At 49.6% G+C, this 69,602-nt stretch overlaps 3 protein-coding genes and 1 pseudogene across 9 annotated transcripts; 1 reads left to right on the top strand and 3 right to left on the bottom strand.

Annotated features, from left to right (window-relative positions):
• Positions 1 to 17,234: 17,234 nt before the first annotated feature.
• CLN3 (CLN3 lysosomal/endosomal transmembrane protein, battenin) lies at positions 17,235 to 34,398 on the bottom strand. Of its 2 annotated transcripts, XM_003928709.4 has the most exons (16): positions 34,286 to 34,398; positions 33,969 to 34,090; positions 33,738 to 33,816; positions 30,939 to 31,035; positions 29,444 to 29,515; positions 28,500 to 28,579; positions 28,294 to 28,379; positions 27,403 to 27,475; positions 27,172 to 27,315; positions 24,947 to 25,059; positions 22,684 to 22,730; positions 22,535 to 22,603; positions 22,385 to 22,440; positions 22,164 to 22,257; positions 17,786 to 17,926; positions 17,237 to 17,684 (listed from the first exon to the last, which is right to left on the bottom strand). In XM_003928709.4, the coding sequence occupies exons 2-16, from the start codon at positions 34,012 to 34,014 to the stop codon at positions 17,565 to 17,567; spliced, it is 1,317 nt and encodes a 438-aa protein (XP_003928758.1). In that variant the 5' UTR covers positions 34,015 to 34,090; positions 34,286 to 34,398; the 3' UTR covers positions 17,237 to 17,564. The 2 variants fall into 2 exon arrangements, with proteins under 2 accessions (XP_074238356.1, XP_003928758.1); XM_074382255.1 differs by lacking the exons at positions 33,738 to 33,816; positions 34,286 to 34,398 and having other exon boundaries at positions 17,235 to 17,684; positions 33,969 to 34,270.
• APOBR (apolipoprotein B receptor) lies at positions 34,373 to 42,229 on the top strand. Of its 6 annotated transcripts, none has more exons than XM_074382250.1 (6): positions 34,373 to 34,473; positions 35,174 to 35,228; positions 36,491 to 37,748; positions 38,091 to 41,258; positions 41,343 to 41,614; positions 41,701 to 42,229. In XM_074382250.1, exons 3-6 carry the CDS (start codon positions 37,497 to 37,499, stop codon positions 41,768 to 41,770), a joined length of 3,762 nt encoding a protein of 1,253 aa, XP_074238351.1. In that variant the 5' UTR covers positions 34,373 to 34,473; positions 35,174 to 35,228; positions 36,491 to 37,496; the 3' UTR covers positions 41,771 to 42,229. The 6 variants fall into 6 exon arrangements, with proteins under 6 accessions (XP_074238351.1, XP_074238350.1, XP_074238353.1 ...); XM_074382249.1 differs by having other exon boundaries at positions 34,373 to 34,546; XM_074382252.1 differs by lacking the exon at positions 35,174 to 35,228.
• Positions 42,230 to 42,688: 459 nt separating this feature from the next.
• Positions 42,689 to 48,078, bottom strand: IL27 (interleukin 27). Its single transcript, XM_003928713.3, is given in 5 exon segments — positions 42,689 to 43,627; positions 45,944 to 46,102; positions 47,661 to 47,759; positions 47,837 to 48,018; positions 48,021 to 48,078. Coding segments are annotated over 5 exon segments (753 nt in total). The 3' UTR covers positions 42,689 to 43,372.
• Positions 48,079 to 65,714: 17,636 nt separating this feature from the next.
• LOC120367331 (large ribosomal subunit protein eL29 pseudogene) overlaps positions 65,715 to 69,602 on the bottom strand; it is a 7,187-nt pseudogene continuing 3,299 nt past the window's right edge.

Below are 69,602 nucleotides of genomic sequence, written 5' to 3'. Positions count from 1 at the left end.
GGAATTGCTGGCAACTGTAAATATTTCTGACATTATGCCTTATTTGTCTTTTTCAAAGCACTCACCAAAGTCATAGCACTTACCAAAGTCCAGCACTCACCATTTTCTTTGGAAAGAGCATGGTACAAAGCTCACTGGATGGTGCAGGAGTGGTAGTCGATGGTTTGAAAAACTGACTTCTGACTCTAGCAGGATGAACTCTAAAGCTAGAAGTTTAAAATCAACAGGAGGTCAACAACCATACATAAGAGGAAAAGATGCCTAAAAGGCATCCCTATTTTAAAAAAAATTTAAAAATCATTTACTTTATTAATAGTGAACAGTTTCTCTCCCGTTTTTGATGTTTAGTGACTAATCAATTATGAATTAACTAGATTATGTAGACATTTTCTTTTTTCCCCATAATTGATTGATTTTGCTTGGCTTTAGACCTTCATAGTCAGACTCCTTTACTTAATGAAAGGTGCTTTCAATGATTAACTGACTGAAACACCACATTTGACAAAGGTTGAGGCATTTTCATCATACCTCTGTGATTTTGTCTGATAAATGTGAACTACTTTATCTGGTTTTCCAATAAATAATTTGCCTACATTGTAATGAAAATGACAATGAAGTGTCCCAAATGCTGTGTGAATGCCCTGCTCATCATGAATTATCCAGGTAATCACAGTCGTTCTTTGCATTACATGAATTACAGTGATCAGGTCAACAGGTGCTTTGTAAAATGGAAATTTGTGAATATAATTTAGCTGGAAACTAGGAAGGCTGATGATAAATAGTGAAGAGTTCTCTCTCTCTTAAATACCTCATACATCATAGCACATTATGGCCTGAGAATTAATTTGAGCTTAGTTTTGAAGTAAGCCAGAGAGAAAGTTTCCTATCTTGTACATTTCTTTTGTTAATTGTATCAGTTGCAGGTTGATATTACATGTGCCAAAATTGTTCTAAAGATAATGTTCTGTTTAACCTTCATGTTGTCATCTGTCCTATAAGCTTTCCATTTATTATAATTTTGCTTTTCTTATAGCAGAATAAAAAGGAAAATGAAATTATGTCATAAGCATTTTTCTATCCAAACTGGAAGAGTAAAATCTAGAGCTAGAAGGTCATGCCTTTTCTAGAAAAAGAACATCGTGTGTGTGTGTGTGTGTGTGTGTGTGTGTGTGTGTGTGTGTGTAACTTCAGACAAGTCTACATACAAAAGGTGTCTTTTTAAAAAGAATAAATGTAAACCACTATCATGCAACAAACTTTGTCTACTTCTTCCAGGACCCTATAAGGTATTTTGACTCAAGAACTGAATTTTATTTTACACCAGAATTGCAGTTTCTTTTGGTGGTTTGTGATTTATCCTTTCGGATTCCTTCCATATGTTTGTCTTTTTAGTAAAAACTCATTATTTTAAAACATTGTCTCAATTTTTTATTTTTCCCTTTCTGCTGCCTGGCAGGACACAGCTGTCCAAGGTACTGAAATTCTTTCTTACCATGCGGTTTCTCAGTCTTGGCGGACCACTGGAATTTACCCACGGAGCAAAACAAAACAAACGATGCATGGATATCACTTCTAAAGATTCTGGTTCAATTGGTTTTTAAGAAGCTCGACAGGCCGGGCGCGGTGGCTCAAGCCTGTAATCCCAGCACTTTGGGAGGCCGAGGCGGGTGGATCACGAGGTCAAGAGATCGAGACCATCCTGGTCAACATGGTGAAACCCCGTCTCTACTAAAAATACAAAAAATTAGCTGGGCATGGTGGCACGTGCCTGTAATCCCAGCTACTCAGGAGGCTGAGGCAGGAGAATTGCCTGAACCCAGGGGGCGGAGGTTGCGGTGAGCCGAGATCGCGCCATTGCACTCCAGCCTGGGTAACAGGAGCGAAACTCCGTCTCAAAAAAAAAAAAAAAAAAAAAAAAAAAAAAAAAAAAAAAAAGAAGAAGCTCGACAAGCATTTGTAATGTGTGAACTAACCTGAGAGCCACTGTGTGTGACTATGGTTGTTTTATTTTGATACTTCTGTTTAAACTCTGTCTCTGCATAGTTTTATTATTTATTACTACTTTTTTTTACATTTCTTCTTTGGTAAAGATAATATGTGATTTTTTTTCAGAGCTGTAGGAAACATAAAACCAGAATTTTTGTTTCATGATGCACTTAGAAGTTTTGGCTGACCTTTTGTATTTCTGTCAGATACATTTTCTCTCCTTTTGGAAGTGTTGTTGTGATACTTTATAAACCCAATTCTTGTATTTTAGAAGGCATTTTATAATTAGATAGGCCTTTATTTTCAGTTCCAGTGTTTTTTGAACACTTGAGCAAAATAAGAATGGGAAAAAGCACTATTGTAATTAGAGAGACATGATGGCTCTGTAATTTGTGAGAAGTATTATGGGGTAAGAGGATATGAGTTGTATTTGACCCAAAGAGCATTTGGCCCAACACCTTGGAATACTATTCCAATTTAACCACGCAAAGTCTTCACTGGGAATATATTAATATATTAATGGAATAAAGTGATGGAAACAAGACACATTCATTATTTTTCTCTGACTCAGGTCCCAAAACCTTCTGTAGAACTTTAATGGTCTACACTGAGCCAAATGGAGTTTTGTTATTGCCTATCCTAAGGGCAGTTCTGGGCTCTAGAACTAAAATGGATTATGTAGTGTATTTCACTAGTTACCCACTGGAATGATCCGGGATTAAAAAGGAAAAAACTGTTGTGTAAGTCCTCCTCTCCTCCGCCACCAGAAATACTGGCTACATAGGTATCAGATGTGGCTTGGCCTACAGAATTTAAAAAACCCAGCAAGGTGAATTCAACTATGTAGTCAATGATAATAATGATCACTGATCCCTTCTGTTTTTTTCCCATTAAGTGTATCCCTGAGCCTCAGATTTTTCTTGTGTAATGGCAAGGGCCAGAGGCACCCAAGCAATGATGAATAAAAGAACAAGATGCTTTAGTAACTCTCAAGAAAGAGTCACCTCCAGGCTCACCTTTTCTTACCAGTTGAGTAAAGTAGGTCTTCAAAGAGAAAGGAGCCAAAGTAAATTGGAGATAGACAGATTTTTTTTTTTCCCAGAAAAAAAAGCAAGATCTGTTCTTGTCTTCCTTTGGCCTTAAGGAATGAAAAGAATACAAAGAAAGAAGATATATTTATGCAAATGATGTTAGAATCCCTTGAAAAGTACACATTCAATAGCAGGGGTCAATACAGAGACAAACTCCTTGTCTTTTGGAGTAGAATGACGTGAGAAAGTCAGGATATTATCAGTCCTGATCCCACTTTTATAGACCTACTGGCTCAGTCCCTGCCTCTTTATCCATGATCATAAGAAGAGCAGTTCAGTCTCCCAAGGCTTTTATAAATGCCTCTGATGATAACGTGTTTTTGAGATTAAGCCCAAGACCATTCTGTACACTACCCAATAAGTCATCCTCTTTCTATATTTGACATGAATGTTGTTGAAATATGTTTTGGGTGATCTTCATTAAGACTAAGGACTCTAGAATCAAATTATCTGAGATTTGTATCTTAGAGTCACCTGTGTTGACCTTAGTAGAATGTTTACTCTTTCTGAACTTTAAAAAATTGCTTTTACCATATGTAAAGTAATTGTACAAGGTTGTAGTTAATAATAGAGAAATGCATGCATAAATATGTGATAAACAAAAATAGAATAATGTATGTGATAGCCTTAGTACAGTGTTTGGCATATAGTGGGAATTCACTTAGTGTTAGGTATTCCTCCTCCTCCTGTCACCCTACCCACATAGTGTTTTACTATTTGCACCAGAGTCAAGTCCAGACAAAAATAATAGCAATAATAATATCTAATATTTATTGAGCAATTATTATGTGTCAGGTACTTTTCAGCCATAATTTCACTTGATTTTCTTATTAACACTCCGAGATGGTTAGTATCATTATGTATCTTGCATTATAGGTAAGAGACAGCTCAGAGGCATTATATAATTTGTCAGCAGATCCACCAAGTGATGGATCTAGCATTTCATCCCAGGCTCATCTATTGTTTAATGATCTAACACAATAAACCTAAAGTGAACAATATGAATTCCTTAGAAAGCAATCCTTAGTTTCATCAGAGAAACTAAAGTCCCAATAAATTAAGTCCCTTTTTTTCTTGTTACCATACAAAGACTAAGGTCCCCAAATATGTAAAAAACAGTTTATTTTTCCAAATTTTTTTCTTGGTTAGCTCATATTCTCTGTCACTGATGGCTTATTTGGGGTCTGGGTTTCTTCTACAGTAGCTATCTTTCCCTGGAACGGCAGTTGTTCCTTTAGCAACATCAGATATCTAAAAATTTGAATGGTCTTGACTCCAACTGTCACATGTGTTTTATGGTTCTAAAGTTCTAACAACACACAAAGCAGATACAATTGCAGCACCAAATATTACTGTTTCAGCAGCTGTCAATTGGGGCAGCAGTTTCCACATCCACTCACATTTCCCATGACAAAGTATTAGCTGGAACTTAACATGTATTGCATTCTAGATCTACATTGCTGATAAAGACCATAGACTATAACAGAGATTTATCTGGGAGAAGTTGATGGATAGAGTAAACAAAAGAGAGTGAAAGACAAAGATTTCTTGGTTCCAGCTTTGCCAGGTAGTAATCAATCTATGCCAGTTTTACAGAATGAAGCACCTGTGAACTTACAACTCAGTAGGGAGGAATCTCCCATCAGGGGGTTAATTGTGACACAGCAGCTCTTGTACCCTGGAGGAAATCCAACACTGTTCAAATTGTCTTTTCTCCAAGGGTGGCATCTAAAACTCCTGTCTTTCTGTAAAATATAGCAACCTGCTATAGGGGCATTGTCCATCTTCAGGTCTTCATGAGGTCTTTCTTTTCTTTGTTGTTCTTTTTGTTGTATCAAACCTCTAAGTTTTTTGTTTTTTTTTTTTTTTTTCTATCTCTCTTTTGACTTTCTACATCCTTGGGCTTCATTGCTGAGTTGGTATATGTATTAGTTCAGATTGTTGTAAGTAGACCATAGGCTGACTGGATTAAACAACAGAGTTCATTTCCTCATCTTTCTGGAGGCTAGAAGTCCCAGCTCAAGAGAGAGAAAGCGAGCGAGCAAGAGAGAGAGAGAGAGAGAGAGAGAGAGAGAGAGAGAGAAACTATGGTGTTTCTTCCTCTAATCACTTTCTTACGAATTTTACCTTCAAATACAGTGACATTGGGGGTTAGAGCTTCAATTGGGGGAGATGGATACAATTTCATTCATAACAGTGTGTGTTCTTTCTGGGAATATAGGGCTTATTCTTTTTTTGTAGCAGGGTGCGCTACATTTGTAACAGGCATTTCCCTAAGAAAAATTCATAACTTCTGCATTTTTTTTTTTTTTGCCCTAGTGCAACTGTAAGGCTTTTTTGGCTTTGTACTATTCTTACATGACAGTACCTTTTCATCTGGAATTCCATAGGTCTGTGAGAATTTTATAGAGGAGGATCATCTCCCTCTCACTCACTTAACATATTCATGCTAATTTACTTCTTCTTATATTTATCCAGTTTAAGCTCTATTGTTGCTTTTTTCCCTTGGATTTCTTTTGTGTACAATACTGTTCATTGTTCAAAACCAGGTACTTGAGGTCACCCTTGCTTTCTCTCAGTCCAAAATAAAAAGGAGATATAGTCAGACTGTTATACCAATGGCTGCTCACCCACTGCCCAGAAAAGGCAATGCACTGAAAACAACAAGTGTTGCAGCAAAAAAAAAAAAAAAAAAAAAAAAAAGAGTTTATTAATTGCAAGGCCAGACAAGCTGAAGGATAGGAGGTATTTCAAAAATCTGCCTCCCTGAGAATTTGGAGGCCAGGATATTTCAAGGATAGTGTAGTAGGCAGGGGACTAGGGAATTGAGGAATGCAGATTAACTGGGTTAGGGATGAAATCATAGGGGGTTAAAGCGTTTCTTGCACTGAATCAGTTCCTGGGTAGGGGTAACAAGACCAGTTGAGTAAGCTTGTTGGTATGGGTTACTGATCCAGGAGACGGCAGTCGATTCATCAAAATACAAAGTCTAGCTGGGTGCAGTGGCTCATTCCTGTAATCCCACCACTTTGGGAGGCCAAGATGGGAGGATCACTTGAGCCCAAGAGTTCAAGACCAACCTGGGCAACATAGCAAGACCCCATCTCTACTTTTTTTATTTTAAGAAAAGCAAAATGTAAGATCTAAAAGATACTTCAATTATCAGTCTTAGATTTTACAATAGTTATGTTATATATAGGAGCAATTGGGAAAGTTACAAATCTTATGATCTTTGGTTACATGACTCTCAAGCCATAACTCTAACACTGTGGCTAATTTGTTAGTTTTACAAAGGTGATTTCTGTTCCTAAGCAAGGAGGGGGTTGGTTTCCTGAAAGGTCTGTAATTATCTTTGTTTTAAAGTTAAACTATAAATGAAATACCTCCCCTAGTTAGCCTGTCCTACACCCAGGAATGAGAAAAGACATCTTGTGAGGTTAGAAGCAAGATGGAGTCAGATATGTCAAGTTTTCTCACTGTCATTAGTTTTGAAAAGTCTTTTTAAAGGCCTTCTTTAAGCCAATGCCACCTCTGTTCTTCTTAGCTTCTAGGAAAAAAATACATATAAAGAAAGATTATAATCATGTATATTTGAACTTCAACCCCTTTGGAAGCTCTCCCTCCTGGAACTTTAGCCCAGTAACTTGACCAATATATATTTAGTCTTTGGGAGGAAGTAAGAAGCAGCTAAAGGGAACATAAGGGAGCCATGAACTTTCCCCAATTAAACCTCAGAGTACACCACAGATTCTGAGCCCAGCCACCACTGCAAAGTTAGGAAATCATGGAAAAAGTCAGGCCTTGCACTGCCATTCAAAAGCCTCTCCACAGTATTTTACTTCATGAGCATCTCTATCTCTTGGCCCTCTGAAGGTTTGCTGAGAAATCACTGACATGAGGCAGTGTGATGGGAGAAAGGGCCCACAAATTTATTGAATGTGTATACACAGAGCTTCATGATGAATATCCCCATCCCCCACCATCAAGCTTCTACACCATCTTGAGTTATGGAAAAAATGTAGGCTCAGAGTATTGTCAAAGCCAATTTAGGTTGGTGAATCAAACGTTAGTGGCAAGACAGGTTATGAGAGGGAGAAAGGAAGAGGCCTGGCTAGCAAAGATGCCTTATTATGTAGATGAAGACTCATAGGTAGCAGCCCTCAAAAAGAATAGATGCTAAATGTTTTCCTTTCAGAACTTTAAAGGTGTCCAACAATCAGTTACTCTCTCCTAGATCTGGGAATGGCCTAGAAAAGGAAGGACTGGCTCCATCAGTGGAGTTTTTCTTCAAAGGCAAATTTACCCCACAACAGACAACTAGATAACTTTGCAAGTCCACTTGTGTCTGCTGGCCCTGTGGCAGCCATTTCAAAATATGTCAAAGAAATATATTTTGGGGTAAAATACTTTGATTTCCTTCACTCTAAATATAAGGTGAGGTATGCTACTGCTGGTGGGTTTGTCTTCGATTGTGGAGAAAGTTCTTGTATAGGGAAGCTTTTTTTTTTTTTTGAGACAGAGTCTCACTCCATCACCAGGCACCAGGCTAGAGTGAAGGGGTGTGACCTTGGCTCACTGCAACCTCTGCCACCCAGGTTCAAGCAATTCTTCTGCCTCAGCCTCCAGAGTAGCTGGGACTACAGGCATGTGCCACCATGCCCAGCTAATTTTGTATTTATAGTAGAGATGGGGTTTCACCATGTTGGCCAGGATGGTCTTGATCTCTTGACCTCGTGATCTGCCCACCTCAGCCTCCCAAAGTGCTGGGATTACAGGCGTGAACCACCGTGCCCAGCCTTTTTATTTATTTTATTTTATTTTATTTTTTTATTTTTTTTATTTTAAACAAAACAAAAACCAAAACAAACCAGGGTCTTGTCTGTTGTCCAGGCTGGAGTGCAGTGGCATAATCATAGGCAAAGCTCACTGCAGCCTCAAACTGCAGCCTCAAACTCTTGAGCTCAAGTGATCCTCCTTCCTCAGCCTCCTGAGTAGGTAGGACTATAGGCATGCATAAGTTAAGTTTTGTAGTACTTAAAGCCATAGACACTGGTTTCAAGTTATATCAGTGCAACTTATTTGCTGTGTGGACTTTGGTCCAGTTAATTCAGGTCTCCAAACCTTCATTTCTCATCTGTAGTACCTACTTAGTAGCATTTGTTATGAGAATTAAACCAGAAAATGTATGTTATCTGATATGGTTTAGCTGTGTCCCCACCCAAATCTCATCTTGAATTGTAGCTCCCATAATTCCCACATGTTGTGGGAGGGACCCAGTGGGAGATAATTAAATCATGGGTGCAGTTTCTCCCATACTGTTCTCATGGTAGTGAATAGTCTCACAAGATCTTATGGTTCTATAAAGTGAAACCCCTTTCTATTGGCTCTCTCTTTGCTTGATGTTATCCACGTAAGATGTGACTTGCTCCTCCTTTGCCTTCCACCATGATTGTGAGGCCTCCCAAGCCATATGGAACTGTGAACCCATGAAACCGCTTTCCTGTATAAATTTCCAGTCTTGAGTATGTCTTTGTTAGCAGTGTGAGAACAGACTAATTCATACGTTAAGCATGTAGCACAGGATATGGGACAGCAGGAACATTGAATGAATGTAAATCACTGCCCCTCTTTCTTCCTTCTCCATCATCAGCATCACAATCCATCATCATCATCTCTGGAGGAGACAGTGTGATGGGAGATAAAGAAAGCACAGTATGGAGAAGAAGTGGGAAAACCCACAAGACATAGCAGATTATGTTGCTGATAACAAAAAAAAATAGTTACCATTTATTGAATATATTTTGTGGTAGATAATAGACACGTGTTTTATATAACATTATTTCCATTTAATTCTCATCATATTATAAAATATGTATTATTACTTTCATTCTTCAATGGTGGAATAAAGCTCAGATCTTGCCAAATGACTCTTGGGGGATGCAGTCATCCGCAGTTGAGAACCACTGACCTATTGTGTTCAAGAAACAGCAAGGAGGTCAGCATGGCCAAGAAAGAGCAGCTGAGGCACAGAGTGGACGGAGACGTCCTCTTATGTGATGTCGTTCATGATCATCAGGACTTTAGCTTTGACCCTGAGTGAAATGGGAGTGCTGACGGGTTTAGCTGGGAAGTGTTAAGAGCTGACATGGGTTTTTTGTTTGTTTGTTTGTTTTTTGAGATGGAGTCTCTGTTGCCAGGCTGGAGTGAAGTGGTGTGATCTCAGCTCACTGCAACCTCCACCTCCCGGTTCAAGCAATTCTCCTGCCTCAGCCTCCCAAGTAGCTGGGACTACAGGCATCCACCACCACACCCAGCTAATTTTTGTATTTTTAGTAGAGATGAAATTCCTCCATATTGGTCAGGTTGATCTCAGACTCCCAACCTCAGGTGATCCACTCACCACAGCCTCCCAAAGTGTTGGGATTACAGGCATGAGCCACTGCCGACTTGGGTTTTAACAGATCCCTCTGGTCACGGGGTGGAGGATGGGCTGTGGGACATGGACAGGAGTGGGGCAGGACCAAGAGCAGGGGCAGGGAGGGGAGGAAAGAGCCTTTTTATTGCAGGAGCCAAGGCAGGAGGCCAGGCTGGTGAAACCCTCAGGCTACTGCCAACTCTGTGCACGTGGGTGGACATGCATGCATGTGTGCGCATGGTGTGAGTGTGTGCACACATGTATGCGTGTGAGCATGGATTGCTTGGGTATGTGCATGTGCTTATGTGCGTAGATGTGTGCCTACATTGTGTGTGTTGCTGTGCATGCTAACATGCTTGTATGAGTGTGCAAATGAGTGTACATGCATGTGTATACACTTTGTATGTGTGTATGCATGTGCACATGCACAGATGTGCACAGGATGGTTGCTCAAATAGCCAGACAAGGACTGGGAAAGGAACAGCCCCACAGGTGCTCTTACAGTCCTGGAGCAGGAAAGCTCGTCTCCATCTGAGGCTCGCTGTTCCTCAAAGATGAGGGCTGGGCCCTAACCAATGTCATGTCTCCTTTCTTGCACTCAAAGAATAAACCTCACCATGCTCCAGGGCTGTTTCCTGGCTTTAGTCAGTCCAGTGGGGACAGGGAAGTCCTCCCTGCTGTCCATCCTCTTTGGGGTACTGTCAAAGGTGGAGGGGTTTGTGAGCATCAAAGTAAGGCCACCCGCTTCCTGTGTGCTAGGATGTCCCCATCATCCTGAAAGTCCCCCTTCCTCACTGCCTTTCCACCCCTCCCCATCTCAGCCAAGCTCACTTTCATTCTTTCCTTTCCTTTCCTCTCCTCTCCTCCCCTCCCCTCCCCTCCCCTCTCCTCCCCTCCCCTCCCCTCTCCTCCCCTCCCCTCCCCTCCCCTCTCCTCTCCTCCCCTCCCCTCCCCTCCCCCCTCCCCTCCCCTCCTCTCTCCCCTCCCCTCCCCTCTCCCCTCTCCTCCCCTCTCCCCTCCCCTCTCCCCTCCACACCCCTCCTCTCCCCTCCCCCCTCCAAAAACGCAAAATTTTCAGCTGGGCGTGGTGGCTTACGCCTGTAATCCAAGCACTTTGGAGGCCAAGGCAGGTGGATCACCTGAGGTCAGGAGTTCAAGACCAGCCTGACCAACATGGTGAAACCCCATCTTTTTTTTTTTTTTTTTTTTTTGTAGACGGAGTTTCGCTCTTGTTACCCAGGCTGGAGTGCAATGGTGCGATCTCGGCTCACCGCAACCTCCGCCTCCTGGGTTCAGGCAATTCTCCTGCCTCAGCCTCCTGAGTAGCTGGGATTACAGGCACGTGCCACCATGCCCAGCTAATTTTTTGTATTTTTAGTAGAGAGGGGGTTTCACCATGTTGACCAGGATGGTCTTGATCTCTCGACCTCGTGATCCACCCACCTCAGCCTCCCAAAGTGCTGGGATTACAGGCTTGAGCCACTGCGCCCGGCCTGAAACCCCATCTTAAAACAAACAAACAAACAAACAAAAAACCCAAAGTTGGAGGATTCATACTTCCTAATTTCAAAAGCTCACTACAAAGCTACAGTAATCAAGACAATGTTGTACTAGTGTAAGAATAAACCTAGACCTGGTGCAGTGGCTCACACCTGTAATCCCAGTACCTCTGGAGGCCAAGGTGGGCCGATCATTTGAGGCCAGGAGTTCGAGACCAGACTAGGCAACATAGTGAGACCCTGTGTCTACCAAAAAAATGTGCAAAAAGTAGCTGTGGTGGCTAATTGGGAGTCTGAGGCAGAAGATCACTTGAGCCCAGGAGTTCAAGGTTACAGGGAGCTATGATCACACCACTTAACTCCATCCTGGGTAACAAAGACCCTGTCTCTGAAAAAATTAAAAATACAAATAAAATGAAAAGCTGACAGTTAGGGTCTACTATGTTAACTTTTTTCTGCACAGACCCCTATATCACACCACCTGCGAAAAAGTTGACTCAAAATGAAATCAAGACCTAAATGTTAGAGCTAAAACTATAAAACTCTTAGAAGAAAATATAGGAAGCTGGGTGTGGTGGCACATGCCTGTAATTCCGGCACTTTGGGAGGCCGAGGCAGGCAGATCACTTGAGGTGAGGAGTTTGAAACCAGTTTAGCCAACATGGTGAAACCCTGTCTCTACTAAAAATATAAAAAATTAGCTGGGTATGGTGGCACACACCTGTAATCCCATTTACTCAGGAGGCTGAGGCATGAGAATCGCTTTAACCCACGTGGCAGAGGTTGCTGTGAGCCAAGATTGTGCCACTGCACTCCAGCCTGGATGACAGAGCAAGACTCTGACTCAAAAAAAAAAAAAAAAAAAAAAAAAGAAAGGAAGAAAAAAGAAAATGTAGGAGTAAATCCTCATGATGTTGGATTTGACGATAGTTTCTTAGATACGTGTGGTGTTTGTTTATTTGTTTTTTAAAGAGATAGTCTTGCTCTGTGCCCAGACTGGGGTGCAGTGGTATGATCATAGCTTACTGCAGCCTCAAATTCCTGGGCTCAAGTGACCCTCTCACTTCCCCACTCCTGAGTAGTTGGGAGTACAGGCATACACCTGGCTAATTTTATCTTATTTTGTTTTGGAGAGAGAGTTTCATTCCTATTGCCCAGGCTGGACTCCAAAGGTTCAATCTCAGCTCAGTGCAACCTCCACCTTCCAGGCTCAAGCAATTCTTCTGCCTCAGCCTCCTGAGTAGCTAGGACTTCAGGTGTACCTTGCCCAGCTAATTTTCTTTCTTTCTTTCTTTCTTTCTTTTTTTTTTTTTTTTTGGTAGAGATGGGTTTTGCCATGTTGCCCAGACTGGTCTTGAACTCCTGGCCCAAATGGTCCTCCCGCCTCCCAGAATGCTGGGATTACAGGTGTGAGTCACCGCGCCCAGCCTAATTTTATCATGATTCAAATTTTTTATAGACATAGAACCTCGCTATGTTGTCCATGCTGGTCTTGAACTCCTGGTCTCAAGGAAACCTCCCGCCTTGGCCTCCCAAGTGCTGGGATTACAGGCATGAGCCACTGCACCTGGCTCCCACTTCGATATCTGGCCAGAAGCACGAGCAGCCAAACAAAAAATTGATAAATTGGACTTCATCAAAATAAGCATCTTTCTGTTCCAAAGGATAACATCAAAAAAGTAAAACGACAACACAGAATGGGAGAAAATACTTGCAAATCATGTATGTTATAAGGGACTTCTATCTAGAATATATCGAGAAATCTTACAACTCAAAAAGACGTCAGATCTCTGGCTCATCAACCAAAAAGACAAATAAGACCATTTAACAATGGGCGAAGGATCTGAGGAGACATTCCTCAAAGAACTGAATGTATGGCCAATAAGGACATGAAAAGATGCTCTACATAATTAGTCACCAGGGACATGCAAATCAAAACCACAATGAGATACCACTTCGCACTCACTAGAAAGGATATAATAAAACCAAACCAGTCAACCAAATAAAGAAAAAAAACAGAAAAGAGGCTGGGCACGGTGGCTCATGCCTGTAATCCCAGCACTTTGGGAGACCAAGGTGGGTGGATCACCTGAGATCAGGAGTTAGAGACCAGCCTGGCCAACATGGCAAAACCCCGTCTCCACAAAAAATACAAAAGTTAGCCAGATGTGAAGACAGGTGCTCATAATCCCAGCTACTTGGGGGGCTGAGGCAGGAGAATCGCTTGAACCTGGGAGGTGGAGGTTGCCGTAAGCAGAGATTGCACTGTTGTACTCCAGCCTGGGCAACAAGGGTGAAACTCCATCTCAAAAAAGAAAAGAATGAAAAATGGAAAAGAGCAAGTATTGGTGGGGATGTGGAGAAGAGTCCTCACACACTGGCAGTGGAATGTAAAATTGTAGCCACTTTGGGAAACAGTCTGGTAGTTCCTCAAAGGATCAAATGAAATTACCACTGACCCAGAAATTCCAATCCTTGATATTATCCAAGAGAAGTGGAAAACGTATGTCCATGCAAAAACTTTACACAAACATTTATAGCAGCATGATTCATAGTAAAGTAAAAAAATTGAAACCCAAATATCCATCAACTAACAAATGGATGAAGAAAATATGTGAGCTGGGTGTGGTGGCTCACACCTATAATCCCAGCCCTTTGGGAGGGCAAGGTGGGTGGATCACGTGGTCAGGAATTGGAGACAAGACTGGCCAACATGGTGAAACCCCGTCTCTACTAAAAATACAAAAATTAGCTGGGCGCGGTGGCAGGCACCTGTAATCCCAGCTACTTGGGAGGCTGAGGCGGGAGAATTGCTTGAACCTGGGAGGCAGAGGTTGCAGCGAGCTGAGATCATGCCATTGCACTCTAGCCTGGGCGACAGAGCAAGACTCTGTCTCAAAAAAGAAAGAAAGAAAGAAAGAAAGTATTGTGGCTGGGTGTGGTGGCTCATAGCTAATAATTGCAGCCATTTGGGAGGCTGAGGCAGGAATTCAAGTCCAGCCTGAGCAACATAGCAAGACCTCGTCTCTACAAAAATTTTTAAAAATTAGCCAGGCAGGGTTGGGCACAGTGGCTCACACTTTCAATCCTGGCGCTTTGGAAGCCCAGGGTGGGTGGATCACTTGAGCTCTGGAGTACAAGACCAACCTGGACAATATGGTGAAATCCCATCTCTACCAAAAATACAAAAAACTAGCCAGGTATGGTGGTGCATGCCTGCAGTCTTAGATACTCAGGCTGAGGCAGGAAGATCCCTTGAGCCCAGGAGGTTGAGGTTGCAGTGAGCCATGATCTTGCCACCGTACTCCAGCCTGGGTGACAGAGCAAGACTCTTGGTCTCCAAGAAATCAAAAATGAAAACAAGCCCTCCAGTGCACATTAAGGTTTGAGGAACATTGGTATAATGCAATGTAAAGGTGAGAGGCAGGAGTCATCACAGCATGATCAGAGCTGAAATTTCCTGAGTGTTGACTGGGCTTTCCCATGATCTCATGTAATTTCTAAAAGCAGCTTATGAATTGGTGGTGCTATTATTATCCCATTGGACAGCTTGGGAAACTGAGGTGCAGTGAGGTGCAGAGAGGGGAAGTGACATGCCCAAGGTCATAGAGCTAGTGGATGGCAGGGTTGGCACCTGAAAGTCAGTTCCTTCTGTCCCCAAAGCCCATGCTGTTAACCGGTGCATCGGCATTTCCTAGATCTGGGTCTACAAACATCACTGGTCATGATGGAGTAGTCTCAGGGGGAACTTGTTTGTATGTTCATTTTAAATTCCAATAGTTACGTAACTATTTAATGTACAGTAGAAAATACATACGTAGCACTTCAAACTCATGATTTTAATAATAATGGTTCCCTTTAAAATAACTGAATTTATAATAAAGGTTAGTTGCTTTGATGAAAAATATTAAGTAAATAAAAGTATTGTTAGGCTCAGATACGGCAAATACGGTAGAGAGGGTAACAATGAAATAAGAGAAACATGAAGCCAGACTCTGTCTTGCTGTGTCACCCAGGCTGGAGTGCAGTAGCTCAATTTCAGCTCACCACAACCTCCACCTCCTGGGTTCAGGCAATTCTTGTGCCTCAGCCTCCCAAGTACCTGGGACTACAGGTGCATACCACTGCACCTGGCTAATTTTATATGTTTTTTGAGAGAGTTCTGCTCTTGTTGCCCAGTCTGGAATACAATGTCACGATCTTGGCTCACCGCAACCTCCGCCTCCCAGGTTCAAGTGATTCTCCTGCCTCAGCCTCCTGTGTAGCTGGGATTATGGGTGCGTGCCACCAGGCCCAGCTGATTTTGTATTTTTAGTAGAGATGGGGTTTCATGTTGGTCAGGCTGATCTTGAACTCCTGACCTCAGGTGATCCACCCACCTCCGCCTCCCAAAGTGCTGGGATTACATGTGTGAGCCACTGCGCCTAGCCCAAACTTAGTTTACTGTAAAAATATGTAACAATTTGTATATTTTACTGTGTAAATAAATTGCACCTCATAACAGTACTGTAGGCCAAGAGCAATGCCTCATGGCTACAAGCCAAGGGAGGATTGCTTGAGCTCAGGAGTTCAAGACCAGCCTGGGTAACATAGGAGATTCTGTATCTTAAAAAAAAAAAAAAAAAAAAAAAAAAAAAAAAAGGCCGGGCGCGGTGGCTCAAGCCTGTAATCCCAGCACTTTGGGAGGCTGAGGTGGGTGGATCACAAGGTCAAGAGATCGAGACCATCCTGGCCAATATGGTGAAACCCCGTCTCTACTAAAATACAAAAAAATTAGCTGGGCATGGTGGTGCGTGCCTGTAATCCCAGCTACTCAGGAGGCCGAGGCAGGAGAATTGCCTGAACCCAGGAGGCAGAGGTTGCGGTGAGCCGAGATCGCGCCATTGCACTCCAGCCTGGGTAACAAGAGCGAAACTCCAAAAAAAAAAAAAAGGTCGGGTGCAGTGGCTTACGCCTGTAATCCCAGCACTTTGGGAGGGCGAGGCAGGTGGATCACAAGGTCAAGAAATCGAGACCATCCAGGCCAACATGGTGAAACCCCTGTCTCTACTAAAAATACAAAAAAATCTGCTGGGCATGGTGGCATGCGCCCGTAGTTCCAGCTACTTGGGAGGCTGAGGCAGGCAAATTGCTTGAACCCGGGAAGTGGAGGTTGCAGTGAACTGAGATCGTGCCACTGCACTCCAGCCTGGTGCCTGGCGACATAGCAAGACTCTGTCTCAAAACAAAGCAAAACAAAACAAAAACAAACAAACAAAAAAAGCTGGGCTTGGCGGTGTGCACCTGTAGTCCCAGGTACTTGAGAGGTCAAGGTTTGAGGGCTGTTGGAACCTAGGAGGTCAAGGCTACAGTGAGCCGTGACTGTGCCACTGCACTTCAGCATGGGTGACAGAGTGCAACCCTGTCTCTAAAAATAAATAAAATAAAATGCCTCAGTAGGGTGTGATGTAAGGATGAGTAGATAGATTTGATGGGGGCTGGGATATGTAATAAAGCAAAATGTTAACATAGAACCCAGGGGTGCATGCTCAGGACAACTCACTGCACAATTCTTTCCACTTCTCTGTTTGAAAACTTTCATGTTAGAATGTCCAATGTGATTATTTACAGATTGTCCCATACAATGAATACATGAATTAATGAATACATAAGGCCTCAAAGATGGCAGAGGCCAGGCAGGGTGGCTCACACCTATAATCCCAGCACTTTGGGAGGCCAAGGCGGGTGGATCACCTGAGTTAGGAGTTTGAGACCAGCTTGGCCAATATGGCAAAACCCCATCTCTACTAAAAATACAAAAATTAGCTGAACGTGGTGGTTTGTGCTACTCAGGAGGCTGAGGCAGGAGGCCAAAGGTTGCAGTGAACCGGAGATGGTGCCACTGCACTCCAGCCTGGGAGACCGAGAGAGGAGACTACGTCTGAAAAAAAAAAAAAAAGCCGGACGCGGTGGCTCAAGCCTGTAATCCCAGCACTTTGGGAGGCCGAGGCGGGTGGATCACGAGATCGAGAGATCGAGACCATCCTGGTCAACATGGTGAAACCCTGTCTCTACTAAAAATACAAAAAATTAGCTGGGCATGGTGGCTCGTGCCTGTAATCCCAGCTACTCAGGAGGCTGAGGCAGGAGAATTGCCTGAACCCAGGAGGCGGAGGTTGTGGTGAGCCGAGATGGTGCCATTGCACTCCAGCCTGGGTAACAAGAGTGAAACTCCGTCTCAAAAAAAAAAAAAAAGACGGCAGAAATCTGTTGACACACCTTTTCTATGCTTTCTACATATAGGAAACAGGGTATGTATTACTTTCATAATAAAAGTATTTTCTTTTTAGAGACAAAAACAGCATAAGAAGTCCACGGATAAAATCAGCATTTATTCAGCGGGCATGATACCAGGAAGAAACTCCCCGAGTGGGAGACCATGCCTGGCCCCCTGCCAGGGAACCAAGGCTCAGCCCTTTCCTGCTCCCGGCCCTGCTGGGAAGGCTGGGCGCACAGTTCGCGGAGGGGCCCTGGGGTGGTCTAACCTGGCAGAGGGAGGTCCCTATGGGTAGAGGAGCCCAAAGAGCCTGAGTATCAGGAGAGCTGGCACAGGAAGTCGTGTAGAGGCAAAGCCAGGAGGCCTGACAGGGAGATTCCCAGCGTGTCAGAGATGCAGGTGGCTGCCATGGCAAACTCCCGGTGCTCATCACTGGTCTGGGAGGGCAGAGAGCAGGGGTGAGGCTTCAGTCCCAGACATCCCTGCCCTGGACGTCCCTGGACAGGCCACCCACAGCCCTTGCCTGGCTAGTGCTGACCTCCAGGGCGATGTTGTGGAAGGTGTTCACGTAGGCTGCGCCTCCCAGAAGCCCCTCATACAGAACGATCAGGAAGACGAGGTAGATGCTTGGCAGAAAGCCGAACCACACGTCCGCCAGAAGGAACACCAGGTTGAGGCACTGTGGGCAGAAGGAGAGGTTGAGCCTGGGACCAGGGAGGGCCAGGGAGGTAGGGCGGCCTCCCCTCCAGGGGCCCCTGGTTCTCAGAGATACTGGTGAAGGGGAGGGCTGCCAGGCCTGGATAAAATCCCAACACCAGCCCAGCGCTTTGAGAGGCCGAGGCAGGCAGATCACCTGAGGTCAGGATTTTGAGATTAGCTTGGCCTGGTCTCTACTAAATATGGTAAAATCCCATCTCTAACTAAAAATAAAAAAGTTAGCCGGGTATGGTGGCAAGTGCCTGTAGTCCCAGCTACTCAGGAGGCTGAGACAGGAGAATCACTTGAACCTGGGAGGCAGAGACTGCACTGAGCCAAGATCATGCCAGTGCACTCCAGCCTGGGCAGAGAGAGACTCCATCACACAAACACACAAAATCCCAACCTCAGGCTGGCGTGGTGGCTGATGCCTGTAATCCCAGCACTTTGGGTGACTGAGGTGGGATGATCACTTGATGCCAGGAATTCAAGACCAGCCTGGGCAACATAACAAGACTCCATCTCTACCAAAAATTTAAAACTTAGCTGAGTGGTGGCACATACCTGTAGTCCCAGCTACTTCAGAGTCTGAGATAGGAGAATTGCTTAAATCCAGGAGGTGGAGGCTGCAGTAAGCTATGATTGTGCCACTGCACTCCAGCCTAGGAGACAGAGCAAGATCCTGTCTCAAAAAGAAAAAAAAAAAAAGAAAAAGAAAAAAAAAAGGAGGCTTCCTAAAGGAAGTGGGACCATTGAAACCAGGATTTCTCGATCGCAGCACTCTTGGCATTTGATGCCGGTCGTTCTGCGTGGTGGGGGTTGTCCTATGTATGGTAGCGCATTTAGCAGCATTCCTGGCCTTTGCCCATTAGATGCCAATAGCATCCCTCAGTTGTGGCAACCAAAGAATGCCTGTAGATGTTGCCAAACGTCCCCTGGGCAGCAAAATTGCCCCAATTTGAAAAACCGCTGGCTCAGTATGGTAAAACAAGGTGGGAATAGCCAGGCATCCTATTCAGTTGAGCTCGAACTCCTGGCCTCAAGAAGTCACCGCCCTGCTGCCCTGGCCTCCCAAAGCGCTGGGATTATAGGCAGGAACTACCGAATCTGGCCAGGAAGCCTCCTTGACCCAGGGGGTAGGTCCTGCCTCTGTGCCCCAGTATCTCAGGGAGGTGCCACTCTCCCAGCCCTGACAACACCACGCTGCCTCTTGTGCAGTGTGTAGGCTGCCTCTTGGAGGTTCACACTCTTCGTATACATTAAGAATCACGTGGGGATCTAGGTATAAATGCCCCAAGCAGGCCTCCCCCTAGGGGTCCTAATTCATTAAGTCTGAGGTGGACTTAAAGATGAGCATTAAAAAGGACACACTCCTGGCTGGGTGTGGTGCCTCACACCTGTAATCCCAGCACTTTGGGAGGTTGAAGCAGGTGGATCACTTGAAGTCAGGAGTTCAAGACCAGCCTGGCCAACACAGTGAAACCCCATGTCTACTAAAAAATAGAAAAATTAGCCAGGCATGGTGGCACACGCCCGTAATCCCAACTACTAGGGAGGCTGAGGCAAAAGAATCTCTTGAACCTGGGAGGCGGAGGTTGCAGTGAGCTGAGATCACACCACTGTACTCCAGCCTGGGCAACAGAGCGACACTCAATCTCAAAAAACACAAAAAGAAAAGAAAAGAAAACAAAAGAAAAAAGAACACACCCCAGTATACTAATGGAACCAGTGAAACATCTTCCAGGTGCTTTCGGTAATGAAAATAAATGATATAAGTCCTAACTATGAAACAGACTTGGTTAAAATTATAGCTAAAACCATTTTTTTTTTTTTTTTTTGAGATGGAGTCTCGCTCTGTTGGCTAGGCTGGAGTGCAGTGGCTTGATCTCGGCTCACTGGAACCTCCGCCTTCCGGGGTAAAGCAATTCTCCTGCCTCAGCCTCCCAAATAGCTGTGATTACAGGTGCCCACCACCACACCTGGCTAATTTTTGTATTTTTAGTAGAGATGGGATTTTGCCATCTTGGCCAGGCTGGTCTCGAACTCCTGACTTCAGGTGATCCACCTGGCTCAGCCTCCCAAAATGCTGGAATTACAGGCATGAGCCACAACTCCTGGCCAGCTAAAACCATTTATAAATTATAAAAACACAGTATAGCAGCTGTGAGTGCTGGCTCATGGCTGTAATCCCAGCACTTTGGGAGGCTGAGGTAGGTGGATCACCTGAGGTCAGGAGTTCAAGATCAGCCTGGCCAACATGGTGAAACCCCATCTCTACTAAAAAACACAAAAAATTAGCTGGGCGTGGTGGTGTGTGGCTGTAATCCCAGCTACTTAAGAGGTTGAGGCAGGGTGAGTTCCTAAATTTTAAGGGCAGAGGACTTTGCTGTCAGAGTTGAAAGTTTATTGTAACAGTTACCTTCAGGGGCTGTGGATTTGTAACCTTGAAACAATGGATGCTGCTTATATGAAACTCCTTTTAGTAGACTGTTGTAAGGAAGGGTGTTTGTGCCCTTAAAGCCGTAAACTACTATTTGCCAAGGGCAGTTCAATTTGCTCAGCACACTTAAGATAAATAACCCATTGACTACAAAGTCACTGATTCTATTATAATTAACCATCTGGAATAAAAGAACTGTACATTTTCTTTTTTTTTTTTTTTTTTTTTTTGAGACAGAATGTCGCTCTTGTTACCCAGGCTGGAGTGCAATGGCGCGATCTCGGCTCACCGCAACCTCCGCCTCCTGGGTTCAAGCAATTCTCCTGCCTCAGCCTCCTGAGTAGCTGGGACTACAGGCACGCGCCACCATGCCCAGCTAATTTTTTTTGTATTTTTAGTAGAGACGGGGTTTCACCACGTTGACCAGGATGGTCTCGATCTCTCGACCTCGTGATCCACCCGCCTCAGCCTCCCAAAGTGCTGGGATTACAGGCTTGAGCCACTGCGCCCGGCCGAGAACTGTACATTTTCTTATAGTTAGAAACATTATTTGAAATAATGTTTGCGTGAAATAATGTCTCTTTGCATGAAGTAAGTGTCCTATGATCATGCCACTGTACTGCAGCCTGGGAGACAGAGCAAGGTCCTGACTTTTTCTTTCTTTTTTCCTTTTTTGGGAGACAGGGTCTCGCTCTGTTGCCTAGGCTGGACTGCAGTGGTCTTACAGTTCACTGCAGTCTCCACCTCCTGGGCTCAAGCGATCCTCCCACCTCAGCTTCCACGTAGCTAGGACTACAGGTGTGCACCACCACATCTGGCTAACTTGTAGAGATGTGATTTTGCCATGTTGCCCGGGCTGGATTTTAACTTCCAGGCTCAGATGATCCATCTGCCTCAGTCTCACAAAGTACTGGGATTATAGGCATGAGCCACCCGGCACAGCCTAAGTCCAACTCTTACTAAAAAAAAAAAAAACATAGCCGGGCACTGTGGCTCACACATCTGTAATTCCAGCACCTTGGGAGGCCAAGGCGGGGGGATTACCTGAGGTTGGGAGTCCGAGACCAACCTGACCAACATAGAGAAACCCTGTCTCCACTAAAAACACAAACAAACAAACAACAACAACAACAAACACCCCCTTCCCCCACAAAATCTTGTTCTTCCATCTTTCCCCCATCTCTATGTCTTACAACTACCCTGAAAAATAGGTATTGGCCACACCCGATTTATACATGAGGAAAGTGAGACTCAGAGAGGTTCTGAGACCTGCCCAAAGTCACACAGTGGCTGAGTACTGAAGTCTGGTTTTGTACCAGCTTTGCTCGGCTCCTGAGGCTATACATTTTACATGGAGCCCTCCTGGCCTTCAGTTGCCTGTGCTAAGAAATGATAGTGTACAATTTACACCTCCCTGTAATCCCAGCAGTCTGGGAGGCCAAGGTGGGCAGATCACCTGAGGTCAGGTATTTGAAATCAGCCAATACAGTGAAACCCCATTTTTACAAAAAATACAAAAATTAGCTGGGCATGGTGGCGGGAGCCTGTAATCCCAGCTACTCAAGAGACTGAGGCAGGAGAATCACCTGAAACTGGGAGGCAGAGGTTGCAGTGAGCCGAGACTACGCCATTGCACTCCAGCCTGGAAGACAGAGTGAGACTCTGTCTCAAAAAAAAAAGAAAAAAAAAATTTACACATCCCAGTGATAGTGGGAAACAGAGGGGTTTGGGGAAGCTGGGAGCCAAGATGGGAGTGGAGTGAGGGGCAGGGGCTTGGTACCTGCAGCAGGGCCAGGGCCCAGGTGAAACGGATTTGACAGCAGCGGAGAGAAGAGCGGGAGGCAAAGACGCCAGCCTGGTACAGCATCTGGTACCTAAGGTGGGGGCAGGGGGTGGGAGGAGGCTCCTCCAGGCAACAACCTGCTACCCCAGGTGCCTACTGGGCAGGGCAGCCCCATCACCACAGCACCTTCCCAGCCCACTGTATCTTGCTCCTCTTACCAGCGGTACTGCTGAGCATGACTCAGGGACGTGTTTCGGAAAAAGAGGAGCTCAAACTGCAGCAAAGACCAGACAGGGGAGATCAACGGGGCCGTGTGGGTCCCAGCCCCAAGCACCACCTCCACACCCCTCCCAGCACCCCTCACTCACAAGTCCCTGGTTGATGAAATACTCAGCAAAGTAAACCACGACCAAGGGGACAATGTACCACAGTAGACCCTGGAAGAGGCGGAAGATCTAAGCGAGGGGCCCGGAGGTGGGTAACCCCCACGGGGACACACCCCAGCCTTCATCCGAACCTTGAACACTGTCCATCTTTCCTGAAAGGAGAGGCTGGAGCTGGAGCCTGCAGGGAAACGGAGAGGGCAGGGCAATAGAGTTTTCACACTGAGAGTCGGCAGAGGCACGGGTGTGCCAGAATTAACCAGACCACGCAGTAGTGGGAACCAAATTACATTCCACTGGATTGGATGCTTAAAATGGTTAAAATGAGGCCGGGTGCGGTGGCTCACACCTGTAATCCCAGCACTTTGGGAGGCCGAGGCGGGTGGATCACAAGGTCAAGAGATCGAGACCATCCTGGTCAACATGGTGAAACCCCGTCTCTACTAAAAATACAAAAAGTTAGCTGGGCATGGTGGCTCGTGCCTGTAATCCCAGCTACTCAGGAGGCTGAGGCAGGAGAATTGCCTGAACCCAGGAGGCGGAGGTTGCAGTGAGCCGAGATCGTGCCATTGCACTCCAGCCTGGGTAACAAGAGCGAAACTCTGTCTCAAAAAAAAAAAAAAAAAAAAAAAATGGTTAAAATGGCCGGGTGCGGTGGCTCATGCCTGTAATCCCAGCACTTTGGGAGGCTGAGGCGGGCGGATCACCTGAAGTTGAGAGTTCGAGACCAGCCTGACCAACATGGAGAAACCCCATTTCTACTAAAAATACAAAATTAGCCAGGCATGCTGGTACATGCCTGTAATCTCAGCTATTCAGGAGGCTGAGGCAGCAGAATCAGTCGAATCCTAGAGGTGAAGGTTGCAGTGAGCCGATGTTGTGCCCTTGCACTCTAGCCTGGGCAACAAGAGCAAAACTGCGTCTCAAAAAAAATAAAATAAGATAAAATAAAATATAAAATGGTAAACACTGAGTAATGTACATAGTTTACCACGATGAAGAAAAAGAGTTAACCAAGTGAGACTTCTTCACATCTCTCTCCCTTTTTTTTAAGATGGTGTCTTACTCTCACCCAGGATGGAGTACAGCAGCACGATCTGGACTCATTGCAACCTCCGCCTCCTGAGTTCAAGCGATTCTTGGGCCTCAGCTTCCTTAGTAGCTGAGATTACAGGTATGCACCACCATACCGGGCTAATTTTTGTTATTTTTAGTAGAGATGGGGTTTCTCCATGTTGGCCACGATGGTCTTGAACTCCTAAACTCAGGTGATCCGCTTGCCTCAGCCTCCTAAAGTGATGGAATTACAGCCGTGAGCCACTGCACCCAGCCAACGTCTCTTGTACAGCTCCACAGCTGGCCATAGGCCCACCCTGCCCAGTCTCACTGGCCCTTCTCTGGTTCTAGAACATCCCAGCTCATCCGCACCACAGGGCCTCAGCACTTGTGACTGGAATGCCTGGCACACGGTAAGAAGGATCTTGCAGTGAGCCAAGATCACGCCACTGCACTCCAGCCTAGTTGACAGAGTGAGACTCCGTCTCAAAAAAAAAAAACCCAAAAAAGGCTGGGCGCGGTGGCTCACGCCTGTAATCCTAGCACTTTGGGAGGCCAAGGTGGGTGGATCACCTGAGGTCAGGAGTCTAAGACCAGCCTGGCCATCATGGTGAAACCTCATCTTAAAAAAAAAAAAAAAAAAAAAAAAAAAAACAGCCGGGTGCGGTGGCTCAAGCCTGTAATCCCAGCACTTTGGGAGGCCGAGGCGGGTGGATCACGAGGTCGAGAGATCGAGACCATCCTGGTCAACATGGTGAAACCCCGTCTCTACTAAAAATACTAAAAATTAGCTGGGCATGGTGGTGCGTGCCTGTAATCCCAGCTACTCAGGAGGCTGAGGCAGGAGAATTGCCTGAACCCAGGAGGCGGAAGCTGTGGTGAGCCGAGGTAGCACCATTGCACTCCAGCCTGGGTAACAAGAGTGAAACTCCGCCTCAAAAAAAAAAAAAAAATTTAGCTCCACAGGAGGAAGCCTTTGTCCATAATTGGAGCTCTCCTTTCTTGTTCTTCCTTCCCTGCCTCCCTCCCTCTCTCCTTTCTTCCTTCTTCTCTTTTTTTTTTTTTTTTTTTTTTGATAAACAGGGTCTTGCTCTGTCGCCCAGGCTGGTTTCAAACTCCTGAGCTCCAGCGATCCTCCTGCCTCAGCCTCCCAAAGTGCTGGATATTACTGGTGTGAGCCACTGTGCTCGGCCTCAATAAGTATTTCTGAAATAGATGAAAGCTTTTCCCATAACCAGTACGCCCACTCTCTTTCCCCGCTGAACCGTGTCCATTGTAGAGAGGAAAAGACCAAACTCAGAGAGAAAGAAAGTGACCTCTCAGAGGGTCTGTGTCTCCTACCTGGCTTCGACTCTGGGGCCTCGGTTCCTATGAGAGGCTGCCGGGCTGCACTCTCTGCCTCTTCTTCCCCTCCAGGGTCCTGGGGCTCAGGAGATGTGAGCAATAAGAAATAGCTAGGAGGAGGAGGAAGGCAAGGTCAGAGAGCCCTACTGGGCTGGGAAGGTCCCAGGAACCATCTAGGCCACTCTTTCCCAGGGGAACACCTCTACTGTTGAACACTTCCAAAGATGGGTTGCTCACTGCCTCTACAGTGCCTGCCCTGTGCTGGAGAGCTCCAATTAAGGGCAAAGGCATCCTTCTTTGGAGCCGATTTTTTTTTTTTTTTTTTTGAGACGGAGTCTCACTGTTGCCTAGGCTGGAGTGCAGTGGCGTGATCTTGGCTCACTGCAACTTCTGCCTCCTGGGTTGGAGCAATTCTCCTGCCTCAGCCTTTCAAGTAGCTGGGACTACAGGCATGTGCCACCACATCTGGCTAATTTTTTATTTTTGTAAAGACAGGGTTTCACCATGTTGGCCAGGCTGGTCTCGAACTCTTGACCTCAAGTGATCTGCCTGCCGCAGCCTCTCAAAGTGCTGGGATTACAGGTGTGAGCCACCGCGCCCAGCTGGAGCTGAATTTATCTCCTTGTTGTTCCTATCCATGGGCCTTTGTTTTGTTTTGATTTCTTTTACAGACAGGGATTTTCTCTGTTACCCAGGCTGGAGTGCAGTGGTTCAATCATAACTCACTGCAGCCTCAGCCTCCAAGGCTCAAGCAATCCTCCTGCCTCAGCCTCCCAAGCAGCTGGGACTACAGGCATGTGCCACCAAGCCCGTCTCATATTTTCAATTTTTTGTAGAGATGGGGGTCTTGCTATGTTGCCCAGGCTGGTCTCAAATTCCTGGCCTCAAGTGGTCCTCCTGCCTCAGCCTCCTAAAGCACTGGGATTACAGGCGTGAGCAGAAGGCCTTTGTTTGGACTGCTGGGTCACACTAAGCAAGTCAGTTATGTTTTCTTGCCATTATTATTCTAATGATTATTCTAGCTCCCATTAATTATACATTTGCTCTGTGCTAGGCCAGAACTTCCTCAATTTTAGTCACTAAGGTTCTGGCGTCACGTTATTTGCCATATCCATATTCCTCCTGTATATAATAATTTTTACTTAATAATTTCCTTGAAACGGACTCACGTTTTCTACCTGGATTTGTCCTAAGCACTAATCTTGTAAAGGGCCAGGTGTGATTGGCTAGTTCAAATTGTTTCCTAATATGCATGAAAATACACACAGAGCTAATCAGGCCAGGTGCAGTGGCTCACCCCTGTATTCCCAGCACTATGGGAGGCCAAGGCAGGCGGATCACTTGAGGTCAGGAGTTCGAGACTAGCCTGGCCAACACAGTGAAACCCTGTGTCTCCTAAAAATACAAAAAATTAGCCAGGTGTGGTGGTACAGGCCTGTAGTCCCAGCTACCCGGGAGGTTGAGGCAGGAGAAGCACTTGAGCCCGGGAGGCTGAGGTTGCAGTGAGCCGATATCACGCCAGCCACTGCACTCCAGCCTGAGTCACAGAGTGAGACTCTGTCTAAAAAAAAAAAGAAGAAAAAAAGAACTAATCAAATAAAGTCCACCCTCATCCTACTTCTGATCACCTTGGGAACCACACTGTGCTGGAAGGCATTACACTCATCGCTTCCCAGGAAAGCAAGAACGATTGCCATTTGAAATATGGAAAAACTGAGGATTCAGAGATGTAGACTGACTTGTTCAAAGCCACACAGCTAAAAACTAGCAGCCCTAAGACTCACACCCAGGGCTATCAGAGTCTGGATTCGGCCTCCCTTCAGAGCAAGGCTACAGGGACATGAAGATGCAATCATGATCAAGTTTTTTATCTTTCTTTTTTTTTTTTCCAAGACAGAGTCTCACTCTGTTGCCCAGGCTGGAGTGCAGCAGTGTGATCTCTGCTCACTGTAACCACTGCCTCCCAGATTCAAGCGATTCTCCTGTCTCAGCCTCCCAAGTAGCTGGGATTACAGGCACCTGCCACCACATCCGGCTAATTTTTGTATTTTTTAGTAGAGACGGGGTTTCACCATGTTGGCTAGGATGGTTTCCTGACCTCAGGTGATCCGCCCTTCTCGGCCTCCCAAAGTGCTGGAATTACAGGCATGAGCCACCGCACACAGTCATGGTCAAGTTTACTCTCCCTGGACCCCTCTCCCTCCTGGCTCAGGGCAGCTCACCTGGCCAACAGCACGGCAGGGACACCCAGCATGGACAGCAGGGTGTGCTGAGGGGAAAGGCCGGCCTGGGTGAGGCCCAGGTAGGACAGGGCCCCCAGCAGCCCAGCTCCCCCGGTTCCTGAGGACCACCAGGAGATCACAGCCCTGGGAAGGAGAACACAGGGGCATTCAGGAGGACCAAGGCCGGCCGTGGGACAGTCTCTCCCCATACTCCGTCCTCCGCCTGCTTACCTGGGGTAGAAGGCAGTGAGGGAGAGGAAGGTGACTTCCCCCAGGCCTGATGAGATGCTAGCCAAGACCACCCCTGGGGGGAGAGAAGCACTGGGATGGTCACACCTCGCCTTGCCGCATTGCCCAGGCCCCTAAGGTGTCTGGCCACGGCCTCCTAGATATCAGCTACAGAGGCTCCAACAGATCCTGCGCACGGGCCAGGTTCCGAGTCTGAAGCAGAGCCCCCATCCTCTGCGAGTCCCTTCATGGAGAGTGGTACCTCCATCCAGCCAGCCATCAGACCGGGGGTAGACAGGCACCCTTGATGTCTCCACCCTTCCATCACAGTCTTTTTCTTTTCTTTTCTTTTCTTTTCCTTTTTTTTTTTTGAGACAGAGTCTCGCTCCGCTGCCCAGGCTGGAGTGCAGTGATGCGATCTTGGCTCACTGCAACCTCTGCCTCCTGGGTTCAAGAGATCTCCTGCCTCAGCCTCCTGAGTAGCTGAGATTACAGGTGTGTGCCACTACACCCGACTAATTTTTGTGTTTTTGGTAGAGACGGGGATTCACCATGTTGGCCAGGTTGGTTTCAAACTCCAGACCTCAGGTGATCCGCCTGCCTCAGCCTCCCAAACTGCTGGGATTCCAGGCGTGAGACACCGCGCCTGGCCCATCCCAGAGTCTTGGCTCTGTTGACCTCAATCTCTGTCTGATGCATCCAGTTTCTCCCATCTCCTCCACCGCCCAGCCCTTCAAATTGTCCGTCTCCCATCTCCTATGCTGACAGCCCTAGCAGGCTTCTGCGGGTGACAGAATGAATCCCTTTCCTATGGGAGGCTGGGGAGACTCTCCCCACAAATGATCCAATGTGATTCCTCGGGGCCCCCCACCTGGCACAGGACCACACACTCACCACATAGGCTGGTCCCCACGGAATGAGAAAAGGCAACCAGGACAAAGCTTCCAGCAGCACAAATCCCACTGACAAGAACCCGGGGGCTGAGGGGGTGAGAAGGCGAGGGAAGGGGGAGGTCAGCCTCTACTCTCAGCTCCCCAGCCCTCCCAGCTTCCCCACTCTCAGCTCCCGCCTGCCCTGCCTCCCGCCACCCCCACGCAGACCTGTAGGGCAGTAGGTGAAGGCCAAGAGGGGCCAACAATTTGATGACGAGTGTCGGGAGGATGTCCGCCAGGAGCACGGCCTGAGACAGGAGAATAGAGTGAGACCCCAGAGCTTCCAGGGTATAACCCTCCCAGCCACATAGCCAAGGAGAGGCAGGAGCTGGCCAAACAGGTCTGCTGCAAACACAGGCTCTGGAATCAGGCAGAGCTGGGTTCAAGTCTCAGCTCTGCCACTCCTTAGTTGTGTGTCAAGAGTTTATATTCTCTTAGTTTTAATTTCCTTATCTGGAAAATGGGGATATCATAGCGTCTAGCTCACAGGACTGCTATGTGGATTAAATGAGCTAATATATGCTATGTACAGAAACAGCTCAGAAATTTTATATCTATAAACACATTTTGAGACAGAGACAGAGTCTCACTCTGTCGCCCAGGCTGGAGTGTAATGGCTTGATCTCGGCTCACTATAACCTCTGCCTCTCTGGTTCAAGTGATTCTCCTGCCTCAGCCTCCCGAGTAGCTGGGATTACAGGCACGCGCCACCATGCCTGGATAATTTTTGCATTGTTAGTAGAGACGGGGTTTCACCATGTTGGCCAGGCTGGTCTCGAACTCTCGGCCTCAAGTGATCAGCCCACCTCGGCCTCAGAAATTATATTAAGGTCTCAATTATTACATATACATTTTTTTCTTTCTCTCTTTTTTTTTTTTTAAGATGGGATCTCACTAGATTGCCCAGGCTGGTCTCAAACTCCTAGGCTCAAGTGATCCTCCCACTGTGGCCTTCTAAAGTGCTGGGATTACAGATGTGAGCCACTACACCTGGCCCAGGTCTCAATTGTTCTCATCATGACAGTCCCAGCTAGGTAGTGAAGAGCTAGGAGTGGGGTCTGCAGACCCAGGGTCCCTGGGTTAGGAGGGGACCAGGTGAGATAAGTACGCACAGCTGTGGAGACAGAGTTGCAGTCAAATCGTGATGAGCTGTTGTCGGGGATGGGCGTTGGGCTTGGGTCCACCTGATGGGAGAGAAGAACATCTTTCACTCTAGGAGGCAGAGGGCTAGACACACAGAGCCTGGCTCCAGTCCCAGCTCTGCCTTCACCTGAAGGATGGCTTTGGGTCAGCAGTGATCGACCTCTTAGGACCTCAGCTTCTCTGCATGCACAATGAAGAGACGGTTTCCATAAGTCTCACCCTACTAGACACGGGCCAAAGATGGCCCTGTAAATGGACTTTGTTTAGGTAACACATTCAAAAGCTTTTTTTTTTTTTTTTTTTTTTTAAATGCAGTCTTACTCTGTTGCCCAGGCTGGAGCGCAGAGGCGTGATCTTGGCTCACTGCAACCTCCGCCTCCCAGTTCAAGCAATTCTCCTGCCTCAGTGCCCTGAGTAGCTTGGACTATAGGTGTGCACCACCATGCCCAGCTAATTTTTGTATTTTTAGTAGAGACTGGGTTTCACCATGTTGGCCAGGATGGTTTCCTGACCTTGGGTGATCCACCCTCCTCAGCCTCCCAAAGTGCTGGGATTACAGGTGTGAGCCACTGAGCCCAGCCTCAAGGGCTTTCATATAGAAATACAGGTTGCCAGAAAATCTGATCTTGGACCTACCAGGTGGTGGCTGCTCCCTTTGGATGGGACATGCATGCCCCAGCTTACCACAGACAGGTGGTTCTCAACCAAGGGCAGTACCACCCCGCCAGGGAACATTTCGCAATGTTTAGAGACATTCTTGGTTGTCACTACTAGGGGTCACAGGGTGTGCTACTGGCATTGAATGGGTAGAAGCCAGGGAGGCTGCTAAATGTCTCACAATGCACAGGAGAGCCCCACAACAAAGACTCACCCTTCCCAAAATGTCACATCGCCCAGGTTAAGAAACCCTGCTGTAGATGACTGTCTCACCTGGCCAATGTTGAAGTTCGCAAAACTGGTGCCCACGAATCTCTTCAATTCCCTTCCTGCTCTGGGGGTCTGGGAGACTGGAAACTTTTTTTTTTTTTTTTTTTTTTGAGACTGAGTCTCCCTTTGTCACCCAGGCTGGAGTGCAGTGATGTGATCTTATGACGTGATCTTGCCTCACTGCAACCTCCGCCTCCTGGGTTCAAGCAATTCTCCTGCCTTAGCCTCCCGAGTAGCTGGGATTACTGGTGCCCACCACCGTGTCCAGCTCATTTTTTTTGTATTTTTAGTAGACAAGGGGTTTCGCCATGTTGGTCAGGCTAGTCTTGAACTCCTGACCTCAGGTAATCCACCCGTCTTAGCCTCCCAAAGTGCTGGGATCACAGGCATGAGCCACCACGCCCAGCCAGAGACTGGAAACTTTAGCCCCTTTGTCCCACCCCATTCCATGAGTTTTTCAAGGGGGCCTCTGTCCCACGTCCTCATCTTCCCACAGGGACTAACCATGGTGGTGGTGGTAGAGAGAGGGTCACTTACATGGCTCTGGTTTCCTGACGTCCTCTCGTGGCTAAGGATGTCATGGGCGGCACTCAGCATCACCACGTAAGAGAAATTGTTGCAAAGACCCAGCAGCCTGAAAGGAACAGGGCAGGTCTCAACTCCCTTTGGATCCTGCAGACACCTGCAGCCTTCATGCCAAGTCTCCCCTTACCTGTGCCCTTCAATCAGCTCCCTCTTTTTTTTTCTCTTGCACCAGATCCCATCCTCATTCAGTGCTGGGGTCAGAAATACCGGCTTTGGTGCTTGGGCAACATAGTGAGACCCCTGTCTCTACAAAAAATTTAAAATTTAGCCAGGTGTCGTGGCTCGCACTGTATCCCAGCTACTTGGGAGGCGGAGGGGGAGGACTGCTTGAGTCTAGGAGTTAGAGGCTGCAGTGACCTGTGATCATGCCACTGCACTCCAGCCTGGGTGACAGAGCAAGACCCTGTCACAAAAATAAAAAATAAAAAGGAAGAAATAGGGGCTTTGGGATCTCAGACTTGGATTCACTTCCTGCCTCTAAGACCTCTCCTGGAGGCTCTCTCCGACCACTCTCTCCTCTGAGCTCCCACTGGGACTCAGTTCCTAAGGCATTTCTCATCCTCTGCCACACTGCAGTACAGTAAGAAAAGAAAAAATCCCGGGGCAGCCAGGTGCGGTGGCTCACACCTGTAATCCCAGCACTTTGGGAGGCCAAGGCGGGCAGATGACTTGAGGCCAGGAGTTCGAGACCAGCCTGGACAACATGAAACCCTGTCTCTACTAAAACTACAAAAATCAGTTGGTCATGGTGGCTGGAGCCTGTAATCCCAGCTACTTGGGAGGCTGAGGCAGGAGAATCACCTGAACCAGGGAGGCAGAGGGTGCAGTGAGCCAAGATCACGCCACTGCACTCCAGACTGGGCAACAGGGCAAGACTCTTGTCTCAAAAAGATAGAAAAGAAAAGAAAAAAATCCTGGAGCTGGAAATTGAAGGGACTGTGTGCAAGTCCCAAGTCTGCCTCTTCCCACTTTCTCAGTCTACTCATGTGTAAAATGGGGATACAAATTTCTCTCCTGACTACCCCACAAGATGCTGCATGGATCAAAACAAGATAAGACCAAAGGCCTTTAGGATCCAGGAAGGTTCTGTCTGCTTACTCTCATCTCCCAGGGCTGCACTCAGCAATGGGAGGGAATCTGGGTCTCATGCCACAGATTTCATCAGGGGCCTTTTCATAAGCCTTTGAAGTAGAATTACAATACTACTCTTCCCATTTGACTGTTGAGGAACCAGGCTTAGAGAGGTTAAGTGACTCCTCATGGGAAGAGTACATGGGAAGTACATGGGAAGCCACTTCCAACCCAGTCTGGAAGTGGGTTGAGGACCCAAGTCCTCAACGTTTAGGTTAATGCTAAAAGTATTTCCCGATGCTCTGTATTTGAATAAGTTTTGAAGGTGGATGGATGGATGACCTTTAAAAAAGTTTTAGGGGGCCAGGTGCGGTGGCTCAAGCCTGTAATCCCAGCACTTTGGGAGGCCGAGGTGTGTGGATCATGAGGTCAAGAGATCAAGACCATCCTGGTCAACATGGTGAAACCCCATCTCTACTAAAAATACAAAAAATTAGCTGGGCATGGTGACACATGCCTGTAATCCCAGCTACTCAGGAGGCTGAGGCAGGAGAATTGCCTGAACCCGGGAGGCGGAGGTTGCAGTGAGCCGAGATTGCGCCATTGCACTCCAGCCTGGGTAACAAGAGAGAAACTCTGTCTCAAAAAAAAAAAAAAAAAAATTTTAGGGTTGGGTGTGGTGGCTCAGCCTGTAATCCCAACACTTTGGGAGGTGGAGGAAGGCAGATCACAAGAGATCAGGAGTTCGAGACCAGTCTGACCAACATGGTGAAATCCCATCTCTACTAAAAATACAAAAATTAGCTGTGTGTGGTGGCACATGCCTGTAATCCCAGCTACTCGGGAGGCTGAGACAGGAGAATAGCTTGAACCTGGGAGGCAGAGGTTTCGGTGAGCTGAAACCAGGCAACTGCACTCCAGCCTGGGTGACAGAGTGAGACTCTGTCTCAAAAATAAAATAATAAAATTAAATAAAATAAAAAAGTTTTAGGCCCAGCACGGTGGCTCATGCTTGTAATCTCAGCACTTTGGGAGGTTGAGGTAGGAGGATCACTTGAGACCAGGGGTTGGACACCAGTCCAGGTCCCAAAGTGAGATCCCATCTCTATAAAAAATAAAAAAAATTAGCCAGGTGTGGTAGTGCACACCTGTAGTCACAGCTATTTGGAGGAGGAAGTGGGAGGATCACTTGAGCCCAGGAGTTGCAGGCTTCAGTGGGCTGTGACTGCACCACTGCATTCCAACCTGGGCAACAGAGTAAGACCCTGGCCCAAAAAGAAAAAAATAATAATAGGATAAAATAAATTAAAATAAAAAGTTTTAGTAGTGATGCATTTATTTAAATGTTGATTAGGAAAATACTGGTTTTCCATGTAGAGTAGTGATTTAAAGTTTTCTTTTTAAAAATACATGCATTAAAAAACTTCAAGGCTGAAATGGCTGGAGGAAAAACACAAGTAAATAATCCTACAGGTGGTATGAGAATGTGGCCATATCCGGAAGATGATAAGAAATGAAGTTTGGAAAATTTACATGCTGCCTGGGGGCAAACCAGTGGATTCGGTAAATCTTTGTGGGTTCTGTTCCTGTGAGTAGCTCAACTCTTTCTTCCCCCTGTCCTCCTGTCACTTCCCTCTTCCTACGCCATCGTCACTTTTGCTGAACTCTCAGGCCACTCACCAGAAGCCCACCGCGTTCTTCCAATGCGCACTCTGACGGTCCAACAGAGGGAGCCGGGGCTCTGGGACGGTCTCCTCCCCTGGGAGAGTGAGAAGAGGGCATGACCCCTACCCACTCTCAGGCACGACGGCTCCATGCGTGTCCTCCCGGGGCCGAGTCAGCTCTCACTTCCCTCGGGTGGGCTGCGAGCCAGAGGTGGTTGCTCCCAGGAAGGTGGGCAGGAATACTCACCCTCGGAATCCGAAAGGCGCCGCCGCGAGCCCGCACAGCCTCCCATGGCACCAAGTTCAGGTCCCCCAAGGGTCCAGGGTCACAAAGTGTCCAGAGGGGGCTCCCACGGGAGGGATGAGGGTCTGTGACAGGCGACAAGGATCAACGTCCGATTGTCGGTCCCAGCTCCGGCTTGTCTGCGGCGCTCGCGCCCCGCGATCCATCAAGGAAGCCCGGGACTCCATCTCGCGCGCCCCACGACCCACCACACTCCACCACGCCCCACCCATCGGACTCTGCCCCCGCCCCGTCTACAGCAGGGACCCTGCCGCCTGTACCTTTAAGAGCAGCAGAACGTTCGGCACAGTGAGGAGGCAGGTTGTCGCGTCACGTGACAGCACCCGCGTGTTCCCCCATCACGTGCTCGGAGGTCCTCCCTACTTCCGGGTCCTCTCTGTCTTCGCTTTGGGCCTTCTCAGCCTTAGAGCATGAGAAAGGAAGAAGCCGGAGAACCTTGGAACCGCAGGTTTTAAACTGGAGCGGGTGGGAGCAGCAAGCAGAGCCATGACCTTAGATCAACGGCGCCCAAGACCTAGACGGTATCCTGCCAGCACTAGTCGTGGCTGCGGGAGGCTTCAGCTCGTTTTTCTTCAGTGCTCACTTGCCAGAAACAAATATGGCTACCTGCCTACTCCTCCACCCCCCCGCCCCACCTTTTGTTTTTTTTGTTTGTTTGTTTGTTTGTTTTTGAGACGGAGTTTCGCTCTTGTTACCCAGGCTGGAGTGCAATGGCGCGATCTCGGCTCACCGCAACCTCCGCCTCCTGGGTTCAGGCAATTCTCCTGCCTCAGCCTCCTGAGTAGCTGGGATTACAAGCACACGCCACCATGCCCAGCTAATTTTTTTGTATCTTTAGTAGAGACGGGGTTTCACCATGTTGACCAGGATGGTCTCGATCTTTTGACCTCGTGATCCACCCGCCTCAGCCTCCCAAAGTGCTGGGATTACAGGCTTGAGCCACCGCGCCCGGCATTTTTTTTTTTTTTAAGACAGGAATGTTTTGGTTGCGAACAAAAACAATCAGCTTCAGATCATTCTTATTCCCATCTGTTGCCCTTACAAATTATTTTGGAGACCTAAATAATAACCCACCTAAGGGGTTTTCATGAATTATCTGTTGACAGTATCCAAAATGTTAAGAGATTCCCTTTTCCAAATTATCCTAGAACCAAAAATTATCACGGCGGTTCAACCCCCGGTGTTACAGATGAGAAAACCAAGGTACAAATATATATATATATATGCATGTACAACAAAAAGTAGCTGGGCATGATGGCGCATGCCTGTCTGTAGTCGTAGGTACCTTGGAGGCTGAAGTGGGAGGATCACTGTCCCTAGGAGGTTGAAGCTACAGTGAGCTATGATCGCGCCACTGCACTCCAGCCTGGGCGACAGAGATCCTGTCTAAAAAAAAAAAGAAAAATGTAAAAAGAAAAGAAGATATATATATGAAAAAAATTGGAAAGTTGCTGATGATCATGCAATATTAGACCTAAAGGTGACCTTAGAGACCTGTATGGTGATAAGAAATAGAGCACCAGAGGCAGGAAGCCATTGGGTTGGCTGTAGGCTGCTGCAGGATTCCTGCTCCATCAAAGTTGGTGCTTCGACCCGATTTTTTTTTTTTTTTTTTTTTAAGACGGAGTTTCGCCCTTGTTACCCAGGCTGGAGTGCAATGGTGCGATCTCGGCTCACCGCAACCTCCGCCTCCTGGGTTCAGGCAATTCTCCTGCCTCAGCCTCCTGAGTAGCTGGGATTACAGGCATGTGCCACCATGCCCAGCTAATTTTTTGTATTTTTAGTAAAGACGGGGTTTCACCATGTTGACCAGGATGGTCTCGATCTCTTGACCTCGTGATCCACCTGCCTCGGCCTCCCAAAGTGCTGGGATTACAGGCTTGAGCCACTGCGCCCAGCCTCTTTTTTTTTTTTTTTTTTTAAACACAGAGTCTCGCTCTGCTGCCTAGGCTGGAGTGTAGTGGCAGGATCTTGGTTTGCTGTAACCTTGACCTCCCAGGCTCAGGCAATCCTTCCACCTCAGCCTCCCGAGTAGCTGCGACAGCAGGTGCGCACCACTGTGCCCAGTTGATTTTTGTACTTTTTGTAGAGACAGGATTTTGCCATGTTGCCCAGGCTGGCCTCGAACTCCTGGGCTCAAGCAATCCACCCGCCTCAGCCTCCCAAAGTGCTGTGACTACAGGTGTAAGCCACCGCACTCCGCCAGACTAAATTATTTTAATTAAGGCCTAAGATTCTGATTCTGTGATTTCATCCAATTGCCCTAATTGGAATAGGAAAGTGGGGCTTGGGAGGAGAGAAGGAGGGTATGGGAAGAGTTGTAGAGCAAGGTCACTGTGTAGTTCCAAATAAGGAGTCATACCCTTACCTTCCTCTAGGTGGGGAGCGGCATCCTGCATTCTCTTGTCCTTGACTCATCTCCGCTGTGTGCTGTGTCACCTCTAACTGCTCTTTCTTACCACCAGGCCTTCAGAATGCTGTTTGAAATGTGCCCTCTGGCGGGACGAGGTGGCTCAGGCCTGTAATCCCTGCACTTTGGAGGCCAAAGTGGACCGATCACCTGAGATCAGGAGTTCAAGACCAGCCTGGCCAAGGTGGTGAAAACCCCATTTACACTAAAGATAAAAAAATTATCCAAGCGTGGTGGTGCACACCTGTCATCCCAGCTACTTAGGAGGCTGAGGCAGGAGAATCATTTGAATCTGGGAGGCAGACCCAAGATCTTACCACTGCATTCCAGCCTGGGTGACAGAGTGAGACTCAGTCTCAAAAAATAAAAAGGAAAATAAAAAAGAAAAATGTGACCCCCTCCCCTTTAGGGTTAAAAAAAAAAATCCTGAGGCGACAGGAAGTGATGGGTCACACCTATAATCACAGCACTTTGGGAGGCCTGCCTCTGGGACTCCAAAGGCCAGGTGGGGAGGGGAGGAGGCCTCCCATGTCACTCAGCTGATGGAAAGTGGAATCCTATTACCTATGCAGGGCTCTAGAAATGCAGCAGCATATCATACGTGGCATCTGCCATCAGGGAAGTCGCAGGAAGGTGGGAGGAAGACACAGGTAAGGCTACAGTACAAAGTTTAGCCAAGTTCTCTCTTGCGAGGCTAATCATAGATGAGGGGTTGTGCCCTGGAGTCACCAATCCAGCCCCTTCCGCCTCTCAGGGAAGCAGTGATGACAGTGAAATGTGTCAGAGCTCCCAACAGCACCCTATTCACTGCTGCTCTTACTCCTCAGGCAAAACAGGAACCACAAACCCCAGCTTCCTCTCGCAGAGGGTCTGCGGCTTGTAGGGGAGACGGAAATGGCTGAGGTGTGGATACAAGACCTGAGTCACTTGAGCTGCCATTGCCACATGTCCCCTCCCTCCCCCTTGCCCATTCCCAGCTCTAAGGACTCCTGCTTCCACCTTGGCCTTTCTGGCCTCTCCCTTGCCCTTTATTTCCAAACGAGCGCCTGAGTCCCTGTGTGATGTTCACCCATTTTCAAGGCTGCGGCGGGGGTTGCTGTGGGCATCGGGGGCCAGGGGCAGGGCCCAGGGTGGGGACGTGTCAGGGAGACACAGGGGAAGAGGAAGTGTCTTGCGTCCTGGGGAAGACTGGCTTGTCTTGGTGGGTGGGGACAGTCATTATCAGCTTTCTGGACGCACGGACAGAGACAGACAGGATGGACTTTCTCCGGCTACACCTCCCTGGGCTGCACCAGGCCTTGAGGGGGGCACTGGTGAGAGGGGCAAAGAGCTGCCCGAGACTTGCACCCCGTTTCCTGGGGCCTCACCTCTGGGCACCTCCCCTGGGGCCTTACCTTTCCCCTCCTCCCTTTGATCTCCTCAGACTGGAGATTGCTTTCTTGGGATCAGGCAGCCTCCGGCCTAATCAATATCAGTCCCCAACCCCACACCAGCATCCTCATACCCCTAATCGCCGCCCTTTCTGGCTACTTCTGCAAATCCTCTTCTCCCAGATCCCAGGACCCTCTTCCTTAACCTGGGCTTCTCCAGCCAGGGCCCCCCGGGAAAGCACTGGGACTCCCCTTAATGCCTCTCCCCTCCTTCTTTTTTTCTAGGATTCCCTTGGCACCTTTGTCGCCTACCTCTTGGGAGATGCAGTCCCCACTGTAGAGCCGGAGGCGCGGGCGGCTGAGGAATTGGGGGCGGTGGCAGTGGGAAGGACAGGGAAGACTGTAGAAGAGGAAGCCCAGGAGGCCCTGGAGGGCCAGAGAGGTGGCCAAAGCCAGGGGGCCGGACGGCTGAGAGGGCCTGGGGAGGACGGAAGACGTGAAGCCAGGAGCTCAGCTGTGGAACAGACCCGGAGCTGGGGAGATGGCAGCTCCCATGGGTCCCAAGCAGAGAGGCAGGACAGTGGGGCTGGGGAGGCAGCCAAGGCAGCCAGGTGCCAGGAGCCAAGTGCCCCCTTGGAGGCCAGAAAGAAGTCCAAGGTAGGGTCTGGGGCTTGCCAAGACCGGAGCGGCCAGGCCCAGGAGAGGCAGGAGCCCGATGAAAAGGAAGTGAACAGAGAGGAGAGGCTGAGAGCCTGGGAACAGGAGGAGGAGGAGGAGGAAGAAGAGGTCAGGGCAAGACAGCCAGGGATGGCCAGAGGGGTGGAGTCAGAGTGGACCTGGCACAGGGAGCGGGAGGGGAAGGCTGGTGCTGGGACAGAGGTGGCGGGGGACGACCTGGGTACTGAGCAGGGGATCGGGGAGGCAGAGGCCGAGGAATCCGAGGGGCCCGGGGCTGAAGGGGCTGGGAAGGGAGAAGAGGTTGTGGTGGTGGAGGAGGCCCGTGAAAGCAGAAAGGCACAGGGGACACGGGGCCCAGGGGCACAGCCTGAGGACTGGACAGCCTTAGGCAGAGAGGAGCCCAGGACAACTCCAGGTAGGGAGGAGGCCAGGATAATTTTAGATGGGGAGGAAGCCAGGACAGCCTCAGGCCAGGAGGAGGCCGGGACAATCTCAAGCAGGGAGGAGGCAGCCTCAGGAGGGGAGGAGGCCGGGATAGCCTCAGGAGAAGAGGAGGCAGCCTCAGGAGGAGAGGAGGCTGGGATAGCCTCAGGAGAAGAGGAGGCAGCCTCAGGAGGGGAGGAGGCCGGGATAGCCTCAGGAGAAGAGGAGGCAGCCTCAGGAGGGGAGGAGGCTGGGATAGCCTCAGGAGAAGAGGAGGCAGCCTCAGGAGGAGAGGAGGCTGGGATAGCCTCAGGAGGGGAGGAGGCAGCCTCAGGAGGGGAGGAGGCTGGGATAGCCTCAGGAGAAGAGGAGGCAGCCTCAGGAGGGGAGGAGGCTGGGATAGCCTCGGGAGGGGAGGAGGCAGCCTCAGGAGAAGAGGAGGCAGCCTCAGGAGGAGATGAGGCCGGGATAGCCTCAGGAGGAGAGGAGGCCAAGACAGCCTCAGGAGGGGAGGAGGCAGCCTCAGGAGGGGAAGAGGCCGGGACAGTCTCAGGAGGCAAGGAGGCCTGGACAACCTCAGGCAAGGAGGAGGCTGACTTCTTAGGAGTCAGAGAGACAGAATATGGAGCAATCCCAGGAGAAAGGCTCCTAGAGGCTACTGGAAAAGTCTGGGTCCTAGAGGAGGAGAGGGATGAGGAAAGAGAGGCTGAGGTGAGCCCTTTCCCCAAACAGGCCCAGGCCCTGGGCACTGAGAGAATGGAAGAGGCCGCTGAGAGCCAGACAGCAGGGAGGGAGGCTGTGGGAGGCCAGGAGGCAGGGGAGAGCTTTGAGGATCAGGTCGACCTGCGTGGGAAGGAGGCTGAGGTGAGTCAGCACTTGGAGATCAGGGCTGACCGGGCCGGGCTGGAGGAGGTGGTACAGGCAGAGGAGGCCCGGGAGGAGAGAGGGAGCGGCGGGGACCCAGCGGCTGAGCTGCCCTCGGATGGAGAGGCTGAAGGAGCTGCTGACTTGGAGGCAACCCCAGAGGCCAGGCCTGAGGAGGAGCTCACAGCGGAGGAGAGTGAGGCAGCCCAGACCAGCTGCAGCGCCCTGGGGGTGGAGTGGGGTGGCCTCACACACGGGGTCTCCAAAGGCCAGGAGCCTGAGCTGATGGGGGGCGCCCAGACCCCAACCAAGCAACCCGAGGAAGGGTGGGCAGGCGAGGCGGAGATCTGGGAGGGTCTCACCCTGAGCAAAGAGCAGAGGAGCCTGGAGGCAGGTCCCAGGCTCATGGGGTTTGTAAAGCCTGAGGCCTCCGAGGCCTTCCCAGGAAATGCCCAGGAGGAAGCGGCCCATGGTGAGCAGCAGGAGGAGGCGGCTGCAGGAGGCCAGACCCCGGAGGCTGAGGCCGAAGGAGGCCGAGAGTCTGAACTGCCAGAAGTCCCAGAGGCAGGTGGGGAGGGGCCGGCCTCCAAACACACGGGGTGTGGAATTGAGGAGGGAGAGATGTCTGTCTCAGAGAACCAGGAGCTGCACGGAAGCACAGGGGCAGCCTCAGGGCCGGGCTGGTCACTGGGAGAGGCCTATACCAGGGAAACCAAGGCTGGGGAGGTGGAGGCCGATGGAACGCCCGGGAGAGGCTGGAGGCTGCAGGCGGCAGCTGTGGGCTTCCTTGACCGTGAGGACACACAGACCGGCTCCGTGGCTGCTGAGATTACAGGGGGTGAGGGGGTCCCAGATGTCAGCGCTGCTGGTGCTGGTGAAGCTTTGGAAGGGGTGCTTGGACGAGGATGGGACTCGAAAGAAAGTGGGGAGGCAGCGGTGGGAGAAGATGCAGGTGGGCAGGAGTTTGGCCTGGAGGGGTCAACAGAGGAAGAGGTGGCTGGCAGAGGCGGCCCAGCAGAGGCTTTTGAGGCCAGGGAGGGAGAGCATGGGGAAGGGCAGGTAGAGGCCGGGGAATCTGCAGGTGCAGAGGACAGCTGTGGGCTGGATGGTGCGGGCTCCCACACAGCGAGGGCAGAGGGGACAGGAGCCATGGTGGAGGCTGGGGGGCTTTTAGAAGAGTGGACGCTGTTGGAAGAAGAGGCTGCGGGATGGCGAGAACAGAGGGAATACAGTAAGGGGCGGCATGGGGATCACCACCCCGAGGCAGAGCCACCAAGGCTCCCTGATGCAGAGGGGCTCACGGTGACTGGGGGCCAGAGGGCAGGGGCCGAGGAGACTAAGCCAGAAAGCCTGGAGGACATCAGGGGCCAGGAGGAGTGGCCGACATGCCAGGCCCCTGCAGAAGCTGCACCGGGGTCACTTGGAAATGTGGAGACAGCTGAGGCCATCGGCAGTGCCAGAGGAGATGCTGCCAGCAGCTGGAGCGAGGTGAGGGCTCCTGATGGGGTCTGGTGGGGACCGAGTGGAATCCCCAAGCTGACCCCATGGTCCTCCGTGCCCCTTTTCCTGCAGGCTCTGCTCCCCGGATCCCTCCTAGATGTCTCTGTCCCAAGGAGCCGCGTGCACCTCTCGAGAAGCTCCTCGCAGCGTCGCTCACGGCCCTCTTTTCGTCGGACCCCGGCCCTGGAGCAGCAGGAGGAGCCCCCATTCCCCAACCCTTCCGAGGAGGAGGAGCCGTCGGCCCCTGAGCAGAGACTCCTCCAGCCGGAGGAACCCCCTGAGCCAAGCCCTCCGAGGCATGATGGGACCCCGGTGCCAGCTAGGAGAAGGCCCCTGGGACATGGGTAGGCACAGGGTGACTCAGTGGGGGTGGGGAAGAGACCTTGTGCACCTGGGGAGCTGTTCTCACGGGTCCGACTTATGCCTCCAGGTTTGGCCTCGCACACCCTGGCATGATGCAGGAGCTGCATGCCCGTCTGGGCCGGCCCAAGCCTCAGTGACTGAGACCCGACACCCTGGAAGCCAGGCCCTGGGTGGGGACCAGAAGCCTCACTTGGACGCCACTGAGCCCTGCTCCCTCTGCCACTGTGGACGCATCCTCTCCACCCTCTGGGCCTCAGTGTCTTGGTGTATCATTCATGGAGCAGGCAAAACCAGATGTCTGGGAAGACCTTGAACTTGAGTCTGATTCTCCAGTGCCGGCTGATGGCCCACCTATCCCACTGAGACCAACTCTCAGGGTTCCTGCCCTGGTTCCTCCCCAGCCTGAGTCAGCTGTCTGGACTGCAAGGAGGCCAGGTACAGGGTCTCACGCCTGTCACCCCAAAGCTTTGGGACGCCAAGGTAGTAGGATCGCTTGAGACCAGGAGTTTGAGATCAGCCTGGGCAACATAGCGAAAGACCCCATCTTTTAAAAACAAAATTGAAAAATAAAGACTGCAAGGAAGACTGAGAGGGAACAGAGACCATTCTTACAGGTGTCCCTCTCTGACTCCCGCTCCCCAGCCCACCTCTCTGCACCAAGACCCTCAGAACTGGGTGGGGTAACATAGACCTCTGGAGTCAAGGCCAGTCCAAAGGAAAGCGGTTAGGAGGGCGTAAGGAGCACTGTTCAGAGTCAAAGACGAGCTGCCTTGAGCTTCCAAAATGGTAGCTCAGAACTCTGCTGGTTACTGCGGCAACTGCCTGGCTGAGCAGGACATAGTAGGGAAGGTGGGCCAGGGACCCCAAAAATGTAGGAGCAGAGAGGGGTTCAGGATGGTTAGAGGTTGCTGACCCCATTCCAAGCTGCGCTGCCCTCTGGGTGTCAGGCACCCCTTCCCCGAAAAGAATCGGAGGCCAGGGGTGTGTGAGAGTGTTTTATTTTTTTTATTTTTTTTTATTTTTTTATTTTTATTTATTTATTTTTTTTGAGACGGAGTTTTGCTCTTGTTACCCAGGCTGGAGTGCAATGGCACGATCTCGGCTCACCGCAACCTCCGCCTCCTGGGTTCAGGCAATTCTCCTGCCGCAGCCTCCTGAGTAGCTGGGATTACAGGCACGTGCCACCATGCCCAGCTAATTTTTTGTATTTTTAGTAGAGACGGGGTTTCACCATGTTGACCAGGATGGTCTCGATCTCTCGACCTCGTGATCCACCCGCCTCCACCTCCCAAAGTGCTGGGATTACAGGCTTGAGCCACCACGCCCGGCTAATTTTTTGTATTTTTAGTAGAGACGGGGTTTCACCATGTTGACCAGGATGGTCTCGATCTCTTGACCTTGTGATCCACCCGCCTCGGCCTCCCAAAGTGCTGGGATTACAGGCTTGAGCCACCGCGCCCGGCCCGAGAGTGTTTTATTAGGCACCCAGCATCCCTGGAGGACCAGCAGGCCCCGAGACAATAAATAAACCATCATCTCCCTAAACAATAAATAAGTATCCAGGAAATAAATAGCTGGCGAGGACTGGAGGGGCTTTCAGTTAGTGGGTAGCGCCTGGGGCAGCAGGCTGGAACAGCCTTTCCTTGTCCAAGGCTGATGATGCGGAGGCTGCCCTGATGCCAAGACTCCAATCCTAAAGTCCTAAAGGGTGAGGGGCAGGGGGCTAAGAAACCACCCGATCAGGGCTGGGGACCCAGTGTTGGGAACTCCAGGGCCTGGACTGGGTGCCCGGCCTTGGACAGCAACAGCAAGTCCCGCACGGCCCGAGATAAGACGAGCTCCAAGGAGTGCAGCAGGCGGTAGGTGGAGAGGAGCTGGGGCCAGGACACCTTCGAGGCACTGCCCAGTGCCCCTGGGAGCAGCCCCTTCCCTTCCTCCTCCTTCTCCTCCTCCTCCTCCTCCTCTTCCAGGAGGTGAAATCCTGCAGCCCGAATCTGTGAGGAGAGACCATGGGTCAGGGAGGGGCCAGGCAGGGAACTGGACTGAATCCTGATTCCCTATTCGTGCCGAGCGGCTCCTAATGACGTCAGTGACCATAAGGTCAGGATTTCCCGGGGATATTTCCTACGTGATCTTCCATGATGTCACCGGCTAGCGCATTCTGCTTGATCTTTCGGTTTGAGAAAATGGAAGTCAAGGAGCATGAAGATGCTCACAGAGCTAGGTCACCCCAAGGACGGCCCTGGGAGTGTGGCTCAGGAAGTTTCTCTCTGCTGTTAAGGTTGCTCCTGGGTCGGGCCAACAACAGGCAGAGGGTGACATAGCTCAGTTTCCCTGCTGCTTGCTCCTTCCTTTTTTTTTTTTTTTTTTTTTGAGATGGAGTCTCACACTGTCGCCCGGGGTGGGGGTGCAATGGCACGATCTCGGCTCACTGCAACCTTCACCTCCCAGGTTCAAGCGATTCTCCTGCCTCAGCCTCCTGAGTGGCTGGGATTACAGGCACCAGCTACCATGCCCAGCTAATTTTTTGTATTTTTTTTTTTTTTAGAAGAGATGGGTTTCACTATGTTGGCCAGGCTGGTCTTGAACTCCTGACCTCATGATCCACCCGCCTCAGCCTCCCAAAGTGCTGGGATTACAGGTGTGAGCCACTGCACCCTTCCCCTCCCCTTCCTTCCCCTTTTGTTCCCTCCCCTCCTCTCCCCTTCCCTTCCCTTCTGTCTCTCTCTGTCACTCAGGCTGGAGTGCAGTGGCGCTATCTCAGCTCACTGCAACCTCTCTCCCCAGTTCAAGCAGTTCTCCTGCCTCAGCCTTTCGGGTAGCTGAGATTACAGACATGCTCCACCACACCCAGATAATTTTTGTATCTTTAGAGATGGGGTTTTACCATGTTGGCCAGGCTGGTCTCGAACTCCTGACCTCAAATGATCCACCCGCCTTGGCCTCCCAAAGTGCTGGAATTCCTGGCGTGAGCCACCACACTTGGCCCTGCTGCTTGCATTTTCTATTCTCATTTCATTAAGGGTAAAATTCTGATTTCCCTTTGAAAGGTTCTGGAGGATCTGGGTGACGTCAGAGAATCAGAGGGAGAAGGGAAACAGGAGGCAGATGCTGTGCGGGGTGCTCAGGACAAACTCCAAGTGACCTCACAGCCCAATGGCCTGTTCAAGATGGAGCCCCAGGAGAATTCAAAGATTAAGGGGTGGCACCAGGGCCTGGTGCGGCTGCACACACACACACGCACACTCTCTCTCTCTCTCTCTCTTTCTGTCACTCACATTCATAGACCAACACACTCACACACAGTCATGCTCACACTCACACTCAGAGCTACACACACAGTCACACTCTCACACTCACGAACCCACACACACATAGTCACGTTACACTCACACACACAGACCCCATACTCACACACAGTCACACTCACAAACTCAGTCATGCTCACACACTCACAGACCCACACACTCACAGTCACACACAGTCACGCTCAAACACAGCCACACACTTACACACTCACACTCACGGACCCACACATACACTCTCACACTTACAGACCCACAAACACACAGTCTCACAGTCACACACTCACACTCATGGACCAACATACACAGTCATGCTCACACTCACACTCACAGAGCCACACACACACAGTCATACTCTCACACTCATGGACCCACACACTCACACATAGTCATGATCACACTCACACGCACAGACCCCACACTCACACACTCACAGTCACACTCACACAGTCATGCTAACACATTCACAGAGCCACACACACACTCAGTCACGCTCACACTCTCACACAGACACACAGTCACACTCACATTCACACTCATGGACTCACCCACTCACAGCCACACTTACATGCACAGACCCACACACTCACACACACTCAAGACTCCCCCCCACTCGCACACTTATGGACTCACCCACTCAGCCATGCTCACATGCACAGACCCACACACACACACACACACAATCACACTCACACTCAAGACCCACACACACTCACACACTTATGGACTCACCCACACACTCACACACAATCACACTCACACTCAAGACCCCCCCATACTCACACACTTATGGACTCACCCACTCACAGTCACACTCACAGGCACAGACCCACCCACACACAATCACACTCACACTCAAGACCCCCACACTCATACTCATGGACTCACCCGCTCACAGCCACGCTCACACGCTTACACTCTCACTCACATACACTCAGAACATGAGATCACTGGATGAGCCAGCGAGTCTTCTTTCCTGCGTGGTCTGCGGTGGCCGAGCCCTACCTGGAAGCGGAAGTGCCGCTGCAGATCCCGGAGGTCCAGCCTCATGGCCCACAGCTGTATCCTCTCTGCGTTGGTCCAGCGGCCCTGGGTCCCCAGCCCTCCCAGCAGGGCATGGAAGGGCTGAAGTGTGGTAGAGAGGAAGCAGAGGCGCTCCGGGTCCTGAAGGGCAGGGAGATGGTCAGGAAAGGCCCACAGGCCAAAGATGGCCACGTCACACCCACCTTCTCCCTATCCGGGTCTCCTTCCCATTCCACACTCCAGCCTCCAATCCATCCCCGTAGCTCTTCCCACCTGGGCCCAGCTCTGCCCCCATCCCGTCCATCTCCACCGTCTGGGACCTCTGCCCCGTCTCCTCTTCCAGCTTCCCTTTCACTCCATGCCCATGATCTTCTCTAACCCACCCCACCTAGTCCCCACAGCACCCTCCATCCGCAGCCCTGTGCCCTTCCCTCCTCCGCCATCCCATCCTACCTCCTGCCATTCGTTTCCATCCCATTGCCAGCCTCGTTCCGTTCCTAACCCCAACTCCATCCTTGCTCCATGTGCACAGTCTTCCCATCTCCCCATCCCATCTCCAACTCCATTCCATTCCATTCCCCACCAGCAACCCCACCCCTTCTCCAACCCCTGCTTCATGTTCACCCTCATCTTCAACCTTCTCATCTCTGACTACCCGAAGTCTCACCCCAGTGCCACCTCCACCCCCTCCATGCTGCTGTGATCTCCACCTCCAGCCTCACTCTAGTCCTACGCCCGCCATATTCCACACCCAGCTCCACTCTGACCTCTTCCCAACCCCACTGCCTTATTCCAGCTTCATCTTTATTGTTTGTTTGTATGTTTGTTTAATTATGTATTTTGAGATGGAGTCTCGCTCTGTTGCCCAGGCTGGAGTGCAGTTGTGCGATCTCATCTCACTGCAACTTCCGCCTCCTGGGTTCAAGCAATTCTCCTGCCTCAGCCTCCTGAGTAGCTGGGACTACAGGCCCATGCCACCACGGCTGGCTAATTTTCTTATTTTTCGTAGAGATGCGGTTTCTCTGTGTTGGTTGGGCTGGTCTCGAACTCCCAACCTCAGGTGATTCATCTGCCTTAGTCTCCCAAAGTGCTGGGATTACAGGCGTGAGTCACTGCTCCCAGCTAATTTTTGTATTTTTAGCAGAGATGGGTTTTTTTCTTGTTGGCCAGGCTGGTCTTGAACTCCTGACCTCAGGAGATCGGCCTGCTTCAGGCTCCCAAAGTGCTGGGATTACACACATGAGCCACCACTCCTGGCTGTTTATTTATTTTTTTGAGACAAGGTCTCCCTCTGTCACCCAGGCTGGAGTGCAGTGGCATGATCATAACTCACTGCAGCCTCTAACTCCTGAGCTCAAGCCATCCTCCCACGTCAGCCTCCTGAGTAGCTAGGACCACAGGGGTGTGCACTATCATGCCTGGCTAAATCTTAAAGTTTTTCTGTAGAGACAAAGTCTATGTTGCTCAGGCTGGTCTTGAACTCTTGGCCTCAAGCAGTCCTTCCACCTCAGCCTCCCAAAGCGCTGGGTTTATAGGTGTAAGTCACGGTGCCCGGCTTTCATCTTTGTGTCCAATGACATACTCAACCTCATCCAGGTTCTATCCCCAGTACATCTCCGGCTCAATCTCCAGCCTCATCTTGCACCCTGGCCCCAGCCTATCGAGAGCTTCCCACCCCACCCCACCAGCCCTCACTCACAGAGAGGCGGCGCCAAGCCTGGAAGGTCAGGGAAACACCAGGAAGCTGCTCTCCCAGGGGCAGGAGGTCCAGGTTCACTCCCGGCAGGTGAGATTCTGCCTGGAGGGCGAGGTCTGTTAGTGGAAGCGATTAGGGGTCTGCCCATGCCCAGCACCAGCTGCATTAGGAAGACTTACAAATCGGTGGGCCTGGCCCCGAACCTCGGAGAGCAGCTTCCTGGCGAGATGCAGGCTGACCGTGAACTCCCTCTGCAGCTCCTGCAGGCTCAGCAGGGGCCTTCCTGGGGGCCTTGGGAATCCCCAGACACCAGCTTGCACCAGGAGCAAGGGAAGCAGCAACAGGCTGAGCCCTGGAGAGATGGGAGAGGGTGGGCAAGATGGGTAGAGAGCTTGATAACTCGGGGAAAGGAAGGGAACATGCCTTTTCTGAACCTGTGCTAGCTGTGAGCACGGTGCAGGCACTTTCACTAGCATCATTTCACTGCCCCCTCAAAACCACAATAGAGGCCAGGTGCAGTGACTCATGCCTGTAATCCCAGCAATCTGGGAGGGCAAGGCAGGCAGATCACCTGAGGCCAGGAGTTCAAAACCAACCTGGTCAACATGGCGAAATGCTGTCTCTACTAAAAAATACAAAAATTAGTCAGACATGGTAGCGCATGCCTGTAATCCCAACTACTCAGGAGGCTGAGGCATGAGAATCACTTGAGCCCCGGGAGGCGGATGCTGTAGTGAGCTGAGATAACGCCACTGCACTCCAGCCTGGATGACAGAGCCAGACTCCATCTCAATCAAAACAAAATAAAACCCCACAATGCAGCCAGCATGGCCCTCATATGGCATCTCCATATGGAGTGTCCACTTTTACAGAAAGACCAGAAGCCTGATCCTTTTCTTTTTTTTTTAAACAGAGTTCTGTTCCATCACTCAGGCTGGAGTGCAGTGGTATGATCACAGCTCACTGTAGCCTTGAACTCCTGGGCTCAAAATGGTCCTTTTGCTTCAGCCTCCCCAGTAGCTGGGACCACAGGGACACACCACTGTGCCTAGCTAATTATTATTTTTTTATTTTTTGTAGAGACAGGGTCTCACTATGTTGTCCAGAGTGGTCTTGAACTCCTGGCCTCAAGAGATACTCCTGCCTCAGCCTCCCAAACTGCTGGGATCACAGGCATGAGCCACTGTGCCAGGACAGAGGCTGGATTTTGACCCCCATAAACTCCCTTGGCGAAATGCCTTTTCCAGTGAGCAACCTGCACAACCACGTATGGCAGCCTCAGGGCTATTGTTCTCCCCATTTTGCGGATGAGGCTCAGTGAGGTTGACTTGCCCACGGTCAAATAGCCAGAAGGTGGGGAGCCAGGACTGGATTCCAGATTTTTCTAAATGCAGAGCCCATGGGTTTTCCCCAGAGAATGCAGAGGGAGGCAGCCACCTGCCCCAGAAGTGGGCACACCATGTTCTGCCAAGGATTCCTTGGGCTCAGCCAGGCAGCTCTGATGGCTTGAACTGGCCATGTGGTCCCCAGGGATGGGCTGGCAATGCCGGAGGCTCTATCCCAGGGAGTCAAAAGGACAGGTTGGTCCAGCCTCCACACGGCAGGTGGATCCTGGCAGGGGAACCTGCCTGGGGAGAATCGACAATGTGGGCGTTTTTTTTTTTTTTAAAGACAGAGTCTCACTCTGTCGCCCAGGCTGGAGTGCAGTGGCACAATCTTGGCTCACTGAAACTTTCACCTCCTGGGTTAAAGCGATTCTCCTGCCTCATCTGTAATCTCAGCGAGTAGCTGGGATTACAGGCATGTGCCACCACGCCTGGCTAATTTTTTTTTTAATTTTTAGTAGAGACGGGGTTTTGCCACATTGGCCAGGCTGATCTTGAACTCCTGATCTCAGGTGATCCACTCGCCTTGGCCTCCCGAAGTGCTGGAATTACAGACATGAGCCACTGAGCCCAGCCTAGAGTGGCTGAATTCCGAGTGTGCTTCCTGACCTGTTTTCCTGGAAAGAGGGGTAGGAGGTAGGGGCTCTAGGAAGAGGGCAGCGTTCAGCAATTTCCCCCTCAGGGAAAGGAAATCTGGCAAGCACAAAAGTTACTCACTTCTCCGCGAAACACAAACCAAAACTGGCCCGAAGTCCATCCTGCTCTCCCTTCTCTCACTGCCTCTTCCTAGTCCTCTCTTGATCTCTAACCCCTGGGCTCTGCTCTTCTAAATGTCCCTTTGATAAAGGTGAAGGGGAGCTTCTAGGGACATCCACCTCCTTCATGGACTTCCAGGTATGGTGGGCAATGCCTAACCTAAGATCTCTGGCATTCAGACTCCCTGGCTCAGAGGCCACTCGGGCCCTCTGACATCCTGGAGATTTAAGGCAGAGTGGGGTTCTTCCTAGCTCAGTGCTGGGGATGGGAGTGGGTGCCCCTAGGCCCTGGTGGATCAAGCCCAACCATAAGTGAGCTATGCCATCTCCTACCTGAGCTCTAGAGCCCCCAGACCCTCTCTTTACCCTCTGTAGCCGATCCTGGATAGTTGGCTCTGGCCTTTGAAAGGTCTGTCTCCATCATCCAGCCTTTGATCCCTACCTGCCCTACATGGCATGTTACCTTCTCCTCTGCCTACTGCTCTGGTTCTAGCCCCTGAGTTTTGCGGCCCCCAGCCACAGATTGAACCTCCTTCCAAGCATCAAACTAAAGACCTTTGGCCCAGTGAAGCTGCTGCTGATGCCCTGATCCCAGCGCCCCACTAGGGCTAGTGCCTCCTTCTGCTCTTCCTCCAGCCGGCCCCATCCTCAGTCTTAGCCAAGCTGTTTGGCTTCTGCTTATTCACTCCAAACTCTTCTTTGATCTGCCTAGACCTGGTCCTTGTCAAATTGCTGGTCCAACCCTCCCCATTCCCGCTAGCCAAGGCTTCTTTCCCATCCTCTGCCCGGCCCTGGGTCAAACCACCACCCCACTGCCCCAGGGCCCCACCCAGTTACGCTAGCCTCCTACCCATCCTATAGCCAACCGAGTCCTCAGTCTTGGTCAAGTTGCTCTCAGCTCTCAGCCCCCATCTGCACCAGCCAAGCTCATCCATCCTCTGCCCAAACTCAGCCAAGCCCCCCACCCCTGGCTTCAAACTCACGCCAGCCAAGGTCGCCTGCCATCTGGCCCATGCCGGGGCCCAGCCTCTTTGGTCAGCCATCTCCTGAGTAGGGGGGGTCTTATACTGGGGGCTGTGCCCAGTTTCACTTTCCGTCCTGCTTGTACTTTCAGCTTTGTGTTCACTCACTCTTCCCTTTCGCCACCCCTTGCTAAAATGGGGAAATGTAATTTCCCTTCCCGGAGTGGGTGGGAGGTATGGTGGGGGGGTGACAGGAAGCTGGGGTTTCGGGCCATCCAAGCTCCAGACCCACTGCTAAGCTCCCATGTCGAGCCCTGTCCTCAATGCCCCACGCCTGGGTGAGCCATCCAGCCCTATTCACTGGTCGATCCCAGAGTTCCAAACCCCCTTCTAATTCTGAGCTCTGCCACCACCATCCTAGGGTCTCCTGTCCTTCCAAAGACGGATGGCCAGGTAAGGGAATTGGCCCACCTGAGGGAACTTACCGGATGGCGGAGGGAGGTGGCACAGAGAGTCAGTGCTCAATAGGTGTCCTCATGCACCTTTGCATGGGGCCAGGCAGGGGTTCAGTGTGATGGTGGGACTGGGGCTCAGCTTGTAACCACAGTCAGGGCTGGATAAAACCAGGTCTGAGGCCATGTCTGGAACCAGGGTTAGGTCATCCTCCAGGGCCAAGGGCTCTGTCTCCATCTTTAACCAGAGTCAGATATAGGATTTGAGTTCAGCCTATAATCAGGATCAGGACTTGGTCTACAGCTGAACTCACAACCTAGTCCAGGCCCAATGTTCCTGCTGTGTCTGGTTTAGGATCAAGCTATTGGTGACCTGGGGCTTTGCCTGCAGCCTATAGGATTGGGTCCACAGTTTGGTCTTTGGCCAAGGTGCGGACTGGCGCTGTGACTGAGCAGGGAGGATTTGTGGGGGGTGGGGGGGGTGGTGGTCCAGGCTTTGGCTGGGATGAGAGCTGAGTTAGTCACCAGGACTGGGGCTCAGCCTGTGGCCAGGCTCGGGTTGACTGAGGTCAGGATCAGGGCTCAGCCAGGTCCCAGAATAATCTTGGTGTTTCTGCTCTGTAGAGACCACGATCAGGGCTGGGCGGCATGGACCACAGATCTCCCTTCCAGCACAGCCCCGCCCTCAGCCCCGCCCTGGATTTCCCATCTTCAGGGAGAGGATGGGGTTTCTTGGTCTTCCCCGAGAACCACTGCTGCCACTTTCTTTTTAGGATGTGTGGGGTTTCCCTGCAGGGTCCCTGTTGTGAGATAGAAACCAGGGGGGTTTCCTCTTCCTGTTCTCTGCCTCCTCGGCCTCCCTGGGCACTGCCCACCAGGCCACGTGGGAACGAGTGCGCCAGGGAAATACCAGCATTTGCCGAGGGAGCAGTCCCACAGTCCCTCCGGGGAACCAGTCCCGCAGGCCGCCAGGGGAGCAGTCCCGCAGCCCGCTGGAGCTGGACAGGGAAGTGGGGCTGGAGCCTCCCGAATCCAGATAGGTTTCCCCTGCAGCACCCCCTAGTGGTGGCAGCTCACTCCCCGGCAGCCCATGCAGCTGGGGCTCCAATATCCGGAGACAGAAGGTGGGGGCAGAGAGAGGTCTGGCATGTCTTTAGCGCGTCCCCGAGTCCTGCTGTCATCCTAGAGGCATGCCACCTGCTCACCCCCTTGACCACACTGAGCCTCCCTTCCGCTCTCTCCACCACCCCTCCCAACCTCTACTGACACCCAGAACTGCCTTACTTCTCAAATCTTGAATCCCAGCTGGGTGATGTGGCTCTCATCTGTAATCTCAGCACTTTGGGAAACTGAGGTGAGAGGATCCCTTGAGGCCAGGAGTTCCAGACCAGCCTGGGCAACATAGCAAGACCCCATCTTTATTAAAAACAACATACAATAAGGCCAGGTGCAGTGGCTCACACCTGTAATCCCAGGACTTTGGGAGGCCGAGGCAGGTGGATCACTTGAGGTCAGGAGTTCGAGACCAGCCTGGCCAACATGGTGAAACCCTGTCTCTACTAAAAATACAAAAATTAACCAGGCATAATGGTGGGCACCTATAATTCCAGCTACTCAGGAGGCTGAGGCAGGAGAATAGTAACTTTAACCCAGAAGACAGAGGTTGCAGTGAGCTGAGATCACTCCACTGCACTCCAGCCTGTGCAACAGAGCAATACTCCATCTCAAATAAATAAATAATAAAATAAAATAAAAGTTAGCCAGGGGCTAGGCTCAGTGGCTTACACCTGTAATCCCAGCACTTTGGGAGGCCAAGGCAGGTAGATCACCTGAGGTCAGGAGTTTGAGACCTGACCAACATGGTGAAAACCCATCTCTAAAATAATAAAATAAAATGAAAAATAAAAAGAAGAAAGAAAAAAAGTTAACCAGTCATGGTAGTGCACACCTGTAGTTCCAACTACTTAGGCAGCTAAGGCAGGAGGATCATTTGAGTTCAGGAGCTGGAGGCTGCAATTAGTGAACTAGGATTGCACCGGCACACTCCTGCCTGGGCGACAAAGCTAGATCCTGTCTTTAAAAGAAAGGGTAGGAGGTGGTTGGCTGGGTGCTGTGGCTCACGCTGGTAATTCTAGCACTATGGGAAGCCGAGGCGGGAGGATCACTTAAGGCCAGGAGGTCAAGGCCAGCCTGGGCAACATAGTGAGACCCCTATCTCTAATTTAAAAAAAAGTCTTGAACTCCATCTTCTCTTAGGGCTCCCTGACACCCCTCCATTGCTTGCTGCTCCTCTGCCTTTCTTTTCTTTTTTTTCTTCTTCTTTTTTTTTTTTTTTTGAGATGGAGTCTCTCTCTATTGCCCAGGCTGGAGGGCAGTGGCACGATCTCGGCTCACTGCAATCTTTGACTCCCAGATTCAAGCGATCCTCCCGCCTCAGCCTCCTGAGTAGCTGGGATTATAGGTGTGTGCTGCCACACCCAGTGAATTATTTTTATTTTTATTTTATTTAGTTTTATTTTTGAGACAAGAATCTTGCTTTGTCACCCAGACTGGAGTTCAGTAGCATGATCTTGGCTCACTGCAACCTCTACCTCCTGGGTTGAAGTGATTCTCGTGCCTCAGTCTCCCAAGTAGCTGGGACTACAGGCACATACCACCACACCTGGCTGAGTTTTATATTTTTAGTAGAGGCAGGATTTCACCATGTTGACCAGGCTGGTTTCAAACTCCTGGCCTTAAGTGATCTGCTTGACTCAATCTCCCAAAGCGCTGGGATTACCAGGTGTGAGCCACCGATCCTGGTCTGTATTTTTAGTAGAGACAGAGTTTCACCATGTTGGCCAGGCTGGTCTCAAACTCCTAACCTCAATCGATCCGCCCACCTCGACCTCCCAAAGTGCTGGGATTAGAGGCATGAGCCACCGCACCTGGCCTCTTCTCCTCTTAACCTGGCTGCAGCCAATGCCTCCAGCCTCACACCTCATCCTCACCCTGTGCCAGCTCCAGCAACTTGCTGCTTCAACGTGTGAATGTGATGAGCCCCCTGGTACTTCCTGGCCCTTGTGGAAACTGTCTGCCTGGAGTGTCCTCTCTTCCAATCTCTGCACCATACCCATTGTCTCTGGCTGCCCTGCTGAATGGCTATCCTTGTCTTTTTTTTTTTTTTTTGGGACAGAGTTTTGCTCTTGTTACCCAGGCTGGAGTGCAATAGCGCGATCTCGGCTCACCGCAACCTCCGCCTCCTGGGTTCAGGCAATTCTCCTGCCTCAGCCTCCTGAGTAGCTGGGATTACAGGCACGCGCCACCACGCCCAGCTAATTTTTTGTATTTTTAGTAGAGACGGGGTTTCACCATGTTGACCAGGATAGTCTCGATCTCTTGACCTCGTGATCCACCCGCCTCGGCCTCCCAAAGTGCTGGGATTACAGGCTTGAGCCACCACGCCCGGCTTCACTTTTACGTCTTTTTTTACATTTTTTTTTTTTTTTTTTTTTTGAGGTGGAGACTCACTCTATCACCCAGGCTGGAGTGCAGTGGCACGATCTCGGCTTACTGCAACCTCCATCTCCTGGGTTCGAGCAATTCTCCTACCTCAGTCTCTTGAGTAGCTGAGATTACAAGTGCCCGCCACCACACCCAGCTAATTTTTGCATTTTAGTAGAGATGGGGTTTTACCACATTGGCTAGGCTGGTCTCAAACTCTTGACCTCAAGTGATCTGCCGGTCTCGGCCTCCCAAGGTGCTGAGATTACAGGCGTGAGTTACTGCACCCAACCCGTTTTTTACATTTCTAAACATATTTTTTTCACTTTTACATTTTTTTAATTATAAAAATTATTTATTTTCTTTGTTTTGTAGAGACTGAGTCTTGCTCTGTTGCCCAGGCTGGAGGCAGTGACGCAATCACAGCTCACTGAGGGCTCAAGCAATTCTCCCATTCAGCCTCCTGAGTAGCTGGAACTACAGGTGTGTGCCACCATGCCTCGCTAATTTTTTTTTTTTTTTTTTGAGACGGAGTTTCGCTCTTGTTACCCAGGCTGGAGCGCAATGGCGCGATCTCGGCTCACCGCAACCTCCGCCTCTTGGGTTCAGGCAATTCTCCTGCCTCAGCCTCCAGAGTAGCTGGGATTACAGGCACGTGCCACCATGCCCAGCTAATTTTTTGTATTTTTAGTAGAGACAGGGTTTCACCATGTTGACCAGGATGGTCTCGATCTCTCGACCTCATGATCCACCCGCCTCGGCCTCCCAAAGTGCTGGGATTACAGGCTTGAGCCACCGCGCCCGGCCGCCTCGCTAATTTTTTAACTATTTGTAGAGACAGGGGTCTTGTTATGTTACCCAGGGTGGTCTTAAACTCCTGGCCTCAAGTGATCCTCCTGCCTTGGGCCTCCCAAAGTGCTGGGATTCCAGGCATTGGCCAATACACCTGGCCCAATTTACTTTTTTGACTGTTTCCATTCATTAGAATACAGCTTCCACAAGCTGGGTGGGTCTTGGCCTATGAGCTGAGGCTTGGGTTAGTGCCAGCAGAAAATGGAAGGAATGGAGCAATGGATAAGGAAGGAGAGAAGGGAAATCAGGAATCCTGGGATGTAGACTCCTGTGTGTAGCCATCCCTTCCGTTCACCCCAGTGGAGTCACTGGCCTGCTCTGGACTTCGTTTTCCTCATTGAAAAGTGAGAGCAGGCCGGGCGCGGTGGCTCAAGCCTGTAATCCCAGCACTTTGGGAGGCCGAGGCGGGTGGATCACGAGGTCGAGAGATCGAGACCATCCTGGTCAACATGGTGAAACCCCAACTCTACTAAAGATACAAAAAATTAGCTGGGCATGGTGGCATGTGCCTGTAATCCCAGCTACTCAGGAGGCTGAGGCAGGAGAATTGCCTGAGCCCAGGAGGCGGAGGTTGCGGTGAGCCGAGATCGCGCCATTGCACTCCAGCCTGGGTAACGAGAGTGAAACTCCGTCTCAAAAAAAAAAAAAAAAAAAAAGAAAAGAAAAGTGAGAGCAGCCTGGGAGTAGTGGCTCATGCCTGTAATCCCAGCACTTTGGGAAGCCGAGGTGGGAGGATCACTTGAGCTCAGGAGCTCAAGACCAGCCTGGGCAACATGGCAAGACCTTGTTTCTACTGAAAACCAAAAAAATTAGCTGGGTGTAGTGGCTTATGCCTATAATCCCAGCACTTTGGGAGGTTGAGACAGGTGGATTGCGAGTTCAGGAGTTCAAGACCAGCCTGGCCAATATAGTGAAACCCCATCTCTACTAAAAATACAAAAGTTAGCCAGGCATTGGAGGCACATGCCTGTAATCCCAGGTACGCAGGAGGCTAAGGTAGGAGAATCACTTGAAGGAGGTTGCAGTGAGTAGAGATCGTGCCACTGCATTCCAGCCTAAGTGACAGAGCCAGACTCCTTCTCAAAAAAAAAAAAAAAAAAAAAAAAAAAAAATTAGCTGGTTGGTGGTGCTCACCTGCAGTCCCAGCTACTCCAGAAGCTGAGACAGGAGGATCGCTTAAACCCAGGAGGTCAAGGTTGCAGTGAGCCATGATCCCACCACTGCACTCCAGCCTGGGTGAGAGAGTGAGATCCTGTCTCTAAATAAATTAAGAAACAAATAAAAAAAGAAAAGTAAGAGCAAACCAGTATTATTTCATAGGGAAATTAAAATCTGAACACCAAAAAAAAAGAGACACAGAGAGAGAGAAGAAAAGAACCATGCACCAATTTTTGGGTTATTTTCCAACTTCTGTTACGGCTCTGACCCTGTGGGGCACTCCGTGGGGTTAGCTGGGAATCCTGAGCTCAGGGGCGGGAGTTGGAGGCCTCAGACATGACAAGAGGATGGAATCAGTGAGGGGAAGTCTTGTTCAAGGTCACAGAGTTGATCGGTAGCAGAAGGAAGACTGGAACTCGAGGCCCCTATTTTCAGCATGGGCCAGTGCGGGGAATCCCTGCACTTAAGTGATGTCAGCTGCAAGGCCTGGAACTAAGCCCGGGGTTAACAAGATGCTTTCGTGAAGACAGGAAGCCTGGAGAAGGTAAAGCCAGGCTGCAGCGGAGGTCTCGCCTCTTAGACTCCCGAGCACAGAAGGTGAGACCCTGAGGCTACAACAGCTCCTGTTCCCCCAAGAAAGGCGCTGTGGTTGAGACCCACAGTCCCCGGACCGCTGATTCCTGGACCTCCCTCCCTGTATGCCCACACACCTCATGCCACATGGCCTGGACAGCAACTGGATTTCTCCAGCAGTGTGCACTCAGACAGCATCCAGAGGCTTGTGTGTCCAGCCTGCTCCTGGCTACCTTGGGGACTGCCCCTAAGTGGTTTTTGTTATTGTTGTTGTTGTTTGAGATGAAGTCTCACTCTGTTACCCAGGCTGGAGTGCAATGGCACGATCTTGGCTCACTGCAACCTCTGCCTCCTGGGTTCAAGTGATTCTTCTGCCTGAGCCTCCCGAGTAGCTTAGATTCCAGGTGTGCGCTACCACACTCGGCTAATTTTTGTATTTTTACTAGAGACGGGTTTTCGCCATTTTGGCCAGGCTGGTCTCAAACCTCAGGTGATCGATCCATTCACCTTAGCCTCCCAAAGTGGTGGGATTACAGGTGTGAGCCATTGCGTCCAGCCTGCCCTTAGTGTTTTATCTGTCATGGGACCAATGACCCAGGAAGGAGAGCCTGGAGAGGGGAAAGGGCTTCTCTCCCTTGGTCCCACCACTTTTTTTTTCCTGTAACAGGGGCGCCAGGTGCCCCATACTCTCGAAGCCATAGCAGGTACCTGGGGAGAGCTGAGAGGAAGAGGGCAAGGGGCCACTTTTCCTGGAATAAATGACATGTGAATGCAGGCCTGGGAAGACTGAGTTCTGAGGGTGTGGGAAGGTGAGAGGCCAGGTCTGTTGCATTCAGAGAAGGAAGAACTTGCAGGAGGCAGGGGCTTCGGAGGAAAAACACCAGCCTGCACATGAAAAGTCCCAGTTCAATTCTGCTGGGCTCTGCCACTTCCTGTGTGTGCTGGCTTGGGCAAGATGGTCACACTCCCTGGGCTTCAGTTTCTCCTTCTGTCAAATGAGGCCTATACTCCCAGGATGAACTTGGGGCCGTGTGCGGTGGCTGAAGCCTTCAATCCCAGCACTTTGGAAGGCTGAGGTGGGTGGATCACCTGAGGTCAGGAGTTTGAGACCAGCCTGGCCAACATGGTGAAACCCCATCTCTAGTAAAAATTAAAAAAAAAAAAAAAAAAAAAAAATTAGCTAGGCGTGATGGCAGGTACCTGTAATCCCAGCTACTAGGGAGGCTGAGGCAGAAGAATTGCTTGAACCGGGAGGCGAAGGTTGCAGTGAGCTGAGATCATGCCACTGCACTCCAGCCTGGGCAACAGAGGAAGATTCCATCTTCAAAAAAAAAGCCGGGCGCGGTGGCTCAAGCCTGTAATCCCAGCACGTTGGGAGGCCGAGGCGGGTGGATCACGAGGTCAAGAGATCGAGACCATCCTGGTCAACATGGTGAAACCCTGTCTCTACTAAAAATACAAAAAATTAGCTGGGCATGGTGGCGCCTGCCTGTAATCCCAGCTACTCGGGAGGCTGAGGCAGGAGAATTGTCTGAACCCAGGAGGCAGAGGTTGCGGTGAGCCGAGATTGCGCCATTGCACTCCAGCCTGGGTAACAAGAGCGAGACTCTGTCTCAAAAAAAAAAAAAGATGATGGCTCCAAGCACCCCCAGCTGAGTCAGGAGCCAAACAGACCTCCGTCCCTCCCCTCAGAGCTCCAGCACCTCCCAGCGTGTGACCTTGATCAGCACCTGAGGCCCCGCTGTGTTTGTCGGTTTATCTGCCAGGTGAGGATGATACTTAACTCATGGCAGCTGGAGAGGACCTGCTGTGACCATTTTGCATCTAAAATGGCCCCACCACTGAAGAGCTCTGTGATCTCAGGCAAGTTACTCAACCTCTCTGTGCCTCAGTTTCATCACCTAGAATGTGAGGGAAATAACACAAATGCATACAACTGCTTAGAGGATTCGGTGAGCTACTGAGCATAAAGCACTTATCTCAGGGCCTGACCTGTGATAAGACACAGGTTTTAGCTGTTATTAGTAGCCCAAGGCCTGACCCACAGGAATTCTCGAGACACGTCAGTTGCCGTAAATAAATACAAGGGAAAAAAAGAATTAGCTGGGCTGGTGGCACATACCTGCAGTCCTAGCTACTTGGGAGGCTGAAGTGAGAGGATTGTTTGAGCCTGGGAGTTCGAGGCTGCAGTGAGCTATGATTGCACCACTGCACTCCAGACTTGGCGATAGAATGAGACCCTGTCTCCCGCTTCCCCCTGCAAAAAATGACAAAGGAGAGCCTCACAGGCAGACGTGGATGGAGATGGAAGTCAGAGCAGAGTTCAGGCCAGAGGCAGAAATCTCAGGGGCCTGCGAGTCCCACTGGGTGGGACTCAGCTCCCAGGCCAGCTGGGTGGGGTGGGCTCTACCCCACGTGCCGCTTGTATTCAGGAGCCCTCACCCTGCACGGCGGCAGACTCATCAGCCTCCCTGGGATGAGGACACAGACAGGCTGAGCCCTAGGACAGGCCTGCCCAGGGTCTGAGAGGCGTGGCAGGTCCTGGGCTGACATGCCTGGTCCTCCAGTGGCCCCCAGCTCCTGGGCTACTACGGGTCCCCATACCTGTCCCAGTACCCTCAGCTGGCTGCCTCCCCGGGGTCTCAGTCACTCCTGACCGTCAAGTCCTGTCCTGTGGAACACCTAGGCGAGTGTACCACTTACTCCTCAGGAAGAGGACTCACCCTGGAACATGTGCCCACTTGCTGCTAATATTTTTACATATTGGTTGATTTTTACATATTGGCTGGGTGTGGTGGCTCACACCTGTAATCCCAGCACTTTGGCAGGCTGAGATGAACAGATCACTTAAGGTCAGGGGTTCGAGTCCAGCCTGGCCAACATGGCGAAACCTCGTCTCTATCAAAAATACAAAAATTAGCTGGGTGTGGTGTCTCACGCCTGTAATCCCAATGACTCAACAGGCTGAGGCAGGAGAACCCAGGAGTTCGCTTGAACCCGGGAGTTGGAGGTTGTAGGATCCCACCACTGCACTCCAGCCTGGGCGACCGAGCGAGACTCCTCAAAAAAAAAAAAAAAAAATCTATGAACCATGTATGTTTCTGTCCCCCTGCCACCACTTTGCTTCCTCGGCCTTGGTTCTGGTTTTGGGTCTCAACGAGCGGCCTGTAGGATTTGCTCCCTAATTCCCACGGCCCCCTATTCCTTTTCTTTCTCCTTTTTTTGAGACAGGGTTTTGCTCTGTCACCCAGGCTGGAGTACAGTGGCACAGCCTTGATCTCCTGTGCTCAAGAGATCTTTTTGCCTTAGCACCCCCTGTAGCTAGGACCACAGGCATGGACCACCATGCCAGGCTAAATATTTTATTTTTTGTGGTCTTACTATGTGGGTCTTACTATGTTGCCCAGGCAGAGGCCGTAAACTCTCGGGCTCAAGTGATCCTCCCACCTTGGCCTCCCAAAGTGCTGGGATTACAGGTGCGAGCCACTGCACCTGGCAAGAATTTTTTTTTTTTTTTTCTCAGACAGTGTTTTCCTCTGTTACCCAGGCTGGAGGGCAGTGGCACAATCATAGCTCACTGCAGCCTTAACCTTTGGGGCTTAAGCGGCAAGAATCTTGATCGTTATTTACTTTGAGCTCCTAGATCCAACCATTTCTGAAGCAGTTACTTCCGAAATGTTCATTTTCATGAGTCAACCTTGATTTTTTGTTAAGCTAGTTAGATTGTTTTCTATCACGTGCACTAGATATTCTCCCCCATTTTGATCTACTCTTCTAAATTAATTTTCTAATGTTAAAAATCCAACTAGGGGCCGGGCACGGTGGCTCACGCCTATAATCCCAGCACTTTGGGAGGTTCAGGCGGGTGGATCATGAGGTCAGGAGATTGAGACCATCCTGGTAAACATGGTGAAACCTTGTCTCTACTAAAAATACAAAAAAAAAAAAAAAAAAAAAAAAAATTAGCTGGCCATGGTGGCGTGCACCTGTAGTCCCAGCTACTCAGGAGGCTGAGGCAGGAGAATTGCTTGAACCCGGAAGGTGGAGGTTGTTGTGAGCTAAGATTGTGCCATTGCACTCTAGCCAGGGTGACAGAGTGAAACTCTGTCTCAAAAATAAATAAATAGCCGGGCGCGGTGGCTCAAGCCTGTAATCCCAGCACTTTGGGAGGCCGAGGAGGGTGGATCACGAGGTCAAGAGATCGAGACCATCCTGGTCAACATGGTGAAACCCCGTCTCTACTAAAAATACAAAAATTAGCTGGGCATGGTGGTGCACGCCTGTAGTCCCAGCTACTTGGGAGGCTGAGGCAGGAGAATTGCTTGAACCCAGGAGATGGAGATTGCGGTGAGCCGAGATCGCGCCATTGCACTCCAGCCTGGATAACAAGAGTGAAACTCCGTCTCAAAAAAAATAAATAAAATAAAAATAAATAAATAATAAATAAAATCCTCAAAATAGGTTAGCTATTATCTAGGTTATTGCATGTTTTACTTATATGCAATATTACTGTTCATGTTTTTTAATATTTTATTAATTTTATTTTATCTTATTTTAGATTGTATTTTATTTTATTTATTATTTTATTGTTTCCTGAGGCTGAAGCCAGGGCTGGGGCTGGTTATATTCATTTTATTCAAAAGATGAAACAGGCTCAGAGAGGTTAAGTGACCTTCCGGGGCCACAGAGCTAGATTTCAACCCCAGGCAGTCCGGTCCAAGCTGGAGTACAGTGGTGTGATCTCAGCTCACTGCAATCTCTGCCTTCCGGGTTCAAGTGATTCTCCTGCCTCAGCCTCCTTAGTAGCTTGGATTACAGGCATGTGCCACCATACCTGGCTAATTTTTGTATTTTTAGTAGAGACGGGGGTTTCACCATGTTGGCCAGGCTGGTCTTAAACTCCTGACCTCGTGATCCACTTGCCTCGGCCTCCCAAAGTGCTGGGATTACAGGCATGAGCCACTGCACCTGGCCAGCTTTCTTAACTACTATACATCTCTGCCTGGTGTGGCAGCCAGCATTTACTGAGCCTCCCTTGTATGCGAGACACTGTTCTAGTGGTTTTCCATGCAAAACTTAAACACAGTAGCCCCTGCCTCCGAGGTTTCATTCTCTTCAGTTACTCCTGGTCAACTGTGGTCTCAAAATAGGTGATTCCATGAGTTTCAAGTCAAGGCTAAGCTAAGAAAAAATAGGAGAATATATTACAGTAAGATATTTTGAAAGAGAGAGAGAAACTACATTTACATAACTTTTATTACAGTATATTGTTATAATTATTCTATTTTATTATTACTTATTGTTGTTAATCTCTTACTGTATGTAATTTATACATCAGATTTTCCCATGGGGCCTGGCACAGTGGCTCTCACCTGTAATCCCAACACTTTGGGAGGCCGAGGTGGATGGATCACCTGAGTTCAGGAGTTTAAGACTAGCCTGGCCAATATGGCGAAACCTCATCTCTGCTAAAAATACAAAAATTGGCCGGGTGCGGGGGCTTACGCCTGTAATCCCAGCACTCTGGGAGGCTGAGGCAGGTGGATCACAAGGTTAAGAGATCGAGACCATCCTGGCCAATACAGTGAAACCCCGTCTCTACTAAAAAATACAAAAATTAGCTGGGCATGGTGGTGTGTGCCTGTAGCCCCAGCTACTTGGGGGGTTGAGGCAGGAGCATTGTTTGAACCAGGGAGGTGAAGGTTGCAGTGAGCTGAGCTCGAGCTACTGCACTCCAGCCTGGCACCTGGTGACAGAGTGAGACTCTTGTCTATTAAAAAAAAAAATACAAAAATCAGCGGGGAGTGGTGCAGGACGCCTGTAATCACTACTTGGGAAGCTGAGGCAGGAGAATCATTTGAATCTGGGTGGTGGAGGTTGCAGTGAGCACTCCCTCTTGGGTGACAGAGCAAGGCTCCATTTCTTTTTCTTTCTTTCTTTCTTTTTTTTTATAAGAAAAAGAATAAAGAAGAGGAAGAAAGAGAAAGAGGAAGAGGGAGAGACGATGGGGGTATTGCTTTATTGCCCGGGCTAGAATGCAATCTAAATATGGGTATGCCTATAATTGTCCTTAATAATGGAGACATGAAAGAAAATGAGGGAAGAGAATAACAAACAAGGAGCCAACCAAGATTTCGTTTAAACTTCTAAGTTGATATGATGTGGTACTGATAAGAGTGTATATCTTGTATATTTAAAGTGGAGAGTTCTATAAATGTTAATTACATTTATTTGTTCCAGATCTGAGTTCAAGTCCTGGATATCGTTGTTAATTTTCTGTCTCACTGATTTGTCTAATATTAATGTTGAAGTCTCCCACTATTATTATGTGGGAGTCTAAGTCTCTTTATAAGTCTTGTATGTCTGCGTATTCCTATATTGGGTGCGTATATATTTAGGATCTTCAGCTCTTCTTGTTGTTGCATTGATCCTTTTATCATTATATAATGTACTTCTTTGCTTCTTTTGATCTTTGTTGCTTAATTGTAATTTCTGCTTTTTATTTATTTATTTTAGCTCTCTGGTTGGTTGGTAAATCCCTCTCCATCCCTTGTTTTGAGTCTTTGTGTATCCTTGAATGTGAGATGGGTCTGGATGCAGCATACTGATGGGTTTTAGTTTTTTATTCAAATTGCCTGTCTGTCTTTGGATTGGGGGATTTAGTCAATTTAAATTTAGAATTAATAATAATATATGTGAGTTTAATACTGCCATTTAATATTAGCTGGCTATTTTGCCCATTAGTCGATGTAAATTCTTCATTATATTGATGCTCTTTTTGATAATTTTTTTAGAAAGGCTGATACTGGTTGTTCCTTTCTATGTGTAGTGATTCTTTCAGAAGCTCTTGTAAAGCAGGCCTGGTGGTGATGAAATCTCTGAGTGCTTGCTTATTCACAAAAAACTTTATTTTTCCTTCACTTGTGAAGCTTAGTTTGGCTGGATGTGAAATTCTTGGTTGAAAGTTCTTTTCTTTAAGGATGTTGAATATCGGTCCCCACTCTCTTCTGGCTTTTAGGGTTTCTGCTGAGAGATCTGCTGTAAGTCTGATAGGCTTCCCTTTGTGGGTAACCTGACCTTTCTCTCTGACTGCCCTTAGTATTTTCTCCTTCATTTCAACCCTGGTAAATCTGACGATTATGTGCCTTGGAGTTGCTCTTCTTGAGGAATATCTTTGTGGTGTTCTCTGTATTACCTGGAGTTGAATATTATCCTGCCTTACTAGGTTGGGAAAATTTTCCTGAATAATATCCTGAAGCGTATTTTCCAGCTTGGATTCATTCTCTTCGTCACATTCAGGTACACCTATCAAGCGTAGATTAGGTCTTTTCACATAGTCCCATATTTCTTGGAGACTTTGCTCGTTCCTTTTTATCCTTTTTTCTCTAATCTTGTCTTCTTGTTTTATTTCATTGAGTTGGTCTTCGACCTCTGATATCCTTTCTTCTGCTTGATCAATTTGGCTGTTAAAACTTGTGCATACTTCACGAAGTTCTCGTATTGTGTTTTTCAGCTCCATCAATTCACTTATATTCCTCTCTAAATTGTGTATTCTTGTTAACATTTCGTCAAATCTTTTTTCAAAGTTCTTAGTTACTTTAGATTGGGTTAAAACAAGTTCTTTTAATTCACAGAAGTTTCTCATTATCCACATTTTGAAGCCTGCTCCTGTAATTGAAACACACTCGTGCTCCATCAGGCCTTGTTCCGTTGCTGATGAGGAACTGTGATCCCCCGCTGAGGGAGAGGCGTTCTGATCTTGGGTATTCTCAGCCTTTTTTGGCTGTTTTCTTCCCTTCGTTATAAATTTATCCATCTGTGGTCTTTGTATTTACCGTCTTTGTAATTGGGTTTCTGAGTGGACGTCCGACTTACTGATTCTCAGCGCCGAAATCTGAGCAACCCACTGCACCGACTAAATCAGCGGCGTTAAGATTGATGGTGCTTTTCTGACTCTGCACCAAGACCTGCCGCTCCAAGGCGCCGGCAAAACTGCCTCACCGGTCACAAGAGTCGCGCTGGCGACCTGTGGGGCTCCTCCGCTGGGAATCTCCTGGTGCGTGAGCAACAAGAATTCATGTGAAGGTATGGCGTCCTCTCATTCTTTGCGCTTTCACTCCCAAGGCTCCATTTCAAACAAACCAACAAACAAAGAAAACCAATTCCCATGGGTATATATGTATAGGAGAAAACAGTATATATAGGGGTCAACCACTGGGGGTCTTAGAACGTGTGCCCCATGGATAACAGGAGGATGCTCAAACAATCCATTTTGCAGATGAAGAAACTGAGATTAAACAACAGTGACAGACTTAATTTTTTTTTTAAAAATCCTCCCTCAGGTTTATTTGTACAATTAGCACAGGAGGACCCCAGCCCCATGCAGATGGCAGCCCTGGGGGGTCACACCCATCCTTCTGTCCTCATATTGGCAGAGATATCTACTCTGAAGCCTTTGTAGACCCCTGGGCACCTTTAGGAGACTGAGCTGGAACTGAAGCTGGAGGTGCAGCCTGGGCCTTGTTTTGATCCTTGGCCTTGGCCTTGGCCTTTGGCCGGCAGAGCCTGAGCCCCTTGGCAATGCGAGCACGAGCACGCTTCCCAAGCTTGGAGTGGGCAATGTAGGCAAGTCGATGGAGCTTTCGGCTGACACCCCCCTTTGGAATCTTGGGCTTAACCTCCTTGGGCTTTACGAGGGCCGTGATGGCCTCGGCACGTGCACACATGGCCTTGGCACTGTTGGCCCGCATCTTCTTTAGGCCCTTCTTGTGCTTTTTGGCAAAGCGCATGTTCCTCAGGAACTTGGGGTCCACCCGCTTCAGAGATTCGTATCTTTGTGATCGGGGTTTCTTGATACCATTTCTGTGCCATTTTCGGGACTGGTTGTGTGTGGTGTGGTTCTTGGACTTGGCCACGTCTGCACCTAAGCCGCGCTTCCCGAAGCGCCTAGGACCGGAAGAGCTTAATTGTTTTTTAATAGAGATGGGTCTCACTGTTGCCCAGGCTGCTCTTGAATCCCTGGGTTCAATTGATCTGTCCTCTTCAGCCTCCCAAAGTGCTGGGATTACCAGCGTGAGCCACTATGCCTGGCCCAGAATGAATCTTTTCTTTTTTTTTTTTTTTGAGAATAAGTTTTGCTTTGTCATCCAGGCTGGAGTGCAGTGGCATGATCTTGGTTCACTGCAACCTCTGCCTCCCAGGTTCAAGCAATTCTCCTGCCTCAGCCTCCCAAGTAGCCAGGATTGCAGGCACCCACCACCATATCCACCTAATTTTTGTATTTTTAGTAAAGATGGGGTTTTGCCATGTTGGCCAGGCTGGTCTTGAACTCCTGACCTTGTGATCTGCCCACCTTGACCTCCCAAAGTGCTGGGATTACAGGTGTGAGCCACTGCACCCGGCCAACTTTCTTTTTTTTGAAATGGAGTCTCAGTCACCCAGACTGGAATTCAGTGGCATGGTCTCAGCTCACTGCAACCTCTGCCTTCCAGGTTCAAGAAATTCTCCCCGCCTCAACCTCCTGAGTAGCTGGGATTACAGGTGCCCGGCACTATGGCCAGCTAATTTTTGTATTTTTTTCAGTAGTGATAGGGTTTTGCCATTTTGGCTACGCTGGTCTTGAACTCCTGACTTCAGGTGATCTGCCTGCCTTGGCCTCCCAAAGTGCTGGGATTACATGCATGAGCCACGACTCACAGCCCAAACTGAAATTTGAACAAAAGCAGTCTGGCTCAAGTGTCCACATGCTTCACCACTAGTCCATACTGCCTATAATGAATGGATGAACAAGGGAATGAATTGAGGGCACGTCCGGGCCCAGTGGTTTACATGTGTAATCCCAGCACTTTGGGAGGCTGAGGCAAGCATCACTTAACGTCAGGAATTCGAGACCAACTGGGCCAACATGGTGAAACCCCAGCTCTACTAAAAATACAAAAATGAGTGGGATGTGGTGGGAGATGTCTATAATCCCAGCTACTCGGGAGGCTGAGGCTGGAGAATCGCTTGAACCTGGGAGGCAGAAGTTGCAGTGAGCTGAGATTGTGCCACTGCACTCCCGCATGGGCCACAGATCGAGACTCTGTCTCCAAAACAACAACAACAAAAATGGCGAGGTGTGGTGGCTCATTCCTGTAATCCCAGCACTTTGGGAGGTAGAGGTGGGTGGATCACCTGAGGTCAGGAGTTCGAGGCCAGCCTGGCCAACATGGTAGAACTCTGTCTCTACTAAAAATAAAAAATTAAGGTCAGGCGCGGTGGCTCACGCCTGTAATCCCAACACTTTGGGAAGCCGAGGCAGGTGGATCACCTGAGGTTGGGAGTTTGAGACCAGTCTGACCAACTTGGAGAAACCCTGTCTCTCCTAAAAATACAAAAAAGTTAGCCCGGTGTGGTGGCGCATTCCTGTAGTCCCAGTTACTCAGGAGGCTGAGGCAGGAGAATCACTTGAACCCGGGAGGTGGAGGTGAGATCGTGCCCCTGCACTCCAGCCTGGGCAGCAAAGCAAGACCCTCTCTCAAACAAAACAAAGTGGAAGCAGATATAGACACAAACTACCTTAAAATAGGTGGGACTGGAGCAAGAGGCGCAAGGGTATAAGCTCTGGGTAAGGAGAGAGTCATTCTCTCTTTTTTTTTTTTTTTTTTGAGACGGAGTTTCGCTCTTGTTACCCAGGCTGGAGTGCAATGGCGCGATCCCGGCTCACCGCAACCTCCGCCTCCTGGGTTCAAGCAATTCTCCTGCCTCAGCCTTCTGAGTAGCTGGGATTACAGGCACGCGCCACCATGCCCAGCTAATTTTTTGTATTTTTAGTAGAGACGGGGTTTCACCATGTTGACCAGGATGGTCTCGATCTCTTGACCTTGTGATCCACCCGCCTCGGCCTCCCAAAGTGCTGGGATTACAGGCTTGAGCCACTGCGCCCGGCCAAGAGTCATTCTTATGAGGAGAGTCCGAGGGGACTTCCTGCAAGACAGAGTCTCTGACCTGGCCTAGGGGCTGCAGCTCTGGGTGTGCCGGAAGACAGCTGTGTGGGTTATTTTGCTTTTGAGCTTCAGTTTCTTTCTATGTCCACCGAGGGAGGTTGCTGACAGAGCTGGGAGGACAATCAGAGTACGTGTGCCTTTTTCTGTGTCTGATATGGCTTTCTGCCAGGAGAAATTTGGCTGGGTTTTGGAGGGAAGTTTATAGAGGCATTTGTTAAGTTGACCATGTCCTTTAACTTGGCATGATTTGCAAATATTGTTTGCGAGTAGGTCACTCCTGACCGCCAGTGATCCTCCCAACTCGGCCTCCCAAAGTGCTGGGATTACAGACATGACCCACCATGCCTGGCCTGGGACTTGTTTAATAGAAGGTATAAGGCTGGGCACAGTGGCTCCTGCCTGTAATCTCAGCACTTTGGGAGGCCGAGGCAGGCGAATCGACTGACATCAGGAGTTTGAGACTAGCCTGGCCAACATGGCAAAACCCTGTCTCTACTAAAAAAAAAAAAAAAATTAGCCAGGCATGGTGGCACGAGCCTGTAATCCCAACTACTCGGGAGGCTGAGGCAGGAGAATCACTTGAAACCGGAAGGTGGAAGTTGCAGTGAGCCAAGATTGTGTCACTGCACTCCAGCCTGAGCAACGAGTGAAACTCTGTCTCAAAAAACAACACCTGACGATAGGGCCCATCTCCCAGCCCCCGTGAGAGAGTAAGAACCCAATGTCGCTGCTGGTAAACACGAGTTAGCAAGCCCAGACGGGTTTCACGTGGGCCGGCCCCGCCCCGTTTTGTAATTTTTCACCACCTTGTCTTTACTGAGCCCCTGCTCTTCAGCTTTCCCTGATTCTCTGTACAAATAGAAGTTGAGTTCAGTACACGCTGGACAGTCCCTATTGCAACAGTATATTACAGAGTAAGATCTGTCCTTATGACTTTAACTGCTGCCTGGCTTTGTTTTCCTGTCTTTTGCCTTCTCTCTCTCTCTTTTTTCTATTGTTGTTGTTTTTCTTTTAGAGATAGGGTCTTGCTCTGTCACTCAGGCTGGAGTGCAGTGGTACAGTCACAGCTCACGGCAGCCTCAACCTCCTGGGCTCAATCGATCCTTAGCCTCACGAGTAGCTGAGACTACAGATGCATGACACCATACCTGGATAATTTTCTTTCTCTCTCTCTTTCTTTTTTTTATAGAGGCAGGGTTTCACCATATTGCCCAGGCTGGTCTCGAACTCTTGGCCTCAAGCAATCCTCCCACCTCAGCCTCCCAAAGTGCTGGAACTACAAGCAGGAGCCATCACACTTGGCCCTGCTTCTTTTCTTTTTTGAGACAAAGTCTAGCTCT

Source organism: Saimiri boliviensis, chromosome 12 (assembly GCF_048565385.1).
Source record: "Saimiri boliviensis isolate mSaiBol1 chromosome 12, mSaiBol1.pri, whole genome shotgun sequence".
Lineage (NCBI taxonomy): Eukaryota > Metazoa > Chordata > Mammalia > Primates > Cebidae > Saimiri > Saimiri boliviensis.
This window is presented reverse-complemented; position numbering and strand designations above follow the sequence as displayed.

Bases quoted from the DNA above. Each gene is read 5' to 3' on its own strand.
- APOBR (XM_074382252.1), top strand. From the start codon at position 37,497: ATGTTCACCCATTTTCAAGGCTGCGGCGGGGGTTGCTGTGGGCATCGG. The intron at 37,749-38,090 runs GTGAGAGGGGCA...CTTTTTTTCTAG, and splicing joins AGGCCTTGAGGGGGGCACTG to GATTCCCTTGGCACCTTTGT. The intron at 41,615-41,700 runs GTAGGCACAGGG...TTATGCCTCCAG, and splicing joins AGAAGGCCCCTGGGACATGG to GTTTGGCCTCGCACACCCTG.
- CLN3 (XM_003928709.4), bottom strand. From the start codon at position 34,014: ATGGGAGGCTGTGCGGGCTCGCGGCGGCGCCTTTCGGATTCCGAGG. The intron at 27,476-28,293 runs GTGAGTGTGTGG...CTCTCCCCCCAG, and splicing joins CGTGGGGACCAGCCTATGTG to GGGTGGTCTTGGCTAGCATC. The intron at 22,731-24,946 runs GTAGGAGACACA...GTTTCCCTGCAG, and splicing joins GGCCCCAGAGTCGAAGCCAG to GCTCCAGCTCCAGCCTCTCC.